The sequence below is a fragment of the Macaca mulatta genome, chromosome 3 (assembly GCF_049350105.2).
Source record: "Macaca mulatta isolate MMU2019108-1 chromosome 3, T2T-MMU8v2.0, whole genome shotgun sequence".
Taxonomy (NCBI): Eukaryota; Metazoa; Chordata; class Mammalia; order Primates; family Cercopithecidae; genus Macaca; species Macaca mulatta.
Genome location: NC_133408.1, coordinates 69,104,788 through 69,176,876, shown reverse-complemented (window position 1 = coordinate 69,176,876; position 72,089 = coordinate 69,104,788). Strand labels below are relative to the sequence as shown.

At 47.6% G+C, this 72,089-nt stretch overlaps 1 long non-coding RNA gene and 2 pseudogenes across 1 annotated transcript; 2 read left to right on the top strand and 1 right to left on the bottom strand.

Moving 5' to 3' along the window:
* Positions 1-10,737: 10,737 nt before the first annotated feature.
* LOC144340146 (uncharacterized) lies at positions 10,738-23,162 on the top strand. Its single transcript, XR_013415873.1, has 2 exons — positions 10,738-10,995; positions 17,983-23,162. It is a non-coding gene; the product is annotated as an uncharacterized LOC144340146 (long non-coding RNA).
* On the bottom strand, positions 29,374-30,314 carry MACMULV1R-PS1011 (vomeronasal 1 receptor macMulV1R-ps1011 pseudogene; annotated as a pseudogene).
* Positions 31,140-32,477, top strand: LOC106996660 (suppressor APC domain-containing protein 2 pseudogene; annotated as a pseudogene).
* Positions 32,478-72,089: the final 39,612 nt, after the last annotated feature.

The following is a 72,089-nucleotide window of genomic DNA, read 5'->3' as shown; positions in this document are numbered from 1 at the left end:
GAATATCGACTGATAGAATCCACACAAGCAAAAGCTCCTTGGGGTTCTCAGCAGTTTTTTAAAATGTAAAGGGATCCTGAGGGCTGCTGTCTGCGGAGGCTGCAGAACTGCCCTGTCTTCCCTGCCCTGCACACCGCCAGGCCCCTTCTCTCTTCCTTTCTTCCTTCCGCCCTTCCCCACTGTAAGTCTGTACTCAGCGCCTCTGGGAAGGGCTGGGACACCAAGTACGGGGATCCCAGGAGGCTTCCTGGCTTTTGAGTTTGGAAAGTTGAGAGGAGCAGGAAGAACTCACATCTTGCAGAGAGCAAGGCTCCCCTGCCCAGAGCCAGAGCCAGGGTCGCAGGGTAGCTAGAGAGAGGGGGTGTCAGGGGTGGCCCCTAGCCTGGGGTTGAGCCCAGAAAGGCCCAGAACCTCAGGTAGAAGCAACTTCTCCAGGATTCTGGAAAGGCAACCTCCAACCAGCCCTTGAAGTAGCCAGGAAGCAGCCAAATGATCCCCACGACCAGGGACAATGGGAAAGGGACAGCCACAGCAGCATGCAGGGCCTCAGGTGGGGGCCAGCTTGCATCAGGCAATGCCTGGTGGGAAGATGACACCCAACACCAATTCCCTGTCCTCATTCCTGTCCCCTACACCTTGACCTCACGAAAAGCCAGAGGACCCAGGGCCTTTCCAGGAGAAGTGGGGTGGGGCGGTGGGGAAGGTGGGAATCACTGTCAGATAAAGCCCCCTCCAGCCTGGCATAACCATGGCACAAGATGGAAAATCAGTTCCATTTGCAAAAACACGAAGAAACTCTACAGTACCAGTGTGTGAACTGGGACTCATACCCACCCTGTGTGGAAAAGCCCCACTCGTGTGGGAGGTAGCCTCCATGACAGATCTCTTCTTTGGACATCAGAGAGGTTGAGTCACTTGCATGAGGCAGCTTAGCAGGAAGGGGCAGAGCTGGGATTTGCCCCAAGGCCCTGGCTGCAGCCCCCATGCCCTTGACCCCTGACTGCTGAGGGAGGGTGTTCATCCTCCAGGCCTGGCCAGAGTATGGAACTCAGAATCCCAGGCTGGGCCTGGTGGTACAGCCCCTGGGATTGGAGGATTCGACCCCAGGGTCCCTTAGGTGAGCAGAGGCCAGTCAGCCGTGCAGGTTGTGGTGGAGCTGGGTCTCTTGCCCAGGCTGTGCACCAGGTGCCCCCTGACCTGCTGAGTACCCCCAGAGGGTCGGGTGAGGGCCTCACCTGGCAGGACAGGTTCTTCAAGGTCCTCTGCCTGGGCGGTGGTTTCCTGTGCCTTTCACTCCTCCTGGAAGGGTAGACAAAGATGCCCCAGATACAGGCCCAGGGAGGCCAAGAGATTAGCCAGAGGTCCCACAGAAGGTCATGGGAGTGCCAAGACTACCCCTTATGGAGCCTTGTGGGAGGCAGAGCCCATGAGGAGGGAGGCACAGAGCTGGGTCCCTGCACCTGCCCCTGCATAGAAGGCTGTTGGGGGACGTGGGGGCAGGTCCTGGATAGGTTCCTGACTGAGGTGGCATGGACGTTGTCTGTGATGCTCCCCTCTCACCCTCCACATGTACCATCGTAACTGCCGGGTTTATGCCCTAAATATCTCCTGTATCCAACCACAACTCCTCACCTCCCTGGCCAAGCCCTGGGCCAGGCCCCTCCCTTTCACTCATGGACTGTGGCCATCGCCCCTTCTCTGCTCTTCCTGCTTCCAGCCTCGCCCACTTTCTTCTCCACACTCCTTCCTCTGCCTACAACCTTCTGTGGCTCCCATTCACTCAAGAAAAAGCCCAAACTCCTCTCTGTGGCCACAGGGCCCCTGGCCAACTCTCCTGTCTCATCACCACTTCCAATGTCTGCTCCTTTGACCTGCAGCTCTAGTGAAATGACCTTCAGTTTCTGTCCACCAGACATTTACACATTGTATTCCCTCTGTTTGGAACTCTGTTTGCAGTATTTTTTCTATTATTTGTAAAAATTGAGGTGAAATTCGTGTAACATGCAATTAAACATTTTAAAGTGAACAATTCAGTTGACATTTGGAACATTCACCACGTTGAGCAGCCCGTATCCTGGCACTATTTTTGCTGATCCTCCTTTTCATCCTTTCAGTCATCCAGACGTCACCTCCCCCAGGAAGCCCATCTTGACCTTCCCCTCTTCCCCAAAGTTTGGATCAGATGCCTCTTTGGAGCTGCCAGGGCCCCTGTGGCTCCCCCACTGGGTTGTGTTGCCTGCCAGAGTGTGAGTGGGCTGAGGGCAGGAACCACATCTGATTCTTCTCAGCACTCATGGCACCCGCACATGTGTGGACTTGGGGTGTGTTTGTGATGAATGAGGACAGAAGCAGAGATGGGTGGAGAGATGGTGAAATGTGAACTGAGCATCCCCTTTGTGCCAAGCCCTGTGCTCAGTGCTTGTGTGTGTCACATGGTGGGGGACAGAGCAGACACAGAGCCTGCCCCTGTGGAGCTGATATCCCCAGGGGCAGGGTGAGGGGTGAACCAACATGCCCCTGACAATTACAAGATGGCATCATCAGGTCTCCGACGATGAGTATAAGGCATTGTGGGAGCACCCAGAAGCCTCCTGACCTGCCTGGACTGGGAAGTCTCCTCACAGGTGGCAACTAAGGGTTGTGAAATACAGAGAGGGGTGAGCTGGGTGGGTGCAGAGGGCTGGCAGGAAGTATCCCCAAAAGAGAGCACAGCAGGGACAAAAACCTGACCCAGGGGGTCCCGACTGAGGTTATTTTGTTCTGCCCGGGAACATTTGGTGCTGTCTGGAGATGTTAGTTTTCACACCTGGGGAGAGTGCTGCTTGCATCCAGTGGACTGAGGCTCCAGACACTGCTTAGTGTCTTGCAGAGCCCAGGACAGCCCCACAATGGAGAATGGCCCAGCCCAAGGCTGAAAAACCCTGGCACAGAGGCAGGCCTTTGGGGGCACTAAAATAAGCTCAGGAGAGGAGGTTGGAGGGGGCGCAGGCAGCCTCAGCCCCATCCCAGACTTTGGATTTGGGGATGGGGTGTCCAGCCCAAGAGGACTTAGGCAGCAGAGACCTGCTGAGATACAGGGTCCAGGAAGCTCCCTATGGCCTCAGTGTGGACTAGGATGATGCAGCTGTATGATCCAGTGGAAGAGAAGTCAAGGCAAAGGGCACAGAGAATGCAAAGGTCCTGAGGTGGAAACTAGCTGAGTGGGCTCTGGAGACAGAGGGGAGGCTGGCATGCGTGAAGTGCAGAGACTACTGGGAGACACCATGCAAGGCTGTGGAGGCTGCAACAAGACTTAGGGGGTTAGTCCAAGAGCAATGGGGAGCTCTCGAAAGTGTTTCACCAGGAGAGGGGCACTGTCAGCCGTGGGTCCTAGCAGGTTCCCTCTAATCGTGGGTGGAGAATGGATCCTCGGGGTGAAGGCAGCGCAGGGAGACGTGGAGGAGGTGAGGCTGGGGCCAGGTCAGGCCAGGAGCTGGAGTGAGGTGTTGAGGGGGTGTGGCCGCCAGGTCCAGCTCGTGGGTTTGATGGGGATGATAGGCAGAGGACTGGAGAGCGGCTCAGAAGCTTCTAGCTGGCTAGGCAGCCTGGACAAGGGGCCTTTCAGGCATCTCTTTTCACCTCATGGCTCCTGGGGGCCGAGGGTCCTGATACCTGTGCTTCCCACCCCTTCCTGGACAAGTCCAGCCTCTGCATGGATGTCCTCAACCCACGTACCTGCAGGAGGCAGCTTGGAATGCTTGCTGTTGGGACTTTCCCAGAGCTCTAACCCCAGGACACACGGCACCTCAAAGTGGAATCCAGCTGCTGGCACCGCCTCTTTAAGAAAGGCCAGAAGCGGATGGAGCCGGAAAAAGCCCCGTGTTCCACAGTTGACTCTCAGCAGCGCCAGTCTCTGCTGTCTGCAGGGCCTGAGTTGGAATCCTGCCTCTGCCACCACATGCTCAGTGCCTTGGGCTCCTCACCTGTGGCGTGAGTACAGCAGCGCCTGCCTCAGAAAGCTGGTGATATTTGAAAATGAGAGAATTCGTGGAAAGTACCTGGTGTAGAGTCAGTGTTTAGTAATTGTCAGTGAATATTACTATTATTATTAATTAGGGCATTGAAAATAATTCTCATTTGCTCCCCTCCCCAGCGGGAAGGGCCAGTTTTGGCTTCAAATCAGCTGGGATGTCGTAGCTGACTCAGGGCCACACACAGAGCCCCATGCCAAGCTCCCAGGGGGATAAACCAGGGGAGGGCTATTCCCCTCATAACTGACAGCCTAAGAAAAATTGCAGTTTGCAAGACACTCGTGTGGAAAGGGAGGACTTTGGAGCCATGAACCCACTCCCACACTCAGATGCCGGGGCCTTGGGCAAGTCCCTGAGCCTCTTGGAGCCTCTTGGAGCCTCATTCTTCCCATCTGCGGAACAGGTGACAGAGCAATACTCCATCACAAAAAAAAAAAATTGAAATGGGATTTCACCTTCTTGGTCAGGTGAGTCATAAACTCCTGACCTCAGGTGATCCAACTGCCTCGGTCTCCCAAAGTGCTGGGATATCAGGTGTGAGCCACCACCACTGGCCATCACTTATGCCTTTGTCTAGCTCAGGAAATGTGCATTTTTCCAGCAGAGGAACCAATCAAATATGCATTTGTCTCAGGTAAGCTGAGGGATGACTTAGAGTTCAGTAAGTTCTTGGTGCTCACAAGGAATTTCCTAGCAGGAAAATTGGGTGGGAGGTATGTGGAGTATTTATTTATTTATTTAGAGATAGTCTAACTCTGTGGAACAGGCTGGAGTGCAGTGACATGATCTCGGCTCACTGCAACCTCCTCCTCCCAGGTTCAAGTGATTCTCCTGCCTCAGCCTCCCAAGTAGCTAGGATTACAGGTGTGCACCACCATGCCTGGTTAATTTTTTTGTATTTAAAGTAGAGACAAGTGTATCACCAGGTTGGCCAGCCTGGTCTGGAACTCCTGACTTCAGGTGATCCGCCCACCTCAGCCTCTCAAAGTGCTGGGATTACAAGCATGAGCCACTGCACTTGGCCTCTCTCCCTGTATCTTCATGTGCCTGCAAACCCAAGAGGGAACTCCTGGCCCCTTGGTTAGGGTCAGGGCCCCAGAGACCCCGGGGTCAAGGCTATGGCTCCATCCCAAGGACGTGCATCCCTGCAAGAGGCTGCATTCAACAGGCATGGAAGAGGCTCCGCTGGAGCCTGCTCGAATTCCTGCTGTGGAAAGCAAGAGGAGGTGCTCCTTGAAGAAACAGGGGGATCCCACCAGTCTCAGGGGTTCTGTCCTGGCCTGCAGCCCTGGATCGTCCAGCCTCTGCTGGGGTGGGGAGCCAACCTTGCCATTCTTGGCTGGGCTGAGGGTGAGGGTCCCACTTCCCCAAAGGCCTAGCCCGTGGTTCCAGCTGCAGGCTCCACTGGGCAGCGCCAGGTCGCGTCCCTCCCCTCCAGGCCTGACGGTGGCCCTTAGGAAAGATAGTAAGGATGGTCACAGATATGTCACGCGACCCACCCGCCAGGCTCCTCCCGCACTGCTCTTAGCCCCACAGATGGCGGTGGAGTGGTGGAGCGGAAAGTGTGACCCGGTGGAAAGGGGTGGCCAGGAGACGAATCCCCAGACAGCGCAGATGAGCCTGTGGGGCAGCAGGTGAGTGGGTCTGTGGTGGGAGGGGCTGCAGGGAGTCCGAGGACAGGCTTCTTTCCCCTCAGCTGGAGGCCTCCACATCAAGAGAGCAGGGGGTCTTCCTCCCCCAGCCCTGCCCTCCTGTGGACACAGGGCCAGAAATGCCTCCATTAGAGAGACCACCCGGGTGAGCTGGGCTCAGTGTAGATTTGGCGAACGGTGGGACAGGGGACCCCATGACCTTATGACTTGTTAAAATCCCACCACAGAAGTAACTGGGGGTGTCTAGTGGCCTCGGAAGCCAGCTGGGGAGATGGGGGAGTGGAGGTTGAGGGCTGGGGGAAGCAGCTGAGGGTCCTGGGCTGTACCAAGTGGGAGACCTAGGGAGGGGGTGTCTGGGCAGGAGTGATTGGTGATATTTCAGGGGACAGGTCTTGGGTGGGCACCACACAGTGGGGGCTCACCACCACTACCACCCCAATGGCCCAGGGTGATGTGCCTTCTCTGCGGGCGTTCCTCACTGAACTGGTGAAGCTGAACTCTGTCATGAAGGACTGTGTGGATGGGAGTGAGCCTGGGGCAGACAGGTTGGGGACTGGGATCCTGAGGTTTGGGAGGAGACAGCATTGGACTCAGTCCTTCCATCTTAGCAAGCCTCCTCCTGTGTGAGCCTCACAGTCCTCCTCCCCATGCCCTGTGAGCTGGGGCATCAGGCCCATCTTACCTCTGATGGTGGAAGCTCCAGAGCAGCTGCCGCTCCCTGTTCCGAGTGGTGAAGCTGCAGACCTGCCTGACTGCAAAGCTGCAGGAGCTGGGCTCAGCCTCTCCCTCAGGCGGTGCCTATGGAAGGAGAGGGAAATTGTGCCCCTCCCAAGTCAGGCAGCTCCTAAGTGGCCGAGCATTTTCTTTCTATACTGGGCCTCCGTTTGTCAGAGAGTGTTGGGGCAGAAGGTCCCTGAGCCACAACTCCCACACCTCCTCATCTAGAGCCCAGAGCCTGATGCAGGTCCCAGTGCTGTTCTGTGCACATTTCTCACCCCTGCTGGCCTGGCAGGTGGGGATGAGGGCAAGTCATGGGCCAGGGGCCTTTCTGAGAGTCTGTGGCTGGCTGTCTTCCAGGGAAATGTGATCAACACCCAGAAAGGAAAAAGGGGAGCAGCTGGGGCCCTCACTTTGGGGGAGGGTGGGGATGTGGAAGTCAGACTCCCACCCACTTACCCTGGGTACAACACTCCGTGGCTCCATCCTCTGCATCCTGGATTTATTGGGAGGGTTTGATACACAGAGGAGACCTATCCCAATGGAGGCTGTGGGTAGGGGACAGGAATCATGGACAAATTCCCAGGGGGTCACTGTTTATCTGTTTATTTCTAACTCTGAGAAAAGGCTGGAACTGCATGGGATTGGAGAAGAGGGGACCCATTAAGAGAAAAGCCCTAGAGATCGGCCTCAGTTTACTCCCTCCCTAAGGGCCCTTCAGCATCTTCCACCGAGGCCCTGTTAACCTCCTGGTTTTCCCTCTGGCTCCAGGAGATTAAAGTCCTCCAAGAAATACAGCTGCTTCAGTGACAAGAGGGAATTATCTTCAGATTCAGGAGGAATATGGGGATGGTTTCAAGTCCATGGAGCAGCACAGTCCGATTGAGAGGTGAGAGCCTAGCGGACTGACAGAAGATGGGCGGAGACTCTGTCTTGTGGTCAGTTTCAGACAGCCTGTGGACACGGCTCCCTGGTCAGCAGCAGGCCCTGTTGAATGGGAGCCCTGGGCAGGGACTGGGAGGGAGGCCTGAGGTGTGGCTCCTGGAGCCTCACAGCTGCTACTCTGTCCTACAGCTACAGCCTATCCTGCCACTGAGCCCCCATCCCAGTAGGCCAGCCACGCCCTCAAGGCCAAGAAGACCAGGCCATGAAGAATCTCAGGCCCACTGAGTGCCCGGGTGGCAGGGCAGAGTGCCTCAGTGCTCGGCGAAGTTTGGACTGAGCATGTGCTCTGGGAGTTAGACAGCTGCACAGGGCTCCCAGCTCCACTGTGATCAGCCCTGTGACTGGGGCAGGGGACTCACTGCTGTGATATTTGAGCATCATTGTTATAAATTTAATGTGTCTGTCTAATCCTTTTCTCTTTTTATCTCTTTCTCTATAATCACCATGTACTACTGATCTCTGTTAGTGTTTTTGTTCAAATAAATAAACATATGTTATATAGTGTGTATTATACCTTCTCATGATTTCTTCACCATACTGCATGATTCCACTCATATGAGGTACTTAGAGTAGTTAAGTTTATAGAAACACAAAGTAGAAGAGTGGTTCCCAGCTGCAGGAAGGTAGGTGAGGTGTTTAATGGGTACAGAGCTGTAGTTTTGCAGAATGAAAAACACTACCTATAAATGTGGAGGATGCTCATAAAACAGCGTGAATGTGCTTAATTCCTTTGACCTGCACACTTAAAAACTGTTAAAATGAAAAAACAAATTGTTGGCTGGGCACAGTGGCTCACGCCTGTAATCCCAGCACTTTGGGAGGAGGAGGTGGGTGGATCACCTGAGGTCAGGAGTTCAAGACCAGCCTGGCCAATATGGTGACTCCTCGTCTCTGCTAAAAATACAAAAAATAGCCAAGCGTGGTGGTGCATGCCTAAATTCCCAGCTACTCAGGAGGCTGAGGCAGGAGAATTGCTTGAACCCAGGAGGTGGAGGTTGCAGTGAACAAAGATTGCACCACTGCACACCAGCCTGAGCAACAGAGAGAGACTCCATCTCGGGAAAAAAAAAAAAAAGGACAGACCATACATATCTGCAATAGCATGAATGAATATCACAATTATACCGTTCCATAAAAGTAAGTAAATGTAAAAGTATACATACTATACAATTTAATTTATACAAAATCCAATAAGCTGACAAAACTGGGGTCCTGGCTTTCAGTAATACTGGAGTAGCTTGTTGAATTAACACAGATTATAATGATGACACCCAAATAATATATATTGTTATAGAAACACATCTACATAATACAAATATGACTCATGTGTGAATAAGAACTGAATGAGAATTTCAGCTGTGCCCACTATAGGGGAGATAGGTATTGACATTTGAATCCAGCACAATTAACATCGTTTGTAAACAATAACACCGCTCTTCAAAGGTACACAACAGAATTAAGAGTCTCTCTAATGATTCTTTACAGTTTTAGTACCCAACTTTAAAATTCATGAGACATGTGAAGAAACACAAAAATGTAACCCATATGCAATTAAAAAAGCAGGCAGTAAAAGTGATCATAAGATATTCAAGGTGTTCTAATTCAGGATGTTTAAAGGCAGCTATTATAAATCTGTTCATGGGGGTAAAGGAAAATATTCTAATCATGAATAAAGAGATGTGGAACCTCAGCAAAGATATGGAAATTATGAAACAATAGGAAGATAAGGAAATTTAAAAAATACTTTTGAGCTTATTCAAAGGTTAGAAGCAGAAGACAGAGCAATAGAAATTGTCCATTCTGGATAAAATAGTGAAAAAGCTTAAAGAAAACGAAGAGTCTTAGAGACCTGTGGAGTGATTGAGTCCAAGTTGGAGAGGGGGCAGAAAAGTTAAATGAGGTACAAAGCAAACTAATAGCTGACAACTTCCAAAAATTGGTCAAAACCCCCCAATTTTTATACCCAACATGTCAACACACCCCTCCAAAAAATACAAATAAATCCATACCAAGGCCATATTGTGATTTAGGAGACTGGCAGGGCAGAGCTTTCTATTGACTTGCTGTGATTTCTAATTTTAACTACTTAGAAGAACGAAAAATAGGTACTCCTTAGAGTTGTTTTTCTTTTTTTTTTTTTTTTTTTCTTGGAGAAAGTCCCAGTTAGGCACAGATGACTAACAGTTATTAAAGGCCAATGACTTTTCAGCTTTCTCTTAAATTTCCAGTGTCTTACGTTGGAAATTATTTAAATTTGTTTCTTTCCCAAATCCTGCAGTGATATTGACACTCCAGAAAGACGTCCCACGGAGATTCTGCTCTTCTGCATTCGTCCTGCACAGAGCTGAGGCTGTGCCTCCTCTAGTTTCATTAGCGTGTAGTCGTGGGGTACTTCGAGTTAATCTGGAAAATTAAATGTTAAAATGGATTCAGGCTGGGTGCGGTGGCTCACGCCTGTAATCCCAGCACTTTGAGAGGCCGAGACGGGTGGATCACTTGAGCTCAAGAGTTTGAGACCAGACTGGCCAACATGGTGAAACCCCATCTGTACCAAAAATACAAAAATTAGTCAGGCGTGGTGGTGGGTACCTGGGGAGGCTGAGACAGAACATTTGCTTGAACCCCGGGAGGCGGAGGTTGCAGTGAGCCCAGATCGGGTCACTGTACTCCAACCTGGGCTACAGAGTGAGACTCCGTCTCAAAAAAAGAAAAAGAAAAATGGATTCAAAGAATTATCACTGTTAAGTTCCACCAGCAACTTATTAAATGTGGCTCCAAAGGGATATTTAAAAAGGGAAATTAAAATTGTTTCCAAGAAAGCCCTATTCACAGCAGCAATGCAGACACTGTTCATGACTTCACCACACAAACTTCCCTCATGTGTTGGGAGTGACCAAGGGGCTCTCTGGTTCTGCACCTGCGTTAATTACCACCGGGAGGTGCACTTTAGGACCCCAAGGCCTGGGACCAGTCTGGGTCGGGGGCAGAGAAGTGGCGGATGTGGTTCCCAAGTGTCTTAGGGGCTCCCTTCCCTGTGGCTGTTTCCTGACTGGATGCAGCAGGGTCAGGCCTTTCACTGTGACGTTTTCTACTCCTTATTAGAGTGGCAGGAGCGTCCCTATGAGAGGCCTGACCCAGGTGTGGGCCTTGCAGCCAGCCCCGGGTCCAAGGGGCACTCCTGGGAGTGCAGAGGAGGATTTGTGACAGCCTAGAGGAAATGGTGGCTTTGAAAAGGCAAGTGCCAGGTTATCAGAGACCGCGTATATCCATTTCTGGCAGTCAACTGACAGTTTCGGACACTCACCAGGGAACTTCCCGCGTGGGATGCCAAGAAGTCGGAGAACTGTCAGACACTTGGCCATTAGTTCCAGTCCTACGCAGGGACTACATTGCGCATGTCCGAAGGGGCGTGTCAGGGGTGGGGCGAGGAGGAGGGGCGGTGCCAAAGGGGAGAGGCTGCCCCCAAGGGAAGGAGCCGGGCGAGGAGAAGGGGCAGGGGCGAGGGAAGGGGCGGAGCGAGTACCGCTCCAGGAAGAGGAGCCTTACTATGGCAACCCTGACAGGTTTGTGAGCCGCTCCTGGTCCCCTGCTGCTCCGTGAGAAATCAAACTTCTGGCAATGACGAACCATGAAGGCAGCATCTAAGGGAGAGTTAGTGACATAATTACACGGTAAGACCAGCAGCCCTGGTCCCGCTGTCTCCTGGCAGGCAGGAGAGTTGTGGAAACAGCCAGGCTCCCCTTAGCATGGCAGAACTGCTCTGGACTCGGGGAGGTGTGGATTCGAGGGTGGGAGCTACGCCTGGCATACTGGGAGTTGTCATCTTTGATTAGCTTCCAGTTTTTTAATAGCAGGGCGACCGAGTTACAATCCCAGCCAGCAAGAACAGGGGGTGGCACGCAGTACTGAAGGGGGAAGCCGGGCTGTGCCGGCCTCGCTGTGCATTCTGGGAGCTGTAGTCTCTTCACCGCTCCTACCCGTTGTTTCAAGCGCTTCGGGACTACAATCCCAGTCTTCCCCGGGCTCGGGGGCGGGGCGCAGTTCTCGTGGGAGGAGCAGGGCACTGCGCTCCTGGCCAGGCAGGCTGGAAACGGTATCTCTTAACGGTTCCCTGCCCCTTGGTGGCAAGGCGGCTGGACTAGAATCTCAGCAGGCGACATGCGAGGAGGCGGGCAACCCAAGAGGGTTGGGCAAGGCAGTGTGAACCTCGCCGCTTCCACACCGATGCTGGCTACTGATCGCGGGCACCTCTTTGCCATGGGAAGTGAGTCCGGAGAGGGACAGGAGGGGGAGGTCCAGGCTGGGCAGTGAGGAGGGCGTGATGCCGCGAAGTGCACCTGCCCTTGTCCAACTCGGACGGGTGTGGTCCTCACCCCACTTCCGGCTGCTAGGCTGGGTTCCCTCTCCCACCTGCACCAGGGGTCTTTCCTGGGCATCGCGCCTCCTCCAGCCCAGGGAGCCGCCTGCTTTCCTAAGCTGCTGTAGGAACTGGCCTGAGGTCCAGGCGCTGTCCATTGTGCCTCTACCCTCTTTTCTCTCTAGCCAGAGCGCAGTGCAGCCGCTATGGCGAGAAATCCGCCGCCTGGCCAGCCTGTACACAAGTTCAGAGCTTTGCAGGCGGTGACATGGACTGTGGCTTTGTGAAAATGTCACCCTCACCAGCGCCTTTTTCGCAGATATGGATGTTGAGGCGGCAGGGAGTGTCATTATTGGTTTACCCAGGAGATGCTAAGAGCAGAGGAGAAAATCTCACTTCCCAGGCGTGTCTTTGGTGCGCCATTTTCCGCCAACCCATTTGGTGGAAAGTTCGCCAAATAGCTACCTAAAGATGAAAATGGTTTAGGCATTTTACACGTGACATCAATGGCCTAATCTCAACTGAGGCCTGACTGGGCAGTGTCTCAAAGACGCAGATGGCAACCTGATCCTCAGGAACACGTGGTGCTCCAGCTTTGTGGAAGCCCAAGGTGTGGAGCACTTGGGGCATCTTTGAAACTCCTCAGGCTTCACAGCTTTGCTTTGAATGGAATGTTCATCACCCCGGGCATTCATGGAGGTACCTTTACTCTCTCAGGCTGATCTGTTTAATTTTTCTGTCTAGACAATGGAAACTTCTGGGAGCACTTCTAGTTTTGTGTAGCTTCCTAATCATTGATGTCCCTTATTTCCATATGTCCTCAGGGACAGTTTTGATTCTGGAACGGCACCAGCTTTTATGCTTTTATGTTTAATCTGTAAAAACCATGGTTTTTTACATGAAAATAAGACCTTGCTCATATCACACATTACAACAGGCTTCATTTGTGATTCCTGAATGTGGGTTACTATTAAAAAAAAAAAAACACCTAAAAACCCTGGTAATGGATATTAGACACTGTAACTGTACTTTGTAAAGAATTTTCTCCTTCAGGATCAATTACACTTGGGCTCATCAGCACCTTTGTAAATAGGGAAACAAGAACCATACAGCATCTATGGATGTGGTGAGATGAAGTATAGGTAGACCACAGCATAACATTCTATTCCCTTGTTTTCAGTAGAGTCTGTGGGATCAAGTACCTGCGTTCCTCCCCCATCCCTCAATATTCTCATTTTATGCCTGACTATTCCCTCTTTAGGTGGGAGTTTCTAAATACACTTGTCCGCAAGTGTTGGTGGGGCTGTTGTAATGTGAGGGCATCCGTCATCTGTCACCTTAAAGATGAATGGAGAGGGTTTTGTGATCTGTGTTCAAGAGGCACTGCTGTTGGGTGTGTGGCTGCAAAAACAGGTGATCTCAGCTGTCCCCAGCAGCTGCCTCACAAGATTGGTCCTGATGCAGCCACAGCTGCTGTTCACAGAGCCAGGAGCTCCTTGCAGTTTGGTGTATTCTGCTGAGATTTGTGGCTCTGGCCCTTCTCTGCTCAACTCATTCCTGGTAGTATCTGCTCAGCTGCCCTGTTTGTTCCAGTGTTTCCTGGGAGCCTGTTGTGTAACTGCATTTCAGAGGGTCTTTAGGGATTCCATCCTCACTTCACCAGTCACTCTATACTGACCATGCACTTAGCTTCTTGTGGCCCCATGTGTGTCCTCTTCAGTGGAGCTGTGAAGAGTTCTAGTTGGGGATAGATCTCATTCTCATGCACCTCAGGTTGCTTTGAAAGCTGATCATCTTATTCCTTTTGTGTATTTTGAAGTCTGTTGCTGTTTTTTTTTTTGTTTTTTTGTTTTGTTTTGTTTTGTTTTAAATAATGTGGACCCTTGCAGTAACAGTCACTTTTAAATATCTTTGTGAATTTAACTCTGGCAACAATTTGATGAAGTTGACATGTAGTTCCCATTTTATAGGTGAGGAAACTGACACTTGGAGAGGTAGAGTAGCTATATTTACTTCACACAAGCTTTTGATGAATTTCAAGTCTCAAACTAGGTCTTCCTCTAAGCTATGACTGTGGTATATTCTTTGTGTTTCCCTGCCAGCGTCCTGAAGGGGTCCACATCCCATTTGGACTCCATTTTCTTCTTAATGACAGGAAACTTGCAGAAACAGGGCTTTGGTTGGAGAGAGCACTTGGTGGCACTTGGCCTTGCCTGTCCTCCACCTTCCCCTTGGCAGGGCTTAGGTGATTTGAGGGAGCTGGAATAGTGGTAGATCCCGACCACCACTCACCTGGAACACTTGTTGTTATGTAAAGATAACACCCACTCACTTTTTGAGGTGTGATTTTTTTGTTCTAATTATTCCTCTGGGCTTTCTCTTCCAGGTTTGTGCTGTGCACTAACATGTAATTCAAATACTGATGAAAACAAAACTATTGCACTCCTACCAAATGGTAACAATGTGTATATTTTTTCTTTTTCTAGTTATAAAAGAAATGCATGTTGTTTGAATAACGGCAGATCATAGAGATCTCTATGTAGCAGAAGTCTCCCATGTCTTCCTCTTTGTTCCAAACTCACTCTCTTCTTAGAAGGAATCATTATTGCTTGGTGTTTATTCTTCTGGATGTTTTCTATAAATTTATAAATACACATAAATTTGGCCAGGTGTGGTGGCTCGTGTCTATAATCCCAACACTTTGGGAGGCCGGTGGGGAGGATCCCTTGAGCTCAGGAGGTTGAGGCTGCAGTGAGCTGTGATCATGCCAGTGCACTCCTGTCTGGGCAACAGAGTGAGACCCTGCCTCAAAAAAAAAAAAAAAAAAAAAAAAAAAGAAAAAAAAGAAGGTAAATACATGTACAGTTTTTGAGCACAAATTGTATCATAGTATATATGTTTTTTATTTTGCTATTTCCCAAGGAATATATCGTTTACATTATTCCATATCAATGCACAAGATTCTCTCTATTTTTAATGTCTTAAATGTATTCTATGAATGGGTGTACAAGATTTGTTTCACTTTTTATTCTTTGATAGAAACTTAGATTATTTCTAATTCCATCATTATTAAAAAATGCAGTGATAAGATTCTTAGACATAATTTACTACACTGACAACTAACTGTCTTAATTTAATTTAGGAGAGCTAAATAATTAAACATGAGGTCAAAGTACATAAGAAAGTGGCAGCCTTTTATTGCAAATATGCACATACTCTCGGGCGAGGTTCTCTGGTCCTCACGGTATGGGGCCAGGGAAGTCCCCGCGGGCCTCTGCCCATGGCGGACTTTTATGCATTGGTACTGGAAGGGGGAGGGCAGTGGGCGGGGATAAGGGCGTGATAGGGGCATCTCTGTAGGCGTGGCGGGGTAAGTTTCGATTTCTTCGGATTGAAGTCACCTGGCGCATGCTCGGTTGTCCTGCGCTTTCCCTGGCGCAGGAAAGTTGGTGATGAAGAACCCAGAAGCAATCGGGACTGTGCCATCTTGTTCAGCTTCCTCCATTTTGGGCCCTTCTCCCTCATCCAAACACTAACCATTCAGTTTATCTTGCCTTCTTTTAGTCATAGAATATGTCATGAGTTTACTTTATGATTTGATTTATAAGGAAATTAATATTATGACTGGATAAGACAATTGTGAAGAAACTGCACTTCGAGGTTGTCTATCTCCGTATTCTGATGGAAAAGCGTGGAATTTAGAAGCATTACTCGCTCCTTCAGTTTCTAACAAGTCAGTATTCTCATAGCAATTTAAATTTAAATGTTTGAATTATTTCTCCTTCCCTCATTCAGGATAAGTATATTGTTTTTTTGTTTGTGAAACTTCCGACTCCGGGTTTTTTCAGTTGAGCTTTAGAGAGGATAACTCCCATATTGCTGTTGTATCTATTTCTCTTCAGCATCTGGCTGCATGTGGCAAAGATCATAGAATTAGACCAGGTCCTGTATGTATTTGGGGATGAAAAATTCAAAGTAATCAACTCAAGACGGGACTCTACAACTTTGATTCTTAACAAAAGATTTCCTTTGATTTTCCCCAATCTTTATGATTCCTAGAAGAAATTCACCCAGGGGTGAAGCATGTGGTTCTCTTGAATAATGTTTTGTTGGGGATTTGCACATCGAGTTTCATGAGGCATACTGTTTTACAGGGTTTCTTTTTTTTTTTTTTGGTACTGCATTTCTCCGATTCTATTGGAGAGTATACTGGTATACTAGCTTCCTAAAACATATTGGGAAATGTTCCCTCCTCTGCTACTTTTAGACAATATTATACTCATAATGACAAGCTTTCTTGTGAAAATGTTCTGAAAAAAAATGTAGTGTGGGCCGGACACGGTGGCTCACACCAGCACTTTGGGAGGCCGAGGCAGGAGGATCACGAGGTCAGGAGTTCGAGACCAGCCTGACTGACATGGTGAAACCCCGTCTCTACTGAAAATACAAAAATTAGCCAGGCATGGTGGCATGTGCGTATAATCCAAGCTACTCAGGAGGCTGAGGCAGGAGAATCACTTGAACCCAGGAGGCGGAAGTTGCAGTGAGCCGAGATCGTGCCACTGCACTATAGCCTAGGCAAGTGTCGGGTGCCTTTTCTCTTTTGTAGTGGGTAATATTATTTATCTTGATTGGTATTTACCCATATACCTGCCAATGGTTTAATGAGCCCCCATCTTCTACTCTCCAATCTTACCCCTATTTCAGACACTCCTCCCTACTTTCTGGTACTCAGTCCTGTGTTTTTCTCTCCTCACATTCTCAACTTTGTCTCTTTAACGTGGGGACTTTCATGCGCTGCCTATATCCTTCTGCCCTGCACTGCCAGGAGCCACTGCAGGCTCTAAGCTGGGGCAGCAATGTGGTCCCCTCATTTTCAGCCTCTAGACCACTGTCCTGTGCTCCTTGCAGATGCTTCTAGTGTCTGGCAACATCTGGTTCATGTAGTTGGTCTGGCTTCCTGTGTGTTTGGTGCCAGAGGGAGTCTGTTTCTTGCTCTTCCACCATACAGAGAAGGCAAAGCTCTGAATGTATTTTGAAATCAATTCTTGATTATTTCTTTTGGACTGAAATAACATTGTCTATTACTGTATGATGACACAAATATTGTAGCTTAGTTTGTGGTAGTTAGAATTTCATTTTTATTTATTGTTTTACAGGCCATGCCACCATGCCCAGCTAATGTTTTATTGTTTGTCAGAGACATGGTCTCACTCTGTGGCCCAGGCTAGTTCCAATTCCTAGGTTCACAAAATTCTCCCACCTTGGCCTCCCAAAGCACTGGAATTACAGGCATGAGCCACTGTGCTTGGCTAATAGCTAAAATTTTAGATTATTATGTACAATACTGTGATATGCCATATTTAACTTATTCAGAGACAAGGCTTTAATAAAAAATTACTTCATGTTAGAATATTTTTCTTCTATTTTTTCAAATTAGTTTTCTTTTTTTTCCCCTAATCTTTTTGTTCTAGCCTCAATCACCTTTACCCTGAGTTTCCATGTTTCCGTCCTGGGCAGCAGAGGCAGCTCCATGGCTGATGGGCTTGTGGCTCTGTGTACTTGGAGCTTTTTCCAAGTAAGACTTTGTGACCAGGAGGCCTCTTTTCAGGACAGATCACCTGCATTGCATGTAAAACAAAGAGCCCTTCCAGGCCAGGAGTACTTAGCCAAAATCTTTTTGCTTTCACATTTTATTTTTGTTTGTTAGGGTTTTTTTTTTTTGTTTGTTTGTTTTTGTTTTTTTGTTTTTTTTATTTTTTAAGACAGTGTCTCTGTTGCCCGGGCCGGAGTGCAGTGGGACGATCTCAGCTCACTGCAACCTCTGCCTCCCAGGTTCAAATGACTTTCTTGCCCCAGCCTCTCAAGTAGCTGGGTTTACAGGCTCACACCATGGTGTCCTGCTAAGTTTTGTATTTTTAGTAGAGACGGGGTTTCACCATGTTGGCCAGGCTGGTCTCGAACTCCTGACCTCAGGTGATCCACCTGCTTTGGCCTCCCAAATTGCTGGGATTAAGGGTGTGAGCCACCACAGCTGCTGAGTTTTTGAGTCTTTATCCATCATTGGACACAATAAACATCCAGACACACAGATGTTCCACAACATGTCTATGAGTTTAGAGACTGGACATTTCTTTTTCCAGTGATCCTGGTTCTTGACCTTCTCACTTAAGGTTTTGTCATCTCTTGGAAGCAGACACAAGGTCTCCTTAAGCCCTGCCAGTGTAGAGGGAGGGTCTTTGAAAAGCACCAAGTTTACATTGTATTTCAAGATGCATCCACATTTCTCTGTCTCTTCCAGGCCAGTTCTTGGAGATACTAGGAAGCCAAGAGTTTCCTCCAAGAGTGGAGATTCCTTGGAAGTGAGGTTCACCTTGAGTCAAGAAAGATGAATCACACATGGTCAAAGGCCATTGCCCAGGGTCTCAAGAGTAGCCAGAAAGAAGAGCTGAAGCTGGTGGGATTATGGGGGTCCTCTCTCCCACCTGAAAAGCTACTGCTGCCTGCTGACCCTCTCAAGAGGAGACCTCTCTGGGCTCCAGCACCTAAAACAGATAAACCTGGGAGGATGCTTCTCTCCTCTGTGTCACACATGTCCCGGAGAAAACCTGTGTATCTAAATTACCAAAGAAAACTGTGAGAAAAAGTGCAAAATTTGTGCCAGGCCATTCAGTGTCTGGCTGGGGGTCTGTGGTGCACATGTATTCCAAGAAGACTGGAGAGTGCTAAGCCTGTGGGAAATTCCCTCAGACCTGCCTCTCACACCTGGAGTATGACTGCCCATCCAGGTTCATGATGCAGAACTGTCTTTAAAAGGTGACTGCGGATATAGAGAGAGGGATTTCTAACCCTGATAGAACACGACCAGCTGTTGCACTGGGGAAAGCTGCATCCACCCGTGACATGCTGCTCAAACTGGCTCACACTCTACTACCTAAGGAATAAGCCCCACATTTGCTCTTTGTGGGTGAAAGGAGAGGGTGAGAGAGGAGAGGAGTGTCTGCACAGACATGAGGAGCCTGCAGATCCGGATGACCCCTTGCTGATCAGAATATGAAAGATTGATTTGTGAAAACAATGACCCTGTAGCAGATAAGCTTCTAGAGCAGGCTTCAACCATGCGTCATCCAGACCCACTGGCGGAGAAGTCTGCCCCCACTCTATGTTGATGGTCTGGGGGATACCATTACTGAGACAGATTTAAAAAATAATCTACCTGTTGGTGAGATCTGGACGGTCACTGTTTTGCAGAGACAACAGCGTGCTCTCATCAGCTTTCCACAGGGCAGGCTGCGGAAATGGCCACTGAGAAGTCCTTCTGTAAATTCATTGTCCTTGACTGCAGACTTACCATCAAATGGAAGAAGATTCCAAGCTCTCAAAAAAAAGGAAAAAGAGAAGGATGGAACCGTAGACTCTGGGATCCTGCCAGAGCCTATTTCAGTGCTGCCAGGAGCTCCTCGTCCCCCTGCAGCTCTGGTCCCCACCTTGGAGCCTCCTTCCAAGGAGTGAGATTACCTTTCTGACTTTCTCTGGCCACAGACAACTTTTCTGACTTTTTCTGTCCTTGGCACCTGCTGAGGAGAGCAGACCCACGGACCCGGGCCATTCTTGCCCTGCTTCTTGATCGTGCGACTTGAAGGCATTCTTGTGTGGTAGAAGCAGGGCACCAGGACCATCTGATCGATGGTCTCTGGCCTCTGCCCCACTGATGGTCAGATGGTGGCCACTCAGGATGTGCGAGCCCAACCATCACTGCTTCCTTGAGTTGAAGAGGTTGGAGGCTGGTCCACCTGCTCCTATCCCACCCTCGGTGATGTGGATGGTTGCTTTTTGAGCCTGGTAACGTCACTGCCTTGGCCCTCCCAGGCATTTCCTGCCTTGGCTGGGGGGCTTGCCTACCCACACACTACTTTAAGGGGCTTGCCTTTCCTTGGGCCAAATTCTAATTTTGGCCAGTGCCCCAGGAAGCTCAGTCCCCTGTTTTGTTATCTTGGCTATTTCTGGGGCACCTATGGTTCTCCTGGGTCCCTTTTCTCCCAGGGCTTGGGCTGGGCTGGGCATCTGTAGGTCTGGGATATTTGCCCTGTGAGGGAGGCTCTGTCACACAAGTGGGCAGGCATGGGGACATGTGATAGGTGCTGGCTGGCTAGGGCTCTCCAGATGCCACAATCCTTCTGCCCTCCAGCAGCCTCTGAGTCCAGCTTCCCCATTGACACTGATTTCACCCAGCTGAGGAGCTGTCTGGGGTTGTCTGGGTGCTGTCTTGGCTCCTTTAAGGCTGTGCTGCTCAGTGGCCCCTGAGAAAGGTCAGGTCCAGGTGCCACAATGCAAGGGGAGTGTCTGTGGTCCTACTACTGGGCTTTCGGTGGGCTGGGCAAGGCCTGGTTGTGGGGGCCCTGATGGGGTTCAAGGCCAAGGTCTGTCCTATGGTCCTGGGGGTGTCCAGGGAAGATGAAAGAACAAGGGTTTGACATGCCTGCTCAAAGCTGCACTGTGGACACCATGAGCCCTGGATGTCTAGGTCCATGGGGAGTTTGGGAGAGAATTTCAACACAGAACTCACCAAAAATCCCATGGTCTATCCTGAGATAGGAACAGACTTGCCACATCTTGAGCCACTACGCCACCAGAGAGTGACCTGCTGTCCTGGGCTCTACGGAATTCTCATGCTGCTGGGTCTTGGCCTCGGTCAGCTTCTGGGCTTCTGGAGCTGGGCTGGCAGGCCAGGGAGGGCAAGCCCCTCCTCCTTGGGAAGGGTCTCCATGCTGAAGGATGCCTGCAGAGGTCTGGGTGCCAGAGACACTCGCTCCAGGACCAAGGCCTTCCTAGGGATCTTTATATGTTTATCTGAATGGAAAGCAAACTTGGTCCACTTCTCCCCCAAGCCCATCTGACCCTTGTACAGTTTGGGTTTTTGGAGTCCTGGGGTCTCTGGTAACCCACCTGGTCTGACACTGAGGAAACACCTACAGAATGCTGATCCCACAGTGAGGGATGTATGCTGCCTGGGGTATGGGAACTCGTGAGTGGGGACCCCTGTTGCTCTCTGGCCCTGTTGGTGCTCGCAGCTATGGGTGTGGGCTGGCACAGATGGGACCGAACCCTCCAGGGCCCTCCAGGGTTCTTCTACGGCAGGAGGGGAAGGGTGTGGTGGGGGCTTGGAGGGGTCTTGCCCTCATCCCCTGCCCTGTTACTGAGGTGAGTCCAATGCCTGCCCTGGGGCCCAGCTGGCTTGTTTTTAGAAAATTCTTAGAGAAGGAAGAGGAGGAGGAGAAGGAAGGCCTGGGGAGCAGGGATGGAGCACTCCCCACTATTTACTGTCTTAGATGGTGACTCAGGAGGGGACCTGGTGCTGGAGACCACCTGGAGGGCAGGTCGCAGTGCATCCTTCTGAGCTCAGCCATAGAGGCCCTCAAGTGCCTGAGAACCACATCATCATCCAGATCCCAGGTCTGGGACAGTGTGTCTTGGGAAAGCTCCCACAGGACAAATAGGAGAGCTTCAGGAGAGGGTCTAGGTTTGGGGCTGGGCGTCAGGCCAGGAGGGATCTCCTGGGAGGGGTCTGTGCCTTCACCCTGTTTCTGCCCTGGGCACCTCGCACTGGGCAGTGCTGGGTCGTTTCTGGACACCCCTGGGGTCCAGTTCTGCACAGGAGGCAATGGATACAGGAAGGTCCAGGCAGGGAAGTGTTTGCCACACCCCTGCCTTTCATCTGAGTTGTGTCAGGGGTGGGTTCAGTTTCCAGGAGGACTCATGGTGCCCTCTCCAACACACCAGAGTTGAATTGGTTTGGCCCTCCCTCAGGGCTAAAGCAGAGGGTCCTGTGGGCAGTGTGGGCACTGCCCTTGGGCCAGGTTTGATGTGCTTGTGTGCTCCCCCAGCACCCTCAGGCACATGGGGACAGGGTTCTGTGCACTTTCAATGCCACATATGCCCTGGCTGTGAGCATGTGCTTGCCCTGCAGAAGGCAGATGTACCAGAGCCTCAGGATAAGCTTGTGATGAGCTTGAAGTAGGAATTTATGGGGACAGCAGGCGTGGGAGGACCTGGTCCTTCAAGGTGGAAGGCTGGTGGCCTGAGCAGGGCCTACTAGGTCCTCAGTCTGTGGTGCTGGGGCCCCCCTATGCATGGGATGAGACCTCCCACAGGAGGCTGGATCAGATAAGGTCTTGCAGCTTCTTATAGGGGTGGTCTCATCTCCATCAAATGTGGCCCCTGAAAGAGGGGGCTCCCCAAGTACTCTCCCAAGATGAGTCTTGGCCCAGTCTGCCCAGGATGCTGGCCCTGAGTCCCAGCCCCAGTCATGTGATGCCCCCTCTCAGGCAGGACATGGCTTGTGTGCCCTGCAGGGACCTGCCTCTGCCTCCTGCGCAGAGGAAGGGAGCTGGGTCCTTCTGGAGGAGCCAGACCCCTCAGCTGGGGAAGCCAGGCCCTGTAGGCAGCAGGGTCCCTGGCCTGGGGTCTCCTGTGCACACTGGTCCCATCAATCAAGCACTGTAGTAGCCATTTTAAGGTGGCAATCTGGGTACACAACATCTGCTTGTCTGCACAGAAGGAGCAGAGGTGTTCAGAGCACCCTGGACTGCCCTGAAAACCTCACTATTCCAGGCCCCTCTGCAGATCCTTCCCAAGGCCAGAACTCCAGACAGTAGGCTGGGCTGTCACCCTCTTCTCTGATGCCCTACCCATGTCCTGAGACCTCCCCATTGCCCCTCAGATGCCCTATCCCTCCGGATTGCCCACCTGCCCTGGGACCCTCCACACCCCACATGCCTTACTTGATGCTGCAGCGCTCTCTGAACATGGTGTAGCTTATGAAGGTGTGGCTCATATCTAGGTCATTCTGGTGCACGTTCACTGAGGACATCTTGGCCTGCTCCATTTTCTACAGAGCAGGGCCAGGCCTCAGAACAGACCAAGACTCACTGTCAAAACTGCTGTCATGAAGTAGTGGTTCTGGAAAGAAAGGAGGCTTTTTCTGCAGAAACTTCTCTTCATTTCCAAAGTCAGGCAAAGTCAGCAGCGTGCAGCTCACCTGTGTTGCCCACACCACTGTCTGCCCAGGATGTGTGACTGACCCCTTCCGCCCCCTTGGGGTTGACTTTCCCTCCATATGGGTAACTGGGCTTCTGACATGGTCTGGCGTATACATCCTGCTCTGGCTGGGACTGGAAGGATCAGAGCTGATGTTTCCCTGGGTTCTTGGCCTTCGCCTTCTTGACATTCAGTAGGGGTGACCATCCTGGGCCCCAGACCTCTGTGAGGATTCCTTTGTAGACCCAATGAGACATCTGTGGACAGAAGAATGCTCTGGTGAGACAGTCCTCAGGGTGACTCCAAGGGGGATCTGAACCTAAGGATTCTGGAAGTTTCCAGCTTTTGTATCCACGGTTCCTTAGGAGAGGTTCAGTCTGCCTAGGACTGGGCCTCCCTTCCCATGAATAAAGAGTGAGCAAGAGCTCAGGTTGTGAACTCTGATCTGGATTTATTCCTTCCTTTGGGGTGACCAGAAAGTGTTTCTGTTCCTGGCTTAGAAGTGACCCAGGCCCTGGCATCAGATTCCTCCCAGCAAGGTGATCCTTGCAGGGATGGGTAGGAGGGCTGGGGACAAGGCTTGCTGTCCTTTTGGTGAGGAAAATGTACCCTTCTCTGAGAGGCAGGCAACACCAGGCAGCAACAATGGGCACCTGTCCTAAACTCTGAAGAGCGGTCATGGGGGACACTCACCGCTGTGCCTTCTTACTGTTCCTAGATTTATTCCAGTTAAGCATTCATAGCCATTTATCTGTGCATCTGATGCCCTGATGTTTTTGCTGTAGATAAGAAGTGATGGAGGGAGCTGAGCTGCCAGGCTTCCTGGAGTGATTCTTGGATGCTGGGTCTTGTGCTTAGGGGCCCTGATGTGACTTAACTGGAAGGAGCTAGAATAGGACAGAACCCAGCCCCTGATGAGTGGGCACTGGTGGCCTGGCCTCATGACCACAGGACACACTCTTCCCAGGGCAAAGACACCTTGAGCTTTGGTTGGGTCTTGGCCTCCAGGTAGGGCCCTGGTGGTCAGCGGGCAGTGACTCCTGAGACACTACTGTGATTCTCGGTGGTGGCTGTGGTAAAAGACCTGCAGGGCTGGAGTTTAGGGTGAGATTCAGCAGGAACTGTGGCCTCTCCCAGTGACAGTGTGTCACTCCCACTCACCAGCACCCATGCCCACAGGCCACGGCCTCTGCCTCACCAAACCCCCACCGAGTCACCCATCTATGGAACAGCTTCCATGCAGCAGGGTCAGGCTCTTACCTCTACCTGCAGGGCACAGACAGGGGCAGCTCTGTCTCACTGTAAGGCCATGAGGAGAGCTGAGGACCTAGACAAGGCTGTGGGCCATCCTCTTTCCTGAGCAGGCCTCAGGGAAAGACCAGCCCCATCCTCATCTGACCCAGGTCTCAGCACAGGAGCCTGCATAGGGAAGAACGAACAGCCAGGGCCTCCATGCTGGCTGACACTCAGGAGGGGTCGGAGCAATGAAGCAGACACAGGGCCAGGCAGGGGCTGCTGAGGATCCATGGGGGCTCAGGCTGCACCATGGGGCTGCCCCTCCTGGGCTGCAGGCAGCATCCCCTGTGGTAGCTGAGAAAGTCCAGTCCTGAGATGGGACAGTGCTGCCCAGGGGTGTGTGGCTGGGCCCTGACAGCAGTGTCCCAAAAAGTGACTATATCGCCAGGCTCAGTTCCAGGAATGCTGAGAAGTGCCCAGTACAGCAAGGATGCACCTGGAGCCCATCCTGTCTAATGGACTCTGACCATCCCACGTCCATCTGCCTCTCCTGCATATCGGCCACCAACCCTTCCGTTTTCCTCATTTCTCCATGGTGTCTGACCCAGAGGCTGTGACCCTCTCTCCAGCCACAGTGGCCCTTCTTTTACCCTTGCCCTGTCAGAGACCCTGAGCAAGACTCCCCAGACCCATCCACATGCCTGGCTTGTCCACTTACTAATTGTGTTGCTGTGCACTGCCGGAGTGGCACCAGAGGCAATGAGGGTGACTGAGGGCTCCACAGGTGGCCAGCTTGGCCCTTTACCCCATCCCTCACCTCAGGGGGTTCTCAGTGCTGTCAGCCAGCAGCCCTGGCTTGGTTGGGGCACCTGGCTGTCCTCCTCCTACTGGTCTTTCCTGACTCAGCCTCTTCCTACCTGTCTTCTGTCCGTGGTGCTGACCAAGCCAGCAGGGAGCAGGTCCCCAGAGGGTGCTGCTGAGCTTTGGGGACTGACTGAGGCTCCTCTGCTGAGGGGGTCCCAGTGAGTCGCTACCCCTGGTTCTACATCATCTGCTGTCCTCTTCAGCACCATCCACCCCACCCTAGGCCGGCTCCATGCAGATGCATCCCTGAGTCACCAGTCTCAGGGTCCTCTGTTGTAGGATGGAGATTACTGTACCTGCTGTACACATTCATATTTATTGTATGAAATAAAGTATAGAATCTAAAGTGAGGATTTTGATTTGCATTTTCCTGATGATTACTGATGTTGAGCAATTGTTACTCATTTTTATATCTTTTTAAAAAGATAAATGTCTATTCAGGTTCTTTGCTTGTTTTTAAATCAGGTTATTAGATTTTGGTGAGTTTTCTTTCTTTTTTGCTATTCAGTTGTGTGGGCTTCTTATATATTTTGATATTAACCCCTTATGAGATATATTGTTAGTGAATATTTTCTCCAAGTTCATAAGCTGCTTTTTAATTTCATTGATTGATTTCTCCTGTGCAGAATTTTTAGGGTTAGATGTGCTCCTACTTGAATTTTTGTTTTTTGTTGCTTGTGCTTTTAATGTCTTATTTAATAAATTATTATCTGAAGCAATGTCAAGGAGCTTTTCCCCTATGTTTTCTTCTAGGAGTTTTACAGTTGCTGGTTAAATAGCAATGGGATATCACCTCCCATCTGTTAGGATGGTTGTTATAAAAAGGACAAGAGATAACAAGTGTTGGTGATGGTGTGAAGAGAAGGGAACCCTTGTACAATGCTGGTTAGAATGTAAGTTAGTACAGCCATTTTGGAAAACAGTATGAAGGTTCCTGAGAATCTAAAAATAGAACTACCATATAGCTCAGCAATCCCTCTTATAAATTATATATCAACAAGGAATGAAATCAGCATCTTGTAGAGATATCTGCACTCCCCTCTTCCCCATGCCCCACCGCAGCATCGTTCCCAACAGCCAAGCCATGGGATGAAGTTACTGTGCATTGATGGACGAGTGGAGAAAAAACTGTGGGGGTGGGGTGTGTGTGTGTGTGTGTGTGTGTGTGTGTGTGTATAATAGATAATATACTATTTTTCAGCTTTTGAAAAGGAGAAGAAACTGCCATTTGTGATAATGAACCTGGAGGATATTAAGCTAAATGAAATAGCTTAGGGAGAGAGAAAAATACTGCATAATTTCTGTTACATATGAAATGTTTAAAAAGGTTAAATACATAGAGACATGATAGAATGATGACTTGGGGGAGAACAAACACAAGTCAACATTTCAGTTTATAAAATAAATGAATCTGGAGGACTAAAGTACAGTTTAAAAGTAATAGTTACTATTTTATATTATGCACTAGTAATTTTTGAACAGGGTAAACTTTAGGTGCTTTGACACCAAAAGGAAACTACATGAGTTCATGCATATGCTAAATTGTTTGACTGTAGTCATCATTGATATGGATACAAATATATATAATTATGGGCTTTTTAAATTTAAATCTTATAAATAGGTAACAAAAAATAAAGTTAATTGGAAAACTGTGTCATTAGACTTGATTTTGCCTAAATGATGAACTGAAACTACCTTCTAAATATTAATATTTGTATATCATATATACTTCGTATATAGGAAATATGTTTAAAGAAAAGGAATTATAAATTTTAGTAAACACAAAATGACACAGTAAATGCAAAATGGTAGAAAGAGATGAAAATTTGATTAATCAGAGTGGTTAATGCTTAGATATAATTAATGATGTGTTAGGAGCAATTTCAAACCATTTACAAGTAGATTTAATACCAAAGAGTTTATGTGTACACGGAGATTAAATGAAAAAAATATACATTTACAATGATTAATTGATTGATATTAAAATGATTATGGAAATAAACTGTCTGGTATAGAAAAAATAGAGTATTAAGTAACTATTAGAAAGTTTGAGACTCTATTAGAAAGTTAATCAAGTGGAAAACTGATCAGCATTTTTGAGCACTGATCAAAGGATGGACATAATTTTCCAATACCAAGAAAATCATTTGATATTGCAAGGTTTTAAACCTAAATTAGTGTCTTTAACTTCACAAAGTCAGAAATCCTATAAGCAATGTTTCCTGAACACTGTAAAATGACAATAAAAATTAAAGTGTAACCCACAAGTAACATGTAGCCACATGAAAATTTCCTTTCAGATTGCTTTGTTATTTTTTGGTTTCAAGTGAATTTTTATTTTAATAGGTTTTTGGGGAACAGGTGGTGGTTGATTACAGGGATAAGTTTTTTGTGGTTATTTCTGAGATGTTGGTGCACCCATCACCTGAGCAGTGTACACTGTAACCAATGGGTAGTCTTTTATTCCTAAGATTGTTTTAAATGACATCTGGATTAAATAGAACATTAAAACTGAGATTACTTTTACAGCACCAGAGAAATGCTAAGGAGGAAGCTTTGTGACTGAAACCAAAAGACTGAATTTATATATTTATTTCTACTAATTAACATTCTTAATTTTATAGAAAAACAGCAATTCTGACCACTTGCAGGAGTTATGCATTACTGTGGAGCATGATCACTTCAGATATTTGTCCAAAACATAAAAATTCTTCCAAGTATTAAGAAAATATTTATACTTCACAGATAATGTTAGTGTATAATACATGGGCATTCCGATGTTTTAAATAATAAAAATTGAAATTTCTCATGAGATACTGTTCTACATAAAATATTTATGTAAAGATTTTTATTCCTATATGCATGTGGACATTTGATATTTTAGCACAGAATAACATATTCTCAAAGGTCATTTAATGTAGTAAATTAAAAATCTTTGAAGTTTACAAGAATTCTAAAACTGCCCAGCAAAGCTGATAGAAAAATATGGGAACTTCCCAAGAGCAGAAGCGAATCAAGAGGCAAATTCACAGGAGTCATGAAAGCGAGAAGTTAGAGCTGCCTGCAGGTACAGCTCTGATTGCAGGGCTGATTACACAGACTTCAAGCCTGTGAGCATTGTCCACTCTGCCCCTTGGAATAAACAGAGAAAATTACTAAATGGGGCCATTCCAAATGTGAGATCTCTATAACATAAGAACAAAGTTGTAAATTATGAAGCACACAAAATAAGCCACCCAAAAAAGGGAAAGGAGAAATTATATATCACATAAACTTCACAGATTGGAAACATATTTAAAATAATTAAGTAACACAAACAGGGAAAGAGAATATGAAAATAATTTTGAAAGCACATGAAGTTTTAAAGCGGGCACTGGGAGCAGTGGCTCATGCCTGTACTCCCAGCACTTTGCGGGCGCCAAGGCAGGAGGATCACTTGAGACCAGCGTAGGCAACAAAGCAAAAGCTGTCTCTACAACAAATAGATATAAAAAGATAAGCCAGGTACGGTGGTGTGTGCCTGTAGTGTCAGCTACTTGGCAGGTGGAGGTGAGAGGGTCTCTTGAGACCAGGAATTTGAGGTTGCAGTGAGCTATGACCACCACGGAACTCAAGCCTGGGTGACAGAGAGATTCTTTCTCAAACACACATGCGCGCACACACACACACACCAAACACGCATGTTTCGCAAAGACTCAGATAGAAATTGAACAACTGAAACTTAAATAAATTTAATATACAATGTATGGTTTAATTATTAAATTAGACCAAGTTAATAACAACGGGATTAGTGAACTAGAATACTGAAATGAAGAAATAAAACAACTACAGAGAAACAAAATGATCACAATACAAATATGATGATACATATTCAAAGAATAAAATGAGATGAAATCAAACACATTTCACTAGCATACAAATAACAAAGCATACTAATAACAAATATTTATAAATTTCTGAAACTATCAGATGGAAACCCTTGAATGCAGAAGTGTATTGTGATTAAAAGTGACCACCACCAACAAAAAAAATACTCAACAGAAATAAAAGTTAAACTGCATAACATCACAAAAAAGAAAAATATCTTTAAAGCCATGACAGAGAAAAGAAGAGAGAACCAATGAAGGTGAGAGCAAACTCTCCACAGCCTGTGTTCAGCCAAAAAACAGAGAAATAGGTAAGAGTGCTGAGAGAAGTCACTGTTCAACCAATAGTTAGATACTTCACTAACATATTTTGAATAAGTAAGGATACGCTAAACGATTTCCAAAAGTAAAAAAATGAGAAATCTTATTACCAATATGAGCTCATTAAGAATACACTTCAAAAAGAAAAAAAAATTAAAATGAAGTTCAAGGAATCAAAATGAAATGCAAGAAAGTGCAAACATATTGGGCTATGAAATCATGGTGGACAACGAACTAAGAGATCCACCAAGTCTTTGGCAGCATCAGTTTCCAAATGATTTACATAAAATAACAGTGTTACAGAAACTCTCTACAATGTAGTGAAATAAATTATCAAATCCTCTGATACTTGAATAATTTAACTGATTTTAGAATCTCCTTTTCAGATAATTATTTTCATAAAAAATACAATACTTGTGTCTCATCATTTGCAGAATATCCATTATTCTTTTTTCAAACCTTATTAGCAACAAAGTGCTTACAGTGGCATAGGCACTGGTCACAAGCCTCTGGACACCCAGGACAACTGTATCATATGTTGATATCAGGATCGAGTAGGATGAGAAGCTCATATCCATCCAGTACATGACCACAAAGAAACTCACCAACAGCAAGATGGTCTTGGCAGCCCTTTTTTTCTGGAGAGACTCTTGGGGAGAATCTGGCGCTGTTAAGGTGCGGGGATCACCTCTGATCCCTGCACAAGAGAGTCACCATGTACGCAGTTGAGAGAAGAATAATTCCCACAAAGGAGACATCTCTGAATAATGACAGGGTAAGAAAAATAAGGTTCCTGATAATGGACTTCCTTGGGGAAATGAGGCAGTATTTATTGAGCATCAGAAAACTGGTGTGAGTCGTATTGGAAGAAACCACAGTGTAGAAGATCATGTAATTACTGCAGGACAAACTGAAGGACCACAAGAAGACAAGAACATGTGAAATGGGATTTGTGAGTTTATGTTTAAACCTCACCAACCAGGAGGTGCTGGGGCTGATGGTGACGGCCTGGAGCAGCCTCAGGAGGCAGGCGGTGCAGACAGAGAGGCCCCGCATCACCCTGCTCAGGTAGGAAAGCATCTTACACTTGAAGTCATTTTGAAAATGAAGGGATTCAAAAAGCTCTGGAGACACCAAGAACACAATGGTGAACAACATCATGATGTGGACAATGGCCAAGTGACTGGTGGTCAGGTCAGGGGGCTTAGGATCCAGAAGGAGCTTCATGGTACCCAGAGAAAAGGAGGAGGATGTTGGCTGAGACTCCAGTAACAACTTGGGCAAAGAAGGCACTTTTGAATGATAACAAAAGTGGAAACTGTGTTCATTTTAATGACAAAGAGGAAATATTTTATGTACCTGAAAAAAATCAACCAATAAAACTTCCATCATCAATGTTACTTACTTCAGATTCAAAATTATCACCATCATTATCATTTTAAATCCATCCATTTATTTTGATTAATGTTGATTATCACATATAAATTCTTAAACCTACAGCCTGATCATTATATGATAAACCAAATTATTAATATAGTTGATCGAACACCCACACCTGCATAGTCACACCTGTAGAGGGCGCACGTTATCTGTGCTCCTATAGTACCAAGGGCACACTTTTTTAGTAAGCTTTTTGTTTCCACTTTTTGCATACTTTCATTTAGTTTTCACCACCCAGAACTGTGACATGTATATAAAAATAAATCATGGGTGTTTGTAGAACTGAACTGAAGTAGATTTTGTGCTAATGGAAAAAGCAATAGCCTGACATATTTTGGAAAAAAATAATAATGCATTGAGTGGCTGTCATATCACATCAGTCTGACATCATGCTGAACATGCATGATGTTTCATGTATACTATAAAAATTATACAGCACATACACAGCAGAAGGTGTTATTTTCAGATAGTTTGTGGTAGTAAAAAAAAATTTCCCTATTAACAATTACTATAACAGGATTAAACAATTTTATTATGGTCATCTACTAAAATCTTATTAATGTGAAGTGTATTAAAAACCTTGGTAGTGCGCCTGGCCTGCCCCGCCGTGGGGCCGCGCGGGGACGCTGGCAGGTGGACGCGTGGACCGAGCCCGGGCGCCCATGGTCGGGGCCGCGATGGCCCACGGAGCTGCATGCCTCCCGCTGCAGCCCGCGCGCAGCACAGAGGGGCTGCACGCAGGAGCCTGCGCACGCTGTTCGACATCCTGGACTACCCGCGGAGCGGCTGCGGGCACCTGGGCGATATCCAGTCCCGCTGGCAGGGCGCCGACGCGCGAGAGCTGCCCCGCGGGGTCCTGGAGGGCCTGCGCGAGGTGGCCCGGCTACCTGACCTTACAGCGCTTAGTGGCCGGCCTGCGCACCGCGCTGCTGAGCGCCGACGGCGGTCCCGGGGACCCCAGGCACGCCCCGGCCCGGCCCGGCCCGGCCAGGCCCGGGGACCAGCCGCCGCAGCCGGCGCAGCGCCTGATGTTCACGCCGGCCGACGAGCCGCGGACGGTCCTGGAGAGGAAGCCCCTGCCCCTGGGCGTGCGAGCTTCTCTGGCCGGTCCCAGTGGCGCGGCCCGCAGCCTGGAGCAGTTGTGTGCCCCCGCCGAGGCGGCGTCCTGCCCCGCGGAACCAGAGCGGTCCCAGAGCGCGGCGCTGGAACGGAGCCGGAGCGCTGACGCAGGTGCAGGGGCCTGCAGGACCCTGGAGGCAGACTCAGGGGATGCCCCGCGGATCCCCAGTGCCCGAGGGGAACGTCGGAGGCACACCATCACCAGCGGCATGCTCTGCGGCCTGCTGAAGTAGATGAAGGAGCTGGAGCAGGAGAAGGAGGTGCTGCAGGGTTTGCAGATGATGGCGCGGGGCCGTGATTGGTACCAGCAGCAGCTCCAATGAGTGCAGGAGCACCGGTGCCGCCTGGGCCAGAGCAGAGCCAGCGCCGACTTTGGGGCCATGGGGAGCCCCCGCCCACTGAGGCGGCTACTGTCCAAGGTACAGGAGGTGGCCGGGTGCCTGGGAGAGCTGCTGGCTGCAGCCTGTGCCAGCCAGGCCCTACCCACGTCCTCCTCCGGGCCGCCTGCTCTACCCTGACGTACAACTCGTCCCCGGGCTGTGAGCAGCAGACCGTTCTTATGCTGAAGGAGAAGAACTGACTCCTCACCCAGGAGGTGACCGAGAAGAGTGGGTACATTACGCAGCTGGAGCAGAAGTCGGCACTCATTAAGCAGCTGTTTGAGGCCAGCACCCTGAACAGGCAAGGCGGGGAGCCTCTGGACCCCACCTTCATCTTGCCAGTGTGGGCTGAGCAGGCCCACAGGGCCAGCCTGGCACTCTGCCCTTTGGGGCAGGCACTCTGTCGCACCCAACCTCTCTGGCTGGAGACCCCCGGCAGGCCCAGGCAGGCCCGGAATGGGCGTCTTCCTGCACCCCTTGCCATCCAGGTTCCCCAGGCCTGTCCCCGGCTGGCCCCTACACCGAGTCCTTGACTCGGTTTTGGCTTCCGGTGCTAACATGGACTGAGGCTTTCTTGAGTCCGCATAGTCCGCAGCTACTACTGCCGCTGTCAGTGGACAGTGGACCCCTCCACCAGTTACCAGATCTCTGCTCGCCCCGGTTTCCAGTGGTGCTGCCCTGGGTCTCATCTCCAGTGAAAGGCTCTGCTCACGCCAGGCTGCACTTCGGACAATGGTGACAATGGCCAGCAGAGGGCGCTAGGCGGCACGGTTGCAGCGCTGAGACCGCGCTCCAGACCTGGGAGTTCCGAGGGCAACTTACCCCCACCTCAACCAGGGCACCAGGAGGTGCCTGTCGCTCGGATGGGAGCAAATGGAGGGGATGGGGAAGGCCTGTAAGCGGGGGTTGCCTGCCTGGCAGGGGAGCCCCAGGGATGGCGGTCGGACTTCAGGTGCCGACCGAGACTGAGAGACTCTGGCTGCAGCGGATCGGGGAGCCAGGTGGACTAGAGCTTGGCCTGCGTGTGCCTACCGAAGACCCCGCGGTGATGGTCTTCCTCATCCTGGCCAGGACGCTGCCCCACATTGAGTCCCACAGAACAACCTGTGATCCTGGCTCCCCAGAGGCCCCTGTCCCCAGGAGGGGGATCAGCCTGGGCCCCCAGACAGTTTCCAGGCACGTCGTAGGGAGAGTCTGTCACCCCAAACTCAGGATTCCCAAGGTCTGGGGTCCTGCTCATCCCCCTTTCCTCCCACGCCCAGCCTGAACCCAGGTTTCATCCAGGAGAGGCCACTTCCCTCAGCCAAGGGAAAGGAGAACCCCCAGGGTACAGGAGGAGGCTGGGGCAGGTCACCTTGGGTGTCACTCCCTGTCCCCTTGCCCAGGCCCACTCCCGCTGGTGTTGGGGTATGCACTGGTGGGGGGCCCATGCTCAGCCCAGCCTGGAGGGTCCCAGTGCCACCAGAGCCAGGGGCACGGCAACATCACGGACAGTTTCTGCAGCCCAGGGCCGCCGATGCAGGGTCAGTGTGTGTGGGGGGGACACAGGGTCCCCGATGCAGGGTCAGTGTGTGTGGGACGCAGGGCCCCCGATGCAGGGTCAGTGTGTGTGAGGCGCAGGATCCCCTCATGCCCAGGACACTTTGGTGCACTGTCCCACAAGGCACCCCTGTCTCAGAGGAGGGGTCCTGGCAGGCAGCGCAGCAACTCCCTTCCAGAACCCAGCTCCACGCTAACCTGCCCACAGGAACCCCACAGAGCCACATTCCCTGCTTTACCCCGGCTGCAGGGGTGTCCCAGGACACGCCCAAGCCAGCCCAGCATGCAGCTGCCCTCCTACCCTGAGGATGGGAGTGGGCTTTCCAGAGACATGAGGATGCCAGGCCTGGACCTCCTGGGCGGGAAAGGGAGCAGGTCCTGAAGGCCTGTGCCCCACAGCCCCAGCACCGGGTGGACTGTTGTGCAGTGGGTGGGCCAGCGGCAGCCGGCCCCCCATCAGCAGGCTGGGGTCTGCCCAGCAGGGCCTCCCCACGTCTGCCTTTGAGGGTGCCTGCCATGCCCTGGGGGATCCTGGCCTCTTTACAGGACTGGAAGCAGAAGACAGAACAGTGTCTGTCCTGGGGTAACTTCATCAAGAAACCGCTCACATAGAGCTGGACCCCACAGCTAAAGAGGAAATGTGAGACAGGCTGGCACCTCTGGAAAAACTGCCTCTCAGCTTTGGTGTTCCATGCAAGGTGAAAAAAAATAGGTCCTCCAAGTTTACAGCTTACAGTCACGCTAGTGTGTGGCCCTGGAGACCAGGAGGGGAGAATTTAAAGTGGCACCGACTGGCACGGTCTAGGTGGCTGGCAGAGATACATGTGGACCCTGCCTGGAGCCCACCCTAGTGACGCTGGGTGGGTCAGTCTACTTGCAGACTGTGAGCAGCATCCCTGGCCTCTATCCACGAGGTGCCACTAGCATGTGCAGGTACATACACGTGCGTGCACACACAGTTGTGACACCTAGAACTGTCTCAGGATGTCAAAATGTGTCCCTGGAGGCAGAAGTGTCCCTGGTTGAGAATGTGCCCCAGAGGAAACAACCACACCAGGCCTCAGAATTTTGTGTTGATCAAGTTCCAAGGAAAATGAATATCTCAGCCGGCCGCGGTGGCTCAGGTCTGGAATCCCAGCATTTGAGGCCAGGAGTTCGAGACCAGCCTGGGCAATGTAGTGAGCGACCCCATCTCTATTAAAAAAAAAAAAAAAAAAAGAAGAAGAAGAAAAAAGAAAGAAAGAAAGAAAAGAAAAAGAAAGAAAAAAGAAAGAAAGAAAATGTGATCTCCAGTTTTAAAATTCATAAACACCACAAGGAAACAATACACTAGGGGACCCAGCAGAAACAACAAGTCAACTCTGTAGAGACAGATACTGGAATTATCTGAGAGAACATAAAGTAACAATGTTTTATATATCTAAAGAAATAAAAGAGATTTCTGGAAATATGAAAAAAAAAAAGCTTGTTTCATCACATGATAATTCAAACCGTCCTTAAGTATTAGAAATGTGCTACAGCATCTCCAAACTTAAATAAATCCAAAGTAGTATAATTACATCACTCTGAATCAGTGCAGATTTGTGGTGTCTTAAAATGTAAAGATTTGCATAAATGCATAAAATAATTTGTACTACTTTATTAAAATGGAAAATAGTCAAAATTCAAATTCAAATATAATTACAGAATGTCAAATTTTCTTCCACAAATCTATATATTTATATATTCATAATATTAATATTTCATCTAGAAACACCTGCTGACTAGTTGTAATTCCGTGAGATATAAGAACAAACCATGAGAGAGTTACAGACATTGTCCCACCTGAGTCTTGATCACTCACTGTTAATGAAGCTGAGAAACAGACACTCACCTGGCTGAGTCTTGGAGTGAGTCTCTGTGTGAATTGTGGTCCCTGAGCCATGATTATAACGAAGGGATGCTGTCAGTTTATCTCCCTCACGCCCATAATTATCATGTCACCTGTTGAAGCAGGATGGCCCTGGTCCTGCGATTGTTAGAAAGGAGAACCACTGGGAGAAAAATAAATGTACTTAATTCCTGAAAACAGCAGAGTAGCCACAGTTGGGTTCTGAAGTTTAGAATGAGTGTGCTGATTTTCTTAGGCAACTCTTGCACAAGTGGATTGCCTTCTCTCAGTCCTTGTCAACGAAACAGATGTTAAAGAATAACTCTAACTTCAAACCATCTTTACCGTTTCATATCAGTTTAGCAAACGTTTCCCTGCTGAAGAAAAAACTATACACACAGACAATGGGATGAATGAATATCACAATGTTGCATAAAAGAAACCAAATTAAAAAGCATGCATAGTATCTAATTCCATACATTAAAAAAATCAAAAAGCAAACAAAATTGAATTTCTGGCTTCAGGTAAGAGTGAAGTAGCTTGTTTAACAAGACTCTCACTGGAAAAATAATATATTTTGATAAAATATGATGTGTAATTATGTAGAAATATATTTATGTGTAATACATATGGTATAATACATGTATGGGTAAGAAGTGAATGAGAATTTCAGCTTCGTCCACTGTAGGGGAGTTAGGGATTGGAGATGAGTTCAGTCAAATTAAGTTTCTTCTAGAAAAATAACAATACTCAAAAAACAGAATCTAGAGTGTCTATCTGTCATTTATAGTTTCTAGCTTATAATTTTAAAATTCACGAGATGTGTGAAAAAACCAGGATAATGTAATTCATATACAAGATTAAAACTAAAACAGGCATTAGAAGCTAGCTCCAAGACGTCCAAGGTGTTATAATAAGATGACAAGAATTGGAAAGCAACTATTATAAATATGGTACTGGAGGTAAAGAAAAATATTTTCATAATGATGGGCAAATGTGGGATCTCAGCAGAGAAATGGAAATTATTAAATAACCAAATAGAAAGATGATAATAAAAAAAGTACTGTTGAGAGGATCAGCTGATTAGAAACAGAAGAAATAAACTTGAAGACAGAGCCCTAGAAATTAACCAGTCTGAAGACAATGTTTCAGATGAATGATTGAAGAAAAATAAACAGAGCCTTAGAGATCTGTGAGATGACTGGGTCCTGCTAGACAAGGCCTGCCTTCCCTAGTGTCGAGTTCACAGTGCAGCTGACCTGCCCCTACCTGAGCATTTTGGCTGTGGTCCAGCATTCTTCTGAGAGCCTGGCCCCAAAGGCCAATGGTCCACCCTGGGGCTCCTGCCACAGTCACTACTGCCACTGCTATTGCTGCCATGAGGCCAAGGAGGAAGTGTGGAGACCAGACACTTTCATGTACCTCAATAGTGGATTCCACCCTGTTTTGAGGAAGGGAGGTGGTAAGTCACAATGCTTCACAGCTGCCAGCCTCCACTGCACCCACTGAGTGGGGGCCTATGCTCCCCAGTAACAGGCCCATGGCATAGCCACACTGCCCTTGCCTGGGCATTTTGGTTCCAGCTGCGCACTCTTTTGAGGCATTGCAATCCCCAGCTGCTGGCAGAGCAGTTGACTCTGATGGAAGGGGTGAGCAGCTCTGCTCTTCAGGGCAGGGCGGGGTCAGGCCATGCCTCTGGCACAAGCTGTCTCACTCCAGCCATTCCCTGACTCAAGTCCAGTGATGTGGGTCTTATCTCAGCTCCATGTTTCACCAACTGTGTGACCTGGATGAGTTTCTTCACCCACCAGCCTTCCCTGTCCATATGCAGACAGTGGATATGGGACATGAACAGTGCCAACTGCACAGTGACTGGGCACGTCAAATGAGATGGGACCGATAGAAAGAAAAGTGGAGGCCTGGCCCATCTGTTGTTGGAGGTGCTCACTGAGGTGCAAGCAGGTCTATTGGTCACCCACGCATCTGCCCAGGAGCCTCACCTGCCTCAGCTCTTATTAGGCACCTGATGTACAGGGATTCTATGCCAGACACCCAACACGGCCCTTAGTTGTGGCTCCCACATGATTCTCCCACCTTGGCCTCCTAAAGTGCTGGGATTATAGGCATGAGCCACCACCCAAGCTTAAATTTTTTTCATTTTTGTTGTTTTTATATGCTTTAATTACTTTCTCTTTTTCTTCTGTGTATCTACTACAGTTTTTTTTTCCCCTGGTGGTTATCATGAGACTTATATAAAACATCTTGTATCTTAACAACCTAGTTTAAGATGATGACAATTTAACTTCTATGCACAGAGAAACTTTACAAATTTTCTCCCTTTCACACATTTTATACTATATATATATCACACCTTACAACTTTTTATTTTGTGTGTCCATCAACAAATTATTGGAGCTATTTTATTTTTAATATTTTTTATAGATCTTACACTAAAGTTCAAAGTGACTTATGCAAAACCTCTGGGAAGGAACCCTGGAGCTGAAGGATGGAGCCCGATGGGACCCTCAGAACCCCCTCTCATCATTGCATCCTTTGGGCTTTGGTCCCTGAAGGGACCACTGACCATGTCCTCTGCAAATCGCTGCTCACCTGTGCTGTCTTTTCCTCCAGGACCCAGAATCAGACCTGTAGCGCGATAAAGGAGTTCTCTTGAGCTTGTCTGGGGTGGCCCAGGGGAGACCTATGGAGGGCCACAGCCCTGACCCTGGGCCCCACGGGAGGAAGATGAGGTCCCAGGGTGGGGACAACAAGGGTACCTGTCTCAGTGATGCTTCTTCACACTCTTCTTGCAGAGGGGAGAGGAGCTCCCACAGCTGTGGACACAGGGAGGTGGACTCTAGTGAGATGGGGTAGGGGGTGGCTGGCTGGAAATGGCTAGAGAGGCCTGGGTGCTTGGGACATTGAAGCTGGAAAGGGAATTCCAGGCCATGAAGCCCAAGGTCCCTTGTACAGAGTGACCTGAGGCCCCAACAGTCGCCAAAATCCCTCAGAGTAGTTGATGGCACTGCCTATGTTGTCTCCAAATCACCCTTCCAGCCCCCCTGGCATTGTAGGCAAAGATAGTTTCAAACCCAGAGGTCAGAGGCTTCAACGGTGGGATTCATGTCTTCTGTAGGGGCAAAGCTTGCCTCTTGGCAGTGTCCAGGTGCAGGCCCTGAGGGTCCAGGCCTGTGGCCTCTGGGGGATCTCTCCCACCCACGGACATCCCCCACGCTGGGCCCAGCCTGCTGTGTCCCAACTGACCTGCCATCGGACTCCAGTCTCCTCTTTTTCCTGAGGGCAGATGCCAGGAAGAAAGGACAGACGGATGGATGGGGTTAGCTGGGGCCCCAGACACTTGCTAGGGTCTCATGCAGGACAGAGGAGGGTGGACAGAGAGATTCAGGGATGGCAGATGAGGCCCCTCCTCCCCAGGGCCATTCCCACTGCTGTTGGTGGGCACAGGACCCCTGGGGGAGGGCAGAGGCGGACTGGGACTGTAGCAGGACGAGCTGCAGACAAAACTCCTCAGACACCGGATTAAAGAAGGAAGAGGTTTTTTATTTGGCTGGGAGCGTCCGCAGACTCGCATCTTAAGAGCGGAGCTCCCCAAGAAAGAAATACTTGGCCTTTTTAAAGGCTTACAACTTTAAGGGGTCCACATGAAAGGGTCGTGATAAATCGAGCAAGCGTGGGATAGGTGACTGGGGGCTACATGCATCAGTTAACAAAGTTTTACAATGCTTTCTTCATACAGTGTCTGGAATCTACAGATAACACAAGTAGTTTAGGCCAGGGGCTGATGTTATTATTATTACTTTGTTTAACTCCTAGGGCCGGGTGGTGGTGCCAAGGTTGTCTGGCTATTTATCTTACTTTTGTTTCATTCCCTTTACTCCTGTCTTGTGAACTAGGCAAGGTAGGGGGAGGAGGGCAGCAGGAGTAGTAGTGGTCTCCTTCCTTAGGAGCAGGTGCTGGTAACACATGGGCCCGGTCAGTGAGTCTGGCTCTGGGGGATTCAGTGAGAAGCAGGTGTTAGAGAAGGGGAGGGGCTCAGCGAGGGGCAGATCCCAGAGAAAGGAAGGGACTCAATGAGGGGTGGGGCCTAGTGAAGGGAGGAGCTTGAATCCTGGGATGGGTTCAGTTACCTGGAGGGCATTTACCTGAACTGCACGGTGAGGGCGAGGGAGGGGCTTAGAGAGTGGCGGGGCTCACAAATGCGGCATGGTTGCTGGTCTCTTGTGGGCCTGGGATGGGCACCCGGGGAGAGACCCCACCTACTCCTCCCTTCCAGCTCCGGCCAGGTGCGGGTCTCACCAGCTTCTCCGGTGGCCGCCTTTCTTTTCCTTCTTTTTCTTGGGAGGGGGCGATGCCGAGCTGCTAGACCAGTGCTTGGTCCTTGGGGAGAAGGTGCGGGAGTGGAGGCGGTGAGGGAGTGCAGCCCCACACGCCCCCCATCCCCGCCGCAGCAGCCACTGACCTGTACCTGCAGTGGCCATGGTAGCAGGCGGCCGGGAGTCACAGTCCACCAGGCCGTCGTCATCATCAAAGGGCGCTTACTCCAGGCCCACATCAGCATCCTCGGTCAGCAGCGGGGTCTCCACCTCTCCACCACACTGCCGGCGACAGGGACGCTCACCACCCGTCTCACGACGACTTTTCTCCACCCCTTTTCCCGGCGTGGGGGGTGTGACCTAGTCTCCCAAGTGTTCGGGCTGCTACCTGGCTGGAGGAGCGGGGCGGGGAGGGGGCGGGCTGAGGAGGGGACCTGCAGCCCCTGCCCTTACAGGGCCAGGCAGAGATTTGGGGAACCCAACAGGGCACATCCCCTACAGGTCCCCAACCTCACGGTACAATCTTTTGTAAAAGAGAAAAAGGATAACCCAGCCCCTTATTTAGCCTGCACTGCTTCTAAGTTCTCACCATCTCAGTAAGCCCCCTCCTCTTTTTTTTAATTTTGGAGATACAGTCTTGCTGTGTTGCTCAGGCTGGGTTGCAGTGGTGGGATCATAGCTCACTGCAGCCTTGAACTCCTGGGCCCAAGCGATCCTCCCTCCTCAGCCTCTTGAGTAGCTGGGACTACAGGCATGGACCCCCAACCTGGCTAATTTGAAAAATTTTGCAGAGACAGGGTCTCACTATGTTGCCCAGGCTGGTTTCGAACTCCTGGCCTCAAGCGATCCTCCCCTTTGCTCTCTCAAAGTGCTGGGATTCCAGGCATGAGCCACTCTGCAGTCGTGGGTGGGGGGTGAGTGTGTGCCTACCCCTTATATGAGGCTCCTCTTCCTCACTGAATCCCCTCCATATCCCAGCCCCATTCACTGAAGCCCTCCCCCTCAGTGAACTCCCCATTTGATCCCTGTGCCCCTAACCCTACTGTCCTATTCTGGGAACCCCATCCCCACCCCTCCTTTATCTCACTGAACCCTGATTTCTCTTTTCTTTTCTTTTCTTTCTTTTCTTTTTTTTCCAGAGTCTCACTCTGTTGTCCTGGCTGGAGTGCAGGGGCCTGATCTCGCCTCACTGCAACCTCTGCCTCCTGCAACCTGCTGCAAACTCACCTCACTGTAACGTCCGCCTTCTGGATTCAAGTGATTCTCCTGCCTCAGCCTCCCAAGTAGCTGGGATTACAGGCACCCACTAATTTTTGTATTTTTAGTAGAGATGGGGTTTCTCCATGTTGGTCAGGCTGGTATGGAACTCCCAACCTCAGGTGATCTGTCAGCCTCGGCCTCCCAAAGTGCTGGGATTATAGGCATGAGCCACAGCCTGCCGCGAACTCTAATTTCTCAAAGAGCCTCTTCCTCCTGGCCTAGCTCCCCCCTCCCCAAGCCCTGGCTCAATGATGTGAGTCTTTCCTCACCTGGGTGTCCTAGTCCCTGAGCTCCCTCCCGCTGGCTGAGTACCTCCCTGCCACCCTTCTCCTCCTTTCCTCCAGCCCGGCCTCTGTCGCTGAAATATTCATAGCCTCTCCTCGCCTCCACTCTGCAGCCTGCAGGGGGCCCCGCTGCTCATCTCTGGAGCAGGACTGTGCTCATCAATCAAGCCTGGTGGCAGAGGGTGGGGACTTCCCATACTCCCTATCCATCTTACAGAACTCTCCTTTTCGCTCAGCAGGGACCAGACGTTGGCTCCCTACAGGCTTTGCTCAGAGCACTTCTTTTTTTCTAGAGGTAACTGGACTCGAGGCAAGAGCATGAACTTTCAAGCTCCAGACAAGGGCTCATTCTGCACTGTCCTGAGCTGCTTTGTGACCTGGGGCCTGCTGTGTCCCTCTGTGAGCCTATTCTTGAAGCTGAGAGTCATGACATTCCAGGGCTGCTGGGAGAATTTGCTGAGGTCATAGGTGCTGTGCAGTTTCTTTTTTTATTTTTTATTTTATTTATTTATTTTTTTGAGACAGAGTCTCATCCTGTCGCCCAGGCTGGAGTGCAGTGGTATGATCACAGCTCACTGCAGTCTTGAACTCCTGGCCTCAAGCGATCCTCCCACTCCAGCCTGCAGAGTAGCTGGGACTACAGGAGCACACCACCACTCCCGACTAATTAAAACAATTTTTTTTTTTTAGAGATGGGGTCTCACTATGTTGCCCAGGCTGGTCTTGACTTCCTGGCTTCAAGCCAGGAGGATTGCTCAGGAAATTGTCTTGCCTTGGCCTCCCAAAGTGCTAGGATTACAGGTGTGAGCCACCGTGCCTGGCCTTTTTTTTTTTTTTTTTTTTTTTTTTTAACAAGCCTGGAAGTGACCCTCCAGAGACCTGTCCCCAGGGAGGTGGCCCCCACCTTCCACTTTTCATCCAAGCTGGCTCAGACAGTGCCCTTCCCCACCAAGATGGAGGCTTAGCCCTGGTTTCAGCAGAGCTCCTCTTACTCCTGGGTGCTGTTCACCTGGCTTACCCCTTCCCTGCTCACAGCAATAGAGGCGAGGGCTTGGATCAGCAGAACATGAAGGACATGAGATTCAGATTTGTCAGAGATGTGTGAACCAGAGCAACTCCATCTTGAATAGGGGCTACATAAAATGAAGCTGAGACCGGCTGGGCCTGGTGGCTCACACCTGTAATCCCAGCAATTTGGGAGGCTGAGGTGGGCGGATCACGAGGTCAGGAGATCGAGACCATCCTGGCCAACACAGTGAAACCCCATCTCTACTAAAAAAAATATACAAAAAATTAGCCGGGCATGGTGGCCAGGCACCTGTAGTCCCAGCTACTCAGAAGGCTGATGCAGGAGAATGGCCTGAACTTGGGAGGCGGAGCTTGCAGTTAGCCAAGATTGCACCACTGCACTCTAGCCTGGGTGACAGAGCAAGACTGTCACACACATAAAAAAAAAAAAAGAGAAGAAAAAAGAAAAAAAATAAGGCTGAGACCTACTGGGCTGTATTCCCAGGAGGTTAGGCATTCTAAGTCACAGGATGAGATAGGAGGTGAGGACAAGATACAGGTCATAAAGACCTCGCTGATAAAATAGGTTGCAGTAAAGAAGCCGGCCAAGGGCCTGGTGTGTGGCTCATGCCTGTAATCCCAGCACTTTGGGAGGCTGAGGCAGGCATATCACCAGAGGTCAGGAGTTCAAGACCAGCCTGACCAACATGGAGAAACCTCATCTCTACTAAAAACACAAAATTAGCCAGGCATGGTGGCGCACACATGTAATCCCAGCTACTTGGGAGGCTGAGGCAGGAGAATTGCTCGAACCCAGGAGGCAGAGGTTACAGTGAGCTGAGATCGCACCATTGAATTCCAACGTGGGCAAAAAGAATGAAACTCAAAAACCCACCTAAACCAAGATGGTGATGAGAGTGACATGGCAACGTCAGGAAGCTACCCTATATAGTCTAGAAAGGGGAGGCATGAATAATCCACCTCTTGCTTAGCATATCATCAAGAAATAACCATATAAATGGGCAACCAGCAGCCCTCGGGGCTGTGCTGTCTATGCAGTAGCCATTCTTTTCTTTTCTTTTCTTTTCTTTTTTTGGAAACAGAGTCTTGCTCTTGTTGCCCAGGTTGGAGTGCAGTGGCATGATCTTGGCTCATGGCAACCTCCGCCTCTAGAGTTATACACACACGTATATATATATAATACACATACATATATATACACACACACACATATATGTATACACACACACAAACATAGGCTTGTGTTGACAGATACTAAGTAATTGATTATTATTCCATTTTTAGATGAGGAAATGGGTTGTTGAGTGACCGGATCAGGCCAGGACTCAGCTCTGCCCTCTCTCCGCCCTATGAAATGCCCTCCAGCCTCTGCTTCCTGCCCTACTAATCAGCAGCAGTCACCTATCTGCAGAGGAGGAGCGGTGAGAGTGGATGAGGCAGAGCCCCGGATCCAGGATGAACTGCCGAGTGCAGCCCGGGGATGGAAGTCACGTCTGCTTCATTAACTTCACATGCTGGAATCCAACATTGGGCCGCTATGTCCGTGCATAGAATACAGGAGTGGGCAGATGAGCACCTAACCCATGTGATCCCTCCCCCACCCAATGAGCAGAACATATCAGTGAGGGGGAGGACAGGTAAGCCAAATACAGGGAGGACAGCATGTTTTCTGGCACTGAAACCAGTGCTGGGGGTAAAGGCTAGGCAGGGAATTTTTCTGCCAGGTGAGAGAAGGGGTTGGTTTTAGAGAAAAGCGACAAGTGGCACCAGAGGTGGCATTGGCAGGGGGAACCAGGAGACACCAAAAACAGACAAGCACAAACTATATCTACAACTTGAAAGTAAATCCCTTGGGTCAAACCAGAAAGCTGAGATTGGGTGGGTGTGGTGGTTCACGCCTGGAATCCCAGCACTTTGCGAGGCCGAGGCAGGAGGATAACTTGAGGTCGGGAGTTTGGGTCCAGCCTAGGCAATATGTTTAGACTCTGTCTCTACAAAAAATACAAAAATTGGCCTGGTGCAGTGATACATACCTTCAGTCCCAGCTACTCAGGAGGCTGAGGTCAGGGAGGATGGCTTGAGCCCAGGAGTTTAAGCTGCAGTGAGCTATGATCACCACCACTGCACTCTAGCCTGTGTGTAAGAGCAAGACCCTGTCTCAAAAAAAGAAAGAAAAGAGAAATCTGAGGTTGATGAAATATGGTATGATGGCTATTGCTCAGTATGAACAGAAGGAGTCGAGAATTCTAAAAGCATAGGAGAAAAATAACTTCTCCCAGGAAAGAGTCCTCAGCTCACTTCTCTCATCCTCTCAGACATGACAGGGGCACATGTATCAGCATTTATATCTGCCTACAAACCAGAACCCATGGCAGACACGTGAAAGACAGAAGACAAATAATAGTTCGTTATCTCCAGCCTCTATAAACTGCTAAAAACCTTCACTAAATAGAAACGTTAGATTTATACACAACAGGTTTAGTTGAAATCAAGATCAAATTTTCATTACCCAAAAACTTAAATGGAAGATCCCAAAAGGGTAGAACAACTTGAGATTCCACGTAGGGACAACTTGGTTTCATTCACACTGTGTCTGTGCAGTTAGCTCTGTGATTCCATGGCCAGAGAGAAAAGGGTAAATAAGGCAAGATGAATTACGGGGAAATATTAAAAAGATGAAATTGATATATTTGTCTTTTCATTTATTCAGACATCTAGTTCCCACTTGTATCTGGTGGGAAGGGGTGTTCTGCTTTTACCATTCGTTTAAATTTTTCTGATCACAGAAGGAATATGTCATGGCAGAGTATGTTTAAAGCACAGAAGACTATAAAGAAAAATCATTCCAAGTCCTATTCCCTAAAGGGGACTTAATATTTTGGCATGGTTCCTTGCAGGGTTTTTTCTGCCTGTTTCGTTTGTAGTTATAATAATACTTCATATATACTTCCTAAGTTGATTTTTCTTTTTGCTTAAACCTGACCCATGCAATACAAACTCTGCAAATACAATTTCTTTTTGAGACAGAGTCTCACTCTGTTGCCCAGACTGAAGTGCAGTGGCGTGATCTCGGCTCACTGCAACCTCCACCTCCCAGGTTCAAGCCATCCTCCTGCCTCAGCCTCTGGAATAGCTGGTACTACAGGCACCTGCCACCACACCTGACTAATTTTTGTATTTTTAGTAAAGACAAGGCTTTACTATGTTGGCCAGGCTGGTCTTGAACTCCTGACCTCAGGTGATCTGCCTACCTTGGCCTCCCAAAGTGCTGGGATTACAGGCTTGAGCCACCGTGCCTGGCCAAACATAATTTTTAATGGTTGTGTAACACTTCAAAGAACAGCTGCTCCTGATTAATTTTTAAAATATACTGCTTTAGTTGTTCTATACTGATCAATATTGTGACTAAATGAACAAACAGATAATCACATGCCCTGCAAATCTCCATGTGGGACTGAAGTATGCAATACTTCCCAAATGATTTGGGCAAATTATATTTGAATGTCAGCATCCTAACTATAATAACCAATATTTATAGCTGGTTTCCAGTGTACAGGGCATTTTCATGTGCACTGAGCTCATTCAATCCTCACAGCAAACCCTGTGAAGATCTTACTACATTTACTTTATAGAGAAAGCCAAATATTTCAGGTTAAGCAGTATTCCCATGATCACACTGCCAAGGGACACAAAGATGGAATTTGTGTCCCAGTGAGTGGTTCCTGAGTCTACATCCAGGTCAACGCCACTCTCTTCATGGCCAGCCTGTCTCCTGGGCAGGTCTGCTTGGAGGCCCCACTAGTATCTCACACTCTCCAGATGCCAATTTCATTCCTCCCCAAACTAGCTCTTTTTGGAATCTCGTGGAGGGCACCACCCACCAAAGCCCAAGCCAGAAGGCTGACTGATCCCTTTCCTGTCTCTCAACCTTGACCCTCGCATCCAGCCATTCCCGGGACTCACTCTCCATGACATCAGGCCTCAGTGAAGTTCACCTTCTAATCACAGGGCACTGCCACTAGCAAAGTAGAAGCATCTAATAGACATTTGCTGAGAGGGAGGAAGGTCTTAAGACTCCACACACTCAGCTCTATTAGGACAGCATACTGCCTTTTTGTGGAATCAAAGTTGTGACCAATGCATAGAAGGAAATAAACAATCTTCCATCTCACTGAATTCTCTTTGCATGACCAGGCTCTTAAAGCTTACGATTAAAAAAGGTATATTAAGGCCTCATTGAGAGTTATTTTTTTTTGAGACAGGGTCTTGCTCTGTTGCCCAGGCTGGAGTGCAGTGGTGCCATCTCAGCTCACAGGAGCCTCAACCTCCCAGGCTCAATAGATTCTCCCAACTCAGCCTCCCAAGTAGCTGGGATCACCACATCCAGCTACTTTTTTTTTTTTTTTTTTTTTTTTTTTTTTTTGTAGAGATGCAGTCTTGTTACATTGCCCAGGCTGGTCTCAGATTCCTGAGCTCAAGTGACCCTCCCACCTCAGCCTCCCAAAGTGCTGGGCTTACAGGCGTTTGCCCCTGCACCTGGCCCTCATTGAGAATTTTATCTGAAGCCAAGACTTCTACAGCATCCCTTGGTAAGAATAAGAATCACACAATTAATCAGTCATCTGATTACTTGTCAATTCTCCTTTACATGTGAATCTCATTAGTGAAACCTGAAGTGGGCAAGACAAACACAATGAACCTTGCTGCAAAAGCTGAAACGATAGATTCCAGAGACATTTTGGAATGATGGAATTGAAAAGAAACACAGTTGGTCACTGGGTCGAGGATAAGAAAAGCACCGAACAGAGGCCATCCCGAACAACTAGGCACCAGAAAATGCTCTCTCAATTTTATTTCATGGGATTATGTGATTCTTATGCAACTGTGGCAATGTGAGGCATCTCAATGGCATTAAAGTCTTGTTAAAACAGTAAACCCGTTTCTTTTCAAGAGAACAATGGTATTCTAAAAAGTCTTGCAAAATTAATCAAGTTATTACCCTATAAAGAGTCAAGCATGCAACTATGTTTAAAAGGGTCGACAGGTAGTACTATTTACAAAGAGAGAACACGTATGCAGCGAAATCCTCCACAGAACACCTTCCATTAATTAGGCAGTGGAAACAGCAGCCTCCCCAAATCGAGCAGGAACAAACAGGAAAGAAAAGAATATACTTCTTGTGAGAGAGAGAGAGAGAAAAAAAGATACACACAAACAAAGAAATTAAAGACAATGCACTCCACCCTCGATAGAATCAGTTTGGACATAAATAATGAGAGAGATTACGTGGGCTGCCATGATTTCTTCACGTTGCTCTAAAAGTGGAAGGCGGCTTTCCTGGTTGGCACCAAAGAAACAGAACGCTGAGGACTTGGAGCCCAAAGCCAACCACCACCTGCCTTAGGAGGGGAGTGCAGCCTGGTTTGCCATATAATGATGACAAAAGCAAATCAGCTGGGAGGAAAGAAAATTTCTCTTATCTGGGAAAGAAGGAAGAGAAACAGGAAAACCCACCTCCTGGGTTCAAATGATTCTCCTGCCTCAACCTCCCAAGTAGCTAGGACTACAGGTGCCCCCCACCACACCAGGCCATAATTTTTGTTCTATTTTTAGTAGAGATGGGGTTTCACCAAGTTGGTCAGGCTGGTCTTGAACTCCTGACCTCAGGTGATCTGTCTGCCTCAGCCTCCCAAAGTGCTGGGATTACAGGCATGAGCCACCATGCCCTGTCTAAGAAAAAGTAACATTCTCTATAAAGAAAATCTGAAAAACACAGAAAAGCATAACAAAGAAAAAAGCCAATCTCATACCAACCAAAAATAATCCCTGATAAGACTTAGAAAAAGGCCTGGAAGAATCCAACGTCCTCATGTTCACCAGCCCTGTGTGATGTGCAGGTATTTGCATCTATTATGCTATACGTCCATATATTCATCTTGTCTTTGTATTTTTGAACATTTTTTTAAGAGACCGAGTCTCGCTCTGTCACCCAGGCTGGAGTGCAGTGGTGCAATCTCCACTCACTGCAAGCTCCACCACCTCCTGGGTTCGCGCCATTCTCCTTCCTTAGCCTCCTGAGTAGCTGGGACTACAGGTGCCTGCCACCACACCTGGCTAATTTTTTTTTTTTTTGTATTTTTAGTAGAGATGGGGTTTCACCGTGTTAGCTAGGGATGGTCTTGATCTCCTGACCTTGTGATCTGCCCGCCTCAGCCTCCCAAAATGCTGAGATTACAGGCATGAGCCACCGCGCCCGGCTGAACATTTTTCTTTCATAAAACTAGGGTGATGTGATACAGCATCTGTAATTCTTACTTTAGGTGATATCATGATCTTTCCCATGTTAGTAAATATTCTTGGGAAACAATATCAGTTACATAATAATTTGAATAAATGATTTTAATATCATTTAACCATTCCTCTATGTTGGACACTAGCCTTGTCCCCTCCCACCTGTTTTTAGTATATCAGTAACACTATAATAAACATTCTTGTCCATAAAGCTTTGGCCATATCTTTCTTTTTTTCTTTTTGTTTGAGACAGGGTCTCACTCTGTCACCCAGGTTGGAAGGCAGGGATGCGATCATAGCTCACCACAACCTCGACCTCCCTGGCTCAAGTGATCCTCCTGCCTTGGCCTCCCAGGTAGCTGGGACTACTGGTGCGCACCACCATGCCCAGCAAACAATTAGTATTTTGTGTAGAGATGGGGTCTTGCTATGTTGCTCTGGCTGGTCTCAAACTCCTGCACTCAAGCGATCTGCCCACCTCGGTCTTCCAAAGTGCTGGGATTATAGGCATGAGCCACTGTGCCCAGGCAGCTTTAATCATATTTCTAATGTTTTCCTTGGGATAGAGTCTCAAAAGTGGGATTGCCAGGTCAAGGGAATATAAAATTCTTAAGGTAACTGTTTTCAGAACAGTCTGAACTGACATTCCTATTACATCAGTTTACCCCTGAAGAAGTTTTCTGAAGGAAACGTTGATTCCATAATCTGTCTGATTTTCTTCCTTTCCTTCCTTTCCTTCTTTTTCCTTCCTTCCTTCTTTCCTTCCTTCCTTCCTTCCTTCCTTCCTTCCCTCCCTCCCTCCCCCCTCCTTCCCTCCCTCCCCCCCTCCTTCCCTCCCTCCCCCCTCCTTCCCTCCCTCCCTCCTTCCTTCCTTCCTTCCTTCCTTCCTTCCTTCCTTCCTTCCTTCCTTCCTTCCTTCCTTCCTTCCTTCCTTCCTTCCTTTCTGAAACTGACCTGCTTCACCATCAAGTCATAAACTATGTATCCTTGTATGAGTCAGATTACAATTTGGTGTAACTGGTGGCACATACTAATAAGTTAGCTGGTGATAAATACAACCGTCTATCTCTACAAAAGACCAATTCCGGCACAGAAATGTAAATGATCTCAGCTTGGCATCCGGAGAGGCTGCCGTTTGACAGAGGCACTGCGATTCTCATTTCAAATGAGGGTGCGTGCATTTCATCCCTACTGCTGTAAGATGCGGAGAGCTGGCCACGCTTAATTGTTTGTCCCCAAAAGCCATCTTCTTTTCTTTAACCTTAGAAACAGGGCTTTCCAAGTACTCGATTGCTTGAGGGTAGAGGACAAAGTCGTGACTCTTATCCCTGGCCTCCATCTCCCTTAGAGAGGTGGCTACAAATCCCTAGGTCCGACCCTTGGCACCAATGTTCTCTGCAAGTTCCCTTTTCTGATTTCCCATTACTGGAGAGGGTCGGTGTGGAAGATTTTTAACCCCGTAGCGCCATCCTTGGGCCCAGTGACACAGCCAGCCAGAAAGACACAGTCTGGGACTTCTAAGCTGGCTCAGGAAGGGTGCAAATTAAGAGAGGGGCCCCAGCTGTGTGTTCCCTGGGATGCACGAGGCTGCAAAAGTGGGGAAGTGGGTAGGTGCAGAGGTCAGACATGCCTACTATCAGAGCAGACAGACCTGGTGGAACCCCAGTTCAGTCACTTTCTGGCTGAGTGGTTGGGCTCAGTTCTCTCAAGTCTATAAAATGGGCATGATATTATTACACCTCCTCATCAGGGTGATATAAAGACTGAATGAGAGAATAAATGGGTAGAAATCAGCACAGTGAATACAAGCAGCCAGTGTTTGCTAGTTTCATCACTGAGAAGCAAGAAGTGCCTTTTCCCTGATGCTCAGATCACTTGTGTCACGGCAATGGTCCAACTGGGAGAAGGGAATGGACCAGGGAGGAGGCACAGAGTGGACCACAAACCATCCTCTCCCTTCCTTGAACCTGCATTTCTTTTCTTTTTAATTTTGAGACTGAGTCTTGCTCTGTCACCCACACTGGAGTGCAGTGGCATGATCTCAGCTCACTGCAACTTATGCCACCCAGGTTCAAGCAATTCTCCTGCCTCAGCCTCTTGAGTAGCTGGGATTACAGGTGTGCACCACCATGCCTAATCAATTTTTGTATTTTTAGTAGAGACGAGGTCTCACCATGTTGGCCAGGCTGGTCTCAAACTCCTGGGCTCAGGTGATCCGCCCATGTTGGCTTCCCAAAGTGCTGGGATTACAGGCGTGAGCCACTGCACCTGGCCTGAGCCTGCATTTTAAGAGCGTCCAAGTTCAAATATTTCTATGTAATGCATCCGATCCTCAGCCAGGCAAAGTGGAAGGGGATGGAGTTTGTCACGGTTAAGCAGCAGGCAGACTAGGTATGTTCATCATGCCACCTGTGAGCAGCTGTGTGACCAGAGCAGTGATTCTGGAAGTTGGTCTAAGCCACAGCTTCCTCATCACTACCATGGGTGATGGTGCCTGCAATGGAAATGCCAGCACATTGTAGAGACAAGGTATTGCTATGTTGTTCTGACTGGTCTCAAACTCCTGCACTCAAGTGATCTGTCTGCCTCAGTCTCCAAAAGTGCTGGGATTATAGGCGTGAGCCACTGTGCCCAGCCAACTTTAACCATATTTCTACTTTTTTTTAGGGCAAGGGATTTTCCTTGACAATACATACAGGTACAAAGACATCAGGCACCACACCCCAAAAATATTAACAATGAGGATGGGGATAACAGAATAATCACAGTGGCTAATATTTATTGAGCCCTTACTTTGGGTTACAATTTTATTTTGTTGAAATAGGGTCTCACTCTGTCACCCAGGCTGGAGTGCAGTGGCACCATCATAGGTCAGTGCAGCCTTGAACTCCTGGGCTCAAGTGATCCCCCAACCTCAGCCTCCCAAGTAGCTGAGACTACAGGTGTGCACCATTGTACCTGGTGAATTTTTAAATTTTGTCACAGAGATAGGTCTTGTTATGTTGCTCAGGCTAGTAATGAACTCCTGCCTCAGGTGATCCTCCTGCCTCAGTCTCCTGAGTAGCTGGGACTATAGGTGTGCACCACCATGCCTGGCCAATTAAAAATAATTTTTTTTTTCGGTAGAGATGGGGGTCTCGCTATGTTGCCCAGACCAGAGGGTTACAGTTTGAAAAGATACTGAATTTACTTGGTCTTCCAGAACCAAGAGCCGATTCCTCTGCCTTTAATAAGCCAGCTTAAGACATCATTACTCACCACCCGACTGAACTTATTTTGGAACTCTGAAGGTGGGGAGGCCACTCTTCCCATTTCTTACTGAAAGAGAAGTGGCTCCTTTCCCCCAATTCCTACAACAGGAACTGCCACAAATACCTTTAACAAGGGGGAAGGCAAATTCACTCACCAACTCACCGTATAATTTCACCAATGAGAAGGCCAAACACCAACACATAGGGAAGTGTTTTTCTTCTAATAAGTACCTTTCTGTGAGAAGCCACCAATTATGAGGGCCGGGAATGTATTTAAATGCTTCTTATCACACCAAGTGGAACATCAGCCACTTTTTATTTATTACTTATTTGAAAGGGACGGAGAATGAAGAGAATAAAATTTCCTTTTCCTTCTCTAACAAGATGAGCCATAATTTCCAAACATTAATCAATCAGTGAGTCAGAGTTAGGGGAGAAGAGGAAACAGCTGGGAGGCCTTCCACCGCGAGCTCTTCCCAGAACTACAGAAAATCAGGAGGGTTGACTCCTAAGGGCTGACTCCTCCCATCCTCCTCGCATGTGAGGAGTGGGCAGGATGGCCAGAAACCAGGCTTCATGGCCTCTAAGATGCTCCAAGGGAGTCCTTCTGCTCCTTTATTTATGGAACACAAAGACATTTTGGAGGTGTCTACTTCATGCTGCAAATAGATGGATAAAATGCCCGATGGAGCCCACATCCTCCTGGGAAAGGCAGACAATCAAGTCAGTGACTGCAGAAGGATACACAGATGTGCCATGCTCACATATGCAAACCCAGCACAGGGGTGGAAAATGCAACGGGGAGGGGAAAGGGATGGGGAGCTCCCAACACACCTCTGGGACCAGGTAAGCCCCAACCTGAGACCAGCACTGCGCAGTGGGGGAGAAGGTGGTGGCAGAAAAGGGAGTGATCCCACACAGGACCACACTCGTGCAAACACATGGGTGGAAGAAACGATGGCACATTCAGAACCAGCAGGTGGCTCAGCATCGGCACTGACTCCACTATATGAGGGAGGGACACTGGCCAGAGATCCGACGACAAAGGGCCACTGATCCCTGTGAATGCTCATGCTCATTCTTGAGGTCAACATGTTCTGAAAGGTACTCAGGGTTCCATAGCAGGGTTCTCATGCCTTAGCCAGGAGGGCTGGTTAAGGCACAGGCGGCTGGGCCTGCCCTCAGATGTTCTGATTCAGCAGGTCTGGAGTAGACCTGAGAATCTTTACTCTTAATTTATTTATTACTGAAACAAGGTCTCACTCTGTTGCCCAGGCTGGAGTGCAGTGGCGTGATCCAGGTGCTGCCTTCCTGACCACAGACCCACCCATTGGAAGTGCATAGAACTCATTCTTTAAATAAGCAAACACATTGTCTTGACTCCTAAACCAAGCCCTGTGCCTCTGATGTCCCCAGCCTTGGCTGACAGAGCCAGAAGTCTTCCTGCCACTCAGACTTACAGATTGTTTGACACGCATTGGTCATTAGTTAATCTCCTCATCTCTGATTGTATTTCATTGTGATCATTTACTGTGGCTAAGGCAGAGTGCTTTCTTTCTTTCTTTCTTTCTTTCTTTCTTTCTTTCTTTCTTTCTTTCTTTCTTTCTTTCTTTCTTTCTTTCTTTCTTCTTTCTTTCTTTCTTTCTCTCTCTCTCTTTCTTTCTTTCCTTCTTTCTTTCTCTCTCTCTCTTTCTCTCTTTCTTTCTTTCTTTTTCTTTCTTTCTCTCTTTCTTCTTTCTTTCTCTCTTTCCTCTCTTTTTTTCTTTTTGAGACAGAATCTTGCTCTGTCACACAGGCTGGAATGCAGTGGCACAATCTTGGCTCACTGCAACCTGTGCCTCCCAGGTTCAAGTGATTCTCCTGCCTTAGCCTCCCAAGTACCTGGGATTACAGGTGCACATCACCATGCCCAGCTAATTAGGGTGGGGTGGCACCCTAGGGTGACACTTTCTGAGAAAGCACAATGCTGTCTTATTTCCTGACTCCTGTGGCATTTGTCCTTAACTCTGGGTATTGGAAGAAGCAGCTTCATCCCCAGGCTAAACCAATACTTTGCTTCAGAAAAGAGGCACTCTCACTTCATACTATTTAGGATCAACCAGGTAGTGGTGATGTGCGACACAGGCTGTACGAGTGTGGTGACAGATGCAATTTGGGCATGCCCACCTGCTCCCTGGGTGGCCTGAGGTGACTGCTGCAGGTCCACAGGACCCTCCAGGAGGAAAAGCACCAACCAAGAGGCACAGGGTGTAAAAACAGAAACAGAATCACCCATGAACAGACATGCCACAGTAGATGAAACACACCGCCCAGAGCAAACGACCCAGGGTCTCTTAGAAGGAACTCAGTAGAAAGATTCCGGCTCTTGGGTTTGATTTGAGAAACTCACCAAAGCATGACCTTAGGTAGGTCCCCACTTCCCTCCTCTGTGAAGTGAGAGGGGGCAGGAGGCTGGATCGCTGGCGTCTACTGGTGGCTCACTAACCACAAACAATCACAGAGGAGCATGGGCCTCCTGCATGAGCCAGGACAGTGACACCCAGTGCTTTCCCCAGACCTTGGTAGGTTTATGTCTTACTGCTGAGAATGCCAGAGCACATCACTGATACTGAATACTAATCTATAAATGTATCAACACCTTCCTAGGGAAAAACAGGAGTTCGGTTTCCACGACACTGAGACAGATGAAAAACTGTGATGCAAGACAGTAGCCCTCCTGCCCCATTCCCACTCCATACTGCAGGACTCTTGGACACGACTACCCCCCTGCAACCCAGCCCACTGCGCCTCTTTCTGGAATGAGCCATCAGGAGGGGCTTGGACAGTCTCCCTGGGTGGGGACAGGGCTCCCCAGGGATATCAATTACCTGCTCTCAAGACTTGGGTCACTCACACCTGGGATGGCGGAGCCCAGTCAACTGAAGGAAAAAACAAGTTTTCTTTCCTGAGTCACAGCACTAATGGAGGCTTTGGAAAGAACCTATGTGAGGCTCAAGTTGTAATTTTTTTTTAATAGAGACATGGTCTAGCTATGTTGCCCAGGCTGGTCTCAAACTGCTGGGCTCAAGGTGATCCTCCCACCTTGGTCTCAGTAAGTGCTGGGATTATAAGTGTGATCCACGGCGCCTGGCCTCAGTCACTTATTTAATGATATTTATGGAATGACTAAATGACCAATATTAGATCACGAGCCTTCAAAAGCCAAAAGGTGCCAACGAAACTCAGCAATGTCCCAATTTTTTTTTAAGCCCAAAACTCATCCTATTAGGGGACACTGTTCCCAACCTACTTGTGGCTGCACGAGTCCTCTGACTCTCAGTATCTAAGCCGGGCCCTTCACCCTGCATGCTGCATATAATAGGTGATACTGAAAACAGCCCATCTGAGAGCAAACACTAAGACTGCACCAAAGATACCGAAAGCAGGACTGGCGTCAGCTGCCACAACAGGAGATAATCTACCTGCCAGCTCAGAGTTTTAGATGAATTGGTCATTTTTCTTGAACTCAACAGAAGCACTGACCAGGGGTCAGGTGGAGTGGCTCGTGCCTATAATCCCAGCATTTTGAGAGGCCAAGGCAGGTGGATCACTTGAGCTCGGGAGTTTGAGACCAGCCTGGCCAACATGGTGAAACCCTGTCTCTACTAAAAATACAAAAATTAGCTAGGCATGGTGGAGGACACCTGTAATCCCAGCTACTCAGGGGGCTAAGGCAGGGAATCACTTGCGCCCAGGAGGTGGAGGTTGCAGTAAGCCGAGATCACACCACAGTACTCCAGTCTGGGCAACACAACGAGACTCCATCTCAAGAAAAAAAAAAAAAAAAAAAAAACACTGACCAGGATGGAGATGAAAGTTAACATCCACTAGGTACCTGTGTGCATGGCTCTAAGCCACAGTGAACACGGGTGTGGTCTCGGTTACTAATCACAGCTGTTCTAGGAAGGACAGACTCCTGTCCAAGCTGAATGGAGGTGCAGAGAAGGGAACTGATCTCCCAGCTGCTGATGGAACCAAGATCTGGGCCCAGGTCTGTATACAGTGAAGCCCATGCTGCTCCCACCACCCGAGGCACCAAGAGCAGGAGCACAGGCTTGGAGCAATCGGTGGAGGAGCTTGAGTTGCCCTCGCAACATGAAAAGAAACCCAGAGTCTGGGAGGCTTGTGGTGGCTCATGCCTGTAATCCCAATACTTTGGGAGGTCGAGGCAAGGGGATCACTTGAGCCCAGGAGTGGTTCGAGACCAACACTCGAGTGTTTGAGTGTTTGAGGGCAACAGCACTTTGGGAGGCTGAGGTGGGTGGATCATGAGGTCAGGAGTTCAAGACCAGCCTGAACAACATGGTGAAATCCCATTTCTACTAAAAAACACAAAAACTAGCCAGGTGTGATGGCAAGCATCTGTAATCTCAGCTACTCGGGAGGCTGAGGCAGAGAATTGCTTGAATCCAGGAGGTGGAGGTTTCAGTGAGCTAAGATTGCGTCATGCTCCAGCCTGGGAGACAGAGCGAGACTTCATCTCAAAAAAAAAAAAAAAAAAAATTAGCCAGGCGTGGTGGTGTATGCCTGTGGTCCCAGCAACTTAGGAGGCTGAGGCAGGAGGATCACTTGAGCCAGGAGGTTGAGGATGCAGTGAGCGCCCAAAGTGCTCTCAAAGTTTGAACACTTGAGTGTTCGTGTGGTTCGAGGGCAACACAGGAAAACCCCATCTCAACAAATAATTTAAAGATTCACCGGTATCTGTGGTCTCAGCTGATAGAGAGGTTGAGGTGGGAGGATCACTGAAGCCCAGGAGGTCGAGGCTGCAATGAGCTGAGACTGCACCACTGCATTCCAGCCTAAGTGACAGAGAAAGACCCTGCCCCAAAAACGACAACATTTCTTTCTTAGCTAGGTTTTCTGGTCTGGAGTAGACACTGCCCCAAATGGAGATTGCTTGAAATAATACTGAATACAAGGTGAGATTGAAAAGACACACCTGCAGAAACTGGGCATCTTGGAATGAGAATTCAAAAAAGAGTTTTGTTCCATTTCACTTATTCTGTGAAAGTAAACCTATGATCCAATGTGTCTGCATTACAGACAGGCTGTTTCCCTGCTGGGAATTTTCCTGACCTGGCTATGATATTCCACCCTGTTAGCTTTGGGAGCAGTCTTTTTCTCTCTTAGTCATGCTTTTCTGGACACCCTCCAACCCTCAAGCTAAACCTACAGTACTCTAAAAAGGTAGGCGAACAGTGCTTCTAGGATTTAAGCATCTTTCTCCACTTACTGGAACAGAAGCTGGGTACATTTCTAACTGAACTCATGCAAAAACAGGCCTGGGAAACAGTGTGGTACTGGCATGTTTGATAATGTTGCAGTTTCACTTCCAACTGAAAGGACTTAAAAACGGGGGGAGGGGGGTGCGGGGTGCGGGGGAGAGAAAGGGAGAGAGAGAGAAACCTTTCCCTTCTGTCTGTGGTTTTAACAACTTGTTCTGAGCAGTTTTTGCTATTCAAAGAATATCATAAAGCCTTCGCTACTGAGCTGTGATCCCAGCCTAAAATGAGGCAGACCGAGTTCAGGAAGGCCTGGACATGAAAACTACCAGACAAGGGAGGAGAGAGATCTACTCCCAGAATTGGGCTATCAAACGACAAGTGCCAAACTGCATTCTCAGCAAGAAAAGAAGATCCAGTAGCTTGAGGAAATTAATTACAAGAAACAGATTCCATTGGCATCATTCATTTTTCCAAGGCTTTGCTTGCAGCACAAAACAAAGATGTGCGCCCTTTCTTCCATTTTCATCTTTAAGATTCTCCAGGAACAGCGAGGAAAGCCAGGTATTCCTCAGGGACACCCAAGCTAACACTAAGCAGACCCCCAAAGGAGGTCTCTCATGCAACAGTGAAGGCCACTCCTGTGCAAGTTTTGGAGAAACTGCAGGTTGAACCTGTCAATTCACTAACTTTCCCTTCAAACTATGGCAAACAGTAGGCCAGAGAGAGACTCTAGCATGGCTCCTCCTCCTCCCAGTGAGTTCCACAAGCAGCCTGTCAGAGCTCGAGGCTCCATCAGGGCTCAGGTTGATGGGAACGGGCTGCCCAGCTGGCTGCATCTGTGGAAACAAGCTCAGATTGGTGACAACATGCCCCAGCTTTAAAAGAGCCACCTGCCTCAAGGAAGCCCAGCTCCCTGCCCTTTTCCTTCTGACTTTGCAAATTTACACTATGCAAATAAACTGTGAGGACCTCTTCATTCCAAGAGAAATGCAGAGCCCAGGGAAAGGGCCCAGCCTCTCTAATGGATTGCTGGGCAAGTAACTGACCCTCTCTGGGCTTGAAGACTGACGGGATGGGCTATTGATTGCCAAGACAGCTGTGCCAGTGTTCCCACTGTGAGACATCCTTGGGCTAGACAGGGGTCTGGAATCCCTCAGTGAACACGGGTACCACAACATTTAATCAATCAGCCAAGCACCAGGTGTGGACTGATCAATAATGTGCCCAACCAAGGATTTGGGAGGATTGAGGTGTTCATTTTACCTTCCCAGAGCTTATAATCTAATAAGAAAACACATTCACTTGCAAGCTAAAGGACAAAAGAATTAAATAACAATATAAGAAATAAGAAAACACATATATATCTATAACAAGATAAGAAAATACTAGAAGAGCATCTGTAATTCTTCTAAGGGAGAAGAAGGGAGCAGGACATCTGGCCTCCAGGTACAGCTATGCCTGGGAGTAATAACCCCTTACTCCTTCCATCTCATGTGTGTGATCCTGCAGGCACCACAGCCTGCCCTCCATCACTGGCGCCCCTGGTGGGAGCCAGGGACTTCATGAAGCATGTCTCTGGGTGAGCTTCTCTTGCCAACAACCCTCAAATCTTTTTTCCACTGGGTGACACCAGACTGGAAACTGGCCAGCTCTGCGAACACACAAAAACTCCCTTTTTTTTTTTTTTTTAAATCTTGAGTCAGGGTCTCACTCTGTCACCCAGGCTGGAGTGCAGTGGTACGATCAGAGCTCACTGCCTCCTCAATCTTCCAGGCTCAAGTGATCCTCCTGCCTCAGCCTCCTAAGTTGCTGGGACCACAGGCATACACCACCACGCCTGGCTAATTTTTTTTTTTTTTTTTTGAGATGAAGTCTCACTCTGTCTCCCAGGCTGGAGCATGACGCAATCTTAGCTCACTGAAACCTCCACCTTCTGGATTCAAGCAATTCTCTGCCTCAGCCTCCTGAGTAGCTGAGATTACAGATGCTTGCCATCACACCTGGCTAGTTTTTGTGTTTTTTAGTAGAAATGGGGTTTCACCATGTTGTTCAGGCTGGTCTTGAACTCCTGACCTCATGATCCACCCACCTCAGCCTCCCAAAGTGCTGAGATTACAGGCATGAGCCACCACTCCTGGCCCCAATTTTTCTATTTTATATAGAGAGGTGTCTCACTATGTTGTCCCAGCTGGTCTCAAACTTCCAGGCTCAAGTGATCCTCCTGCCTCAGCCTCCCAAGTAACTGGGACCATAGTCACCCACCACCAATAATTTTTGTAGTTTTTATAGAGATGGGGTTTCACTATGTTGTCTAGGCCGGTCTCAAACTCCTGAGCTCAAGCAATCCACCCTCCTCAGCCTCCCAAAGTACTGGGATTACAGGCATGAACCACTGCCCCTGGTCCAAAACTTCCTTCTTTTAAAAAAACTGCTCACATTCAGGATGTGAAACTGTAGAGTGACTGTACAAGATCATTCAGATGAGGGTTAGGTGTGGGGCTGTGCTCAGCTTTAAATGGCCCAGGGGACTGGATGTTGGAGCCATGACATAAGCACTACCTGACCAGCCTTAAAAATCCCTCCACGAGGCTGGGCACGGTAGCTCATGCCTGTAATCCCAGCACTTTAGGAGGCCGAAGTGGGCAGATCATGTGGTCAGGAGTTTGAGACCAGCCTGGCCAATATGGTGAAACTCCATCTCTCCTGAAAATACAAAAATTAGTCAGGAGTTGTGGCACGTGGCCTGTAGTCCCAGCTACTCAGGAGACTGAGGCAGGACAATTGCTTGAACCTCGGAGGTGGAGTTTTCAGTGAGCCAAGATCACACCACTGCACTCCAGCCTGGGCAACACAATGAGACTCCATTTAAAAAAAAAAAAGTCCCTCCACACCACGGTACATCCACATAGTGGAATACTACTTGGCACTGACAGTGGCCAGACTGATGAACTGCAAATGCACCATGCTAAGTGAAAGAAGCCAGACTCAAAAACTGCATACAGTATCTTCCCTTTATATAACACTCCAGAAAATACAAAATGATGAGAACAAAAACAGATTAGTGGTTTTTTGTGGGCTGAGGGTGGGGGAAGGGGCTCACTACACAGGGGTCTGGGGAAAGGGCGGGGGCAGTGGAACCATTCTATTTATTTATTTTGAGATAGAGTTTTGGTCTTGTTGCCCAAGCTAGAGTGCAGTGGCATGATCTCGGCTCACTGCAACCTCCATCTCCCCGGTTCAAGGGATTCTCCTGCCTCAGCCTCCCAAGTAGCTGGGATTACAGACGTGCACCACCACACCTGGCTAGTTTTTGTGTTTTTAGTAGAGATGGAGTTTCACAACAATGGCCAAGCTGGTCTCAAACTCCTGACCTCAAGTGATCTGCCCACCTCGGCCTCCGAAAGTGCTGAGATTACAGGCGTGAGCCACCATGCTTGGCTAATTTTTGTGTTCTTAGTAAAGACAGGGTTTTGGCATGTTGGCCAGGCTGGTCTTGAATTCCTGACCTCAGGTGATCTGCCCACATTGGCCTCCCAAAGTGCTGGGATTATAGGCATTAGCCACTACACGCAGCCTGTCCTCTATCTTAATAGTGGTGGTGGCACATGACTGTATGTGGTTGTCAAAATTCATCAAAGTGGACACCTGAAAAGGGTGAATCTTACTGGGTATAAATCTGACATTTAAAAAAAAATATCTTCCCCTAATAAATAACTGATTTACACCAACATCTCCATGCTGGTAGATGAGGATGAAGTGTAACCAAAAAAAGTTGCAAACATGGTGGATATTGGCCAGGCACAGTGGCTCATGCCTGTAATTGCAGCACTTTGGGGGCTGACACAGAAAGATCATTTGAGTCCCAAAGTTTGAGACCAGCATGGGCAACACAGTGAGACCCTATCTCTGCAAACAATTAGCTGGGTGTGGTAGCACATGTCTGTGGTCCCAGCTACCCAGTAGGCTGAGGTGGGAGGATGGCTTGAGCCTGGGAGGTTGAGGCTGCAGTGAATTATAATCATATCACTGCATTCCAACCTGAGCAACAAAGCGAGACTGAGACAGAGCGGGGAAGGGCAAGAGTGTGGTAGAACAGATGAGTTAACAGAATCTTCTCGATGTTAAAGACTGTCTCCTATGATTTACAAAAATCTGGTGTCTGCTGAACTCACATTTGCTATAAAGTGCTGGTGTTGATAAAGTGAGTAAGCAGAAATCTACTAATATTAACATCATTAGGCCTGGGTACAGTGACTCTTGCCTGTAATCCCAGCACTTTGGGAGGCCAAGGTAGGTAGATCACTTGAGGTCAGGAGTTTGAGACCACTCTGGCCAACATGGTGAAATGCCATCTCTACTAAAAATACAAAAAAAAAAAAAAAATTAGCCAGGTGTGGTGGTGAGCACCTGTAGTCCCAGTTACTTGGGAGGCTGAGGCAGGAGAATCCCTTCAACCTGGGAGGCAGAGGTTGCAGTGAGCCAAGATTGTGCTACTGCACTCTAGCCTGGGAGACAGTGCAAGACTCCAGCTCAATTTAAAAAAAAAAAAAAGACTTGATTTCTACCTTTTCCCTCATTCTGAAAGCCCCCCATGACCTCCTCACACCCCACTTCCAGGGGCTCAGACATGTGAATAACACTGGCCTATGCCAAAGCATGGGCAATCTTTGCTCAAAAATAATCCTTTAGCCACCAGGTTCTGCCTCTATCTCTGTCTCGTGCTGTGATAACCTGGAGATGGCTAAACATTCATGGTAAGATTCATTTCCACCACCTGAGCCCCTCCAGGAACTAACATGTTTCACAGGAGGAGGAGCTGGGGGCTGGGGCACTGACACCCCAGTGCAGGGTCTTCAGGGGACCACGCAGCAGACACTCCCCAGGTATCTACTTTGTGTCAGAGACAGAGACATGCAAACCAAAGCCCTGGCAGTGGACACATCCTTAACCAGCATCTGGAGGAAGGGATACAGAGGGAGGCCATGGGAGGGGGCTCAAACCAGCCTCAGAGTAAGCATTCCAGGCGCTGGTTCTAAATGCAACTCCCCGGGCCCTTCCTGGGTGACTGTGTTTTGCTAAGTCTAGGGTGGGGCCCAGGGACAGTATTTTTAACAAGCACACACCACCCAAGAGGATTTTATGATTAGCCATGTTAGGAAAATGCTGACACAGAGGAGCTCCAGCGTGCCGGGAAACGAAGCTGCTTGCTTAACCATTACGGTTCTGAGAGCCCGGATCCCTGATTGCCTGATCTCTACTTAGCCAGTCCCACGTGGCCAGGGCAGAAAGCTAAACCCCAAAGCGAGGAGGCCAGTGAGAACGGCAGGGCTGGTGCCCGGGCAGCTTCCTCCACTGGCCCCCTGCCACCCTCCACACAAACACAGCCCGGCTGCCGGCTCCAATCCAGACCACCCACGGCAGTCGAGCATAATGGTCACAGGGCTTTTGTCTCTTCTGTCCCCTGCACTTAGTCCCTGCTCACCCTTGAAGGACAACCCTTTCTCCTACTTATCCAGGAAAACTCCCAGGGGATTCTGCCTTAACACCCTCCTCGGGCTTCCCATCTCCCTGAGTTTCCTCCTGTCCGCCTGCCAGCCTGGATGCCCAACTCCGTTTCCTTCCAAACTCTGTGACCTTCATCTTGCTCTGGAATGACGTTTGTGCCTCTCTTGGAATGCTCACTTTCTCCCCACCCTCGTCCCACCTGGAAACAAGATTGGGGATCCCCCTTGTCAGGATGGGGAAGTCCACCCTTTTAATCTGGTCCGTCTACAGATGCACTCTGCCTCCCTGCTCCTCCCCACTCAGCCAAGTGCTTTCAAAACTAACTGTCTCTATGCTTCTATGCCCCCCCGTTCCACAGTCAGAATCCCGCACCTGCATCTCCTGGAACAGTGTTTTCCTGCCCTGTGGTTTAACGTCTGTCTCCACTAGAATGTTAAGGACCATGGGGGCAGGGACGTTGGCCTTCTGCTCACTGCTGCAGCCTCAGGACCTGCAGCTGTCAGGCACATAGCTGGTTCACAACAGATCATTGTCGAATGTGTAAGACATAGCCACTGCTTCCTTGTTTTAAGAGCTTGTTTCTTGCTGAGTCCTCTAAAATGGCGTCCCAGCTGTTCTGGCTCCACTTCTGTCTCCAAACATCCATCTGCTGCCACACTATAGAGTGTAATGTCAGCTGGAAATGTGAGCCTGGACATGTGACTCCCAAGTGTGTACTCTCTGACACTTGGAAAAGCCTTGGCCTGAGCCCCATCATTGTGTGCCATCCCTAACACCACCCTAGACTCTTCATGCCTTGTGACAGCCCCACACTGTTGCCACACCAGGTAGGTCCATGTTCCTACACATCGCCAGAGCCCTGTCTCTTGCTCCAAACATCTGCTGGGTGCTGTCCTCTCAAGAGTTTCATTTATTACTTTAGATCAAAATGGCGGATACCATGCCAACCTCCCCAGCTGCGCCAGGAGTGCCCGGAGAAGTGCAGGGCACCCACAGCAGATGTGTCAGCATGTCCGACAGCAGGATACAGAGCTGTGAAAGCATGGACAGAGCTTGGCCTTGTCCGTTCATGCATAGCAGTCTCCAAGTCAGATCTGTCCTGGCAGCCATCTCACAGATCCCCTCCACTGACTCCTATAGGTGGACCCTTCCTCCTCCTCCTCCTCCAGGTCCTCCTGCTCCTTATCCAGGGCAATGCTGTTTTCACCTCTACTCCTAGAGAACATGGCAAATCCAACTGCACTTTGGCCAGAACTGACGTGAAACAAACATGAAAGTTTACTTTGGAAGGGAGTTAATAATAAAGGCTGGAAGGCACCTTCGGGGGGATAAGCACCTTCTTTCTCCTTTCTCCCAGCCTTAGCACGGCACCATCCCCAGGGGTAGCGCTTTCTGGGACACAAAACTACAAGCCTCATGGCAAGAGCCAGGGAGCCCAGAAACCAGGAAGGAAGAAGAGGACGAGGACATAGACGGAGTGGGCGACTTCACGAAGAGCCAGAAATGTTGTTTCTCATCTACCGAAAGCTACAGAACTCTTTCTTTAACTCATAAGAGGCTCGGGGCTGAGAGCTGAGCTTTTAAAAGTCAGATAGATTTGTGAAACCCTGCACATTGCCAGGAAGAAGGAACAATAATCCCCCTACCCCAAAATTTCTAGAAACAATACAGAAATGGAAGGGGCAACTCTTTGAATCCAAACTAAATTATTCTGCTAAGTATTGAAGGTTGTCAGAGAGCTACAACCAGAATAAACATCTCCAATAATGAAAGTGCATTATAGTGAAAGGAAGGCAACTTTTTAAAACATCAATACGCTCACTCTAAAATAAAAATAAGACAAAATTCTCATGACTTTTAGCCTCTAACTCAGGTAGAAAGGAAGTCAGGGAGAGATTTTCAAACTTACACTGTACAACTTGACCTTTAGATCATTGTTACAGCATGGTGACTTCTGAATTTCTATTTAACATACTATTATCCTTTGAACAGTAATAGGCATTCTATTTCACACAGAGACTAAAGATGCCACAAACCTCCTGACAACTATATTAAGGTTCCATAAGATAGAAACAACTTCTCTTCTGATTAACCACAGGGATTTCAACAGGCTATGATACACATTTTACAAGGAAAACATTATTAGCCAGCTGATGGGGGTGAGGGGAAGAGAAAATGATCAAACAAAGCAAACTTCCTCAGCATGCCATATATGATCTTTCTGACTTTTAAAATACCCTAACACCACTTTTTAAACTTTGATGATAGAAAACAGAACTTTTTTTATCATTTCAAAGGAAAGTGCCAAAAGTTTTTTTAAATTAGGGCTAGAAGACAGAATGGCTAATTTTATATGTCTGGTTAAAAATTAGAAAGTCTCAAAGGTAAAGCCACAAGTATGTGAACAATCTCAGAATGTTTCTATTTCTGTTCAAGTACCAAAGAGGGCAGTAAATGAATGAATGTGTTCATCTTCACTTTATGATCAAAATGGTCAATGGGAGGTAAGAAACCTAAAAATTACTAAAACAGAAATGTTTATTTCCTGTACAACCTGACACCTACTGAAAATTCTATAGAAATTCATCCAATCTTAATATCAGAAGAATTTTCTTCAGCCAGTTCTAATTTTGAAAAAAGGAAAGAAAAGCTACAGAGTCCATTAAGAAATCTTAATTTCCATTAAGACAATGAATAATGTGAGAATATGGACTTTAAATAGTGTTTGCCTAGGAAAAAGGTAAATAGCTAGCTCCAAATTCTTTTTTCAAAATTGAACTCTTTTTTGTTGTTGTTGTTAAAAAAGGAAAATGTCCACTTAGTATAAATACTAACAAAGGCTCTGTATTTTTTTAACTCCTCCAAATCTCTGGAATAATGGCTGCCAACTAAAACACCTACTATGAATTTAGTAATGGGTTATGCAAACATAAATTATAAGGCCAGGCATTTTAAAAGGAAAAAACATGGTGATTTATCGAGGCACTGGAGACACGGTAGAAGTGAAGCAATATTTCAATTCTCCATGTATTCCTCAACACTACAGATGTGTTCATGCAAAAATCATTTTAAAATGAAAATGACTCTCGGCTCTTCTGGTTCTAATCTATCAGTTCATTTACTTGAAAAGAGTTATCAATGAATTCATTTCCCACACTTATAATTGAGAAAATTAATATAAAGTCAAATATTTTATCAAGTTTTAAATATGAATGGAAAGCGTATCTCAAGATCTGGTTTCAGTAAAAAGAAAAATACAAACCTCACATCTCCTTAGAGCAGCAAAAAGGGTTAAACCACATTTTCTATTATGAAGTTATTAACCCTAAACCTACTCTGATCCTATTTTTTATTTTACTTTATTTCTATTCACAAATCACTTTTCCTTGTCTCAATTCACTGTTAAGTGAACCAGTATTTTTTTCTTGATTGTGGCAAAGCAATCATTTAAATACATATAAAAGATGTTTCATGGGTTGTTTATATATAAACAAAATAAATTAAAATATACTTGTCTACAACTTTTAATTCAAGGAAACAGAAGCTATCACCCTTCTCTGAATAGATCATAGGAACTGTACTGGCCTGATGAAATTCCCTGAGCACACATCAACCAGGTGGAAATCTTCATTTTTCTTCACTTTGCCAGTGGCTGACAGCTTCACAAATTGTCATCTTCAAAAGCACATGTAACTGAACGAGCCGATCTCAAGAAAAGGCTTGAAAATGCTGTGCTTGTAAGCGATGCACGTTTTGAAATGCAAAAGTGCAAAAGAACATCTCTGTGCGTATTTCTGGTGCTGTGAATTCCTCCCTGGAGAAGGCTAATTTCAACACACACGCTTGCATGTGATATGGGTTCCTGGCACTTTGATTATGTGAACACACCTGACCCCAGGGAGATAGGCTGAGGCCGGCCCCATATTTCACACAAACCAAACAGCCAATAGATAGTAATGGCTTTAAGCTACTGATGGCCCGGGCCAAAAATGAAGCCACACTTAATCTTCTGAAGGAAACTGTCAATGTTAGGAGGCCCAGAGCCAACCTTTCCCTCTATCTTAATCATAGCCCTATGATAACAGAGTGAGGTTTGTTTTTATGCCTGGCTCCAGACACAATGATTAATCTTTCAATTTTGATGATTTTGTACCCCACACAATGAAACAGAGTAAGTGAAGTCCATGTAGGTAGTTTCCATGGATTCCTCGAGTCAAATATATAGAATGAAATTCACCTACGAATGAAATCTAAAACAATCAATCAAAACTCAAAAATGCCTTCTAAAGCCTCTCCAAATCTACAAATTCAATGAGACTCCAATAAAAGCCAATTTAAAATTTCCATCTGAAAAGCAAGAATTCCTGGGGGTCATAGTGGCTCACACCTATAGTCCCAGCACTCTGGGTGGGACTGAGCCCAACAGTTTGAGACCAACATGGGTAACATAGTGGGGACCCTTCTCTAATGCAAATACAAAAATCAGCCAAACACAGTGGCCCGTGCCTGTAGCCCCAGCTACTTGGGAGGCTGAAGTGGGAGGATCACTTGAGCCCTTAAGGTAGAGGTTGCAGTGACCCGAGATCATGCCATTGCACTCCAGCCTGGGCGACAGAGTGAGACTCTGTCTCAAACAAACAAACAAACACCTTCAGGCAGCTTTGCCACTTGTGGGCAGTGAAGCTATTTTTCTTGCTATTTTTCTCTTAATATATTTTTGAGATCTTCCCATTCTATTATATAAATTCATTCTTTTTAGATGTAGAGTGTTTTATTGTTATATATGTTGCAATGAGAAACCCTGTACGAATGTCATAATTACATGTGTTTAAGTATGTCTGTGGGGAAAGTGTTTTTAAAGAGTAAATGCTGCATTAAAGACATATGCACTAGTCATTTTGATAGCCATTGACATATTGCTCTTCGGTGGCATTGCAGTAGTTTACATGCCCACCAACAATATATGAAAATGCCTATTTAGGCATAAAATGCTTACTTTAAAATTTAATAAATGATTTATATTCTATTATAAAAATACATGCACATGTATGCTCACTGCAGCACTGCTCATGATACCAAAACATGAAATCAACCCAGACACCCATTAGTGATAGACTGGATGAAGAAAATGTTGTACATGTACACCATGGAATACAATGAAGCCATAAAAAAGAATGGGATCATGCCCTTCACAGGGACATGGATGAAGCTGGAAGCAAACTAACACAGGAACAGAAAATCAAACACCACATGCTCTCACTTATAAGTGGAAGCTGAACAGTGAGAACACATAGACACAAAGAGGGAAACAACACACACTGGGGCCTGTCAGCTGAGAGTGGGGGTGGGGACAGAATTAGGGAAAAGAGATAATGCATGCTGGGCTGAACACCCAAAATTATGGGTTGATACGTGCAGCAAACCAGCATGGTACACGTTTACCTAGTAACAAATCTGCACATCCTGCACATGTATCAGGGAACTTAAAAAAATAATTAATATATGACTTAAAAGTTTTTAATAGAATTCAAGAAAGTGAATGAAACAACATTTACCTACTGCTAAGCTTATGTTTTCAAGAAAAAAAATTGAAATTTGTATTACTGTAAAGCAAGAGTCTAGAGAGAAGGTTTTCTGATTTGGGCCCTAAGGTTAGATTTCTATTCCCATCACGTGGGGATTCAGAAGTTTCTCTTCCAAACACTGAACTCTTAGGCTTCTGACCTTTTATCATTTTTCATTGATCCGTTAAATGAGTTTCCCAACTTCCCTGATTGCTAGGAAAGTAGGGTCTCTCTGTTGTATGTCAGGATGGGTTGCAGTTCAAATAACTGCCCAGATATCACATGTAATGAAACTCTGAACTGTCCATGAACTAAAGCATTTATACTAGGACTTTTTCTCTGTCTGGACACATTCCTATCAATAAGTACTTTTTTCAGTTCTTTCTCAGTGACTTTCCTCTCATAGTAAACGTTTGAAGGTGTTTTAATCTGCATTCCCTATTTCTCCAAGGAGTTCTCTTTCCAGCTTTTATGCCTAATTCCAGCTTAGTTTCCTTATGTGATGTTAATGATTACAAGTTGATGTAGAAGTTCATGCTTCACAAGCATTTAAATGTATCTCAATAAACCATATTTATGTGTGATCATTCTTTCCTTGACCAGGAGAAACACACAAAAATGTTGAGAATGCTGCGGGTACCTGGGATGGTTGGCTTTTGCGCCTTTGGGGCTTACACTTTTTTTTTTTTTGAGACGGAGTCTCACTCTGTTGCCCAGGTTGGAGTGCAGTGGTACGATCTCGGCTCACTGCAACTCCACCTACTTGGTTCACGCCATTCTCATGCCTCAGACTCCCGAGTAGCTGGGATGACAGGTGATTGCCACCACACCGGGATAATTTTTTGTATTTTTAGATGAGGTGGAATTTCACTGTGTTAGCCAGGATGGTCTCAATCCCCTGACCTCATGATCTGCCCGCCTCGGACTCCCATAGTGCTGGGATTACAGGCATGAGCCACTGCACACTGCCAGAGTTTACACTTTCATAGAGCAGTGGCCATTTGCCAGGCACTTCATACTCACTGGCTCATTTAACCCAGATAATATATTCATATAGGAGGTAGTGTTATTAAACCTGTTTTACAGATGAGGAATCTGGGTTATACAGAGGTTAAGTTACTTACCCAAAGTCATCCAGCTCACAAAAAGCCCAAACTCAAACCGAGTCCCAACCTGCCTCAAAGAATTTAAGGGGAAATTGAACACACATTATGAGAGTCATATTTGAAGTTTCCCATCCCCTTACCCCTCACATGCTATCTCCCTTCCACATTTGGTCAAAGAAAAAAAAACTCATCATTTCTCTCCTTGGTTTGCTTTTATTTATTTTTGAGATAGGATCTCGCTTTTTTGCCCAGGCTGAAGTGCAGTGGTGTGATCACGGCTCATTGTAGCCTCGATCACCTGGGCTCAACTGATCCTCCAACATCACCCTTCTGAGGAGGTGGGACCACAGGTGTTCACCACCATGCCTGGCTAATTTTCTGTCTTTGAAAGAGTGTTTATACAGTCCTTAGTAGTGAGAAGAAAAAGGAACAAGTAATTAGTACTTGCCTTGATTGGTGCTCACCTTTCTCACTTCACCTCACTCTCACTTTCGTGTCTCACAGATGCAGGCACAGAAGCTTTCCAAATTCAAGGTGAGAGAATAAGCAGGTGTTCTGAAACTTTTAAGGAATAGAAGTAGAAAGCACAAATCTTACCTTTCAGACACACGTTGCTGGATTCAACAAAAGTTTACTGATCTCTAACCGAATGCCAGGGAGGAGACAGTAAGTCCTGATTCTAAGGCATGTTAAGAAACCTTCCAGCCGAGCATGGTGGCTCATGCCTGTAATTTCAGCACTTTGGGAGGCTGAGGAGATAGCATCACCTGAGGTCGGGAGTTTGAGTCCAGACTAACCAACAGGAATAGACCCCATCTCTACTAAAAACAAAAAATTATCTAGGTGTGGAAACACATGCCTGTAATCTGAGCTACTTAGGAGACTGAGATAGGAGAATTGCCTGTACCTGGGAGGCGGAGATTGCAGTCAACTGAGATTGCACAATTGCACTCCAGCCTGGGCAACAAGAATGAAACTCCATCTCAACAAAACAAGACAAAATAAAAAAAACCCAAAAACCTTGCTGTGGTTGGATGAAGACTATGACCAAAGGCACAATGTAAACAAATGGTTTCATCTTGCACATCTTCTCTCTTCGTCATCGCATACTGTATCTCTCATGCATAGAACTACATAGGCAACCTATCGAAAGAAAGGTTTCTCATGACACAGGAAGAACTTGTGAAGAAAGGAAACACCCAAAACTGAGGCCCCACATTATTTGCTACTGGATTATTTGCACCTTAGAATGAATTTATTCCTCTTGAGTAAATATAGGTGAAAAGTGGAAAGATAAATGAAAGATGCCAGCTATAATAATTGCGCCTGTCACTATCTTTTAAAAAATAAAATTGTGAGGGAAGAATCACGCAAGTCAAAAAATTATAAAGATGTCTTGTCAAGAGATAAAACTCAACTCCACAAAGATATCCTATTACTTTAAAGTCATATTTTTTGAATCTGGGGAATTAGTTCTAAAAGCCATAATCCCCATACCTCTCAAAATAAACAAAAACCTGAGAAATTCTGTTATTTCTTTCTTTTAATCTATATTGAAATAAACAGAAAGGATAAGTGAAATAATGTCCCCAATCATTGAGTCATCTTGTTAAGTAGATCATGAAAAGAAAAGATAATTGAGGAGGAGGCAAAAGCTGAGACTGATTTAGCTAGAAGCTCTATATACTGAAAGCCCAAACCCCAATGTGGTGAATTATGGTGACTTTTCAATTTTTTAATTAGGGGATTCCAACAGTTAAACGTAGCCATTTAACAACAGCCCTTAAGGTTATAAGTCCATTGCTGTAGTGACATTGACTAACCTCTAGGAACACATTCCTTTTCATATCTGCTGCTAAGGTAGACTGTGTTGTTAGCTGAAACCCCAAGATGGCATGCTTTCCTTACTTTTCCAAACATGTCCTTTGGTTCAAAACCACAACAAAACTTTCTGAAATCCTCATAAGGTTGGGTAATTTGATTTGAGGGGGAGAGGGAGGAAGTGGAATTCTTTATATTATCTAATAATCCATGCTTTCTGAGGACAGGAGGAGGCAGTTGCCTACTGGTTGTGATTTTATTTATGCTACAGAGAAAGGTCTTTGCTCAGGATGATCTCTGCCTGCTGCTCAGCTCTGCATCGTGCAATGGATTTTGAGTGTCTATTATCGTTGAAGCTATAGGAGACCCCCACACAGACATCTAGGTGTAGCAGTATCAAAACACATGATCCGCCACAGATAACTTGGTGTGTTACCTATCTAGCCAGAACCTGGAGGAAGAGGACATAGGAAAGATAAGCTTTGGCTGAACCCCAGGTTAAGGAGAAATAATTTCAACACCTTTTAAATTCAATTTTTTTGTTGAGAGTTCTGTTCACCAGTTGTTTTATTTTAATCTTCCCAATAATCCTGTGTGATGTTGCACTTCCCATTTTATATAAGATGCAGTTTATTGAGGTGCTCTGAATTGTCTAACATTGTGCAGAATAGCCCAAAGTGGATAAGTCACTGGGATGAATTTGGACAGAATCCCAATGGAAGTTCTGTCTTCCCTCTTATGTGTATCTCTCCCCACCAAGCAGAAGCTATCCGCTGATATTTAAATATGTTGAAATTCGGCCATCAGCTGCCATGTTTTTAAGTCAAATGTATGTGTTTCAGTCCTAATTATCTTGATCGCTTTTCAGAAATTGACACTATTGATGATTCCCTCCTTAGATACTCGACTTACCTGCTTTTCCTCCTAGTTAATAATTTCTAGTCTCCTGTTGAGGCTCACTTGCCTCTGTTCAGTCAGTTTCTTCCGGTTCCCTTTTGATTCTTGTTTCCCCTTATATCACTCCATA